The sequence below is a fragment of the Podarcis gaigeae genome, assembly GCF_964106915.1.
Source record: "Podarcis gaigeae genome assembly, chromosome: 11".
NCBI lineage: Eukaryota > Metazoa > Chordata > Lepidosauria > Squamata > Lacertidae > Podarcis > Podarcis gaigeae.
In genome coordinates this window covers 34,442,076-34,514,164 of record NC_139687.1, presented here as the reverse complement: position 1 = coordinate 34,514,164, position 72,089 = coordinate 34,442,076, and the positions used below count along the sequence as shown (strand labels likewise).

Here is a 72,089-nt window from a genome sequence, read left to right as displayed (position 1 = left end):
AGAGATGCTCCAAGTGTCCCTATTTTCCAGGGACAGTCCCGGAATTACAAAAGCCACCCCAGCTTCTTATCTGATCCTGGAATGTCCCTATTTCACCCACAAGTGCTGCCAAACTTGGGGAGGAGGATGAGACGGTGTTTATGCTGAGACGTGATGGTGGCAGTGGCAGCTTTGAAGAAGCATCCCATGGTCTCTCCATGGCCATTGTTGTAAGCTTCCTCCTTTGGACAACTTGGAGAGCAAGTGAGGAGGAGGAGAGGCTGAGGCTGCCAACGCCCAGCGTCATGTGACGCGCCAGCTGTGAGGTGCAGGCAGAGGGCAGGGCCAATCTGTGCGGGAAGTAAGGGGAATGCAAGAAATCTTGCTTTAAAAAATAAATGTTTTGTGCGTTCACATTTAATCATGCCCCTTTCGTGTGTGTGTGTGTTTGTAAATCTACCAAAGAATAAAATAAAATCAGGATTAAGGCGTTTTCTCAGGACAGTGGACAGCATGTGTGCTGTGTGCTGTTGATAAGTTCATACTTCTTCTGATAGGAAATGCTCTGTGAGTGGGTGGAGGGACCAAAATTGCAGGGTAGAGGACGGTCAGTTGGGGGCAGTGAAAAATGTCCCTATTTTCATCTGAGGAATGTTGGAGGGTGTGCAAATGTGTCCTTGGGCATCACATTGGCAACCCCTGACCTCTGCTGACTGGCATTATCTCTCCAGGGTTTCAAACAGGCGTCTCTTCCAGCTGTACCGGGATGTGCCAGAGATTGCATCTGAGACCTGGGGTATGTCAGCATGGCACTAGCTACCGTCTACACAACAGCCTCTAAAACTGGTCCGTATGACCAGGCTGACCTTCAGAAATGTGCTATACCTAGTTAAACCTTCTTGCAACTTTACACTCTCCTTCAACAGCGAACTTTGTCCACTTGGTATTTCTGCAGATGCAGAGCATTTTCCTATCATTGCTGCTGCCGGGCCTGCAGTGACACCCACTGCCATGCCGATTTCATTCCCAGTCACTCATGTATTCTCCAGAATAAACATTCTAATGTCTGCCTCCCAAGGGGTTCTCCTCTGGCAGCATATCCAGATACAAATTTAGCAGCTCACTTGTTGATTCCACAGCAGAGTACAAAGAGAGAGAGTCATGCACTTGCAAGATCTTGCCAAAGGGTTCTTGTTCCCTTATCAAAACACATTGGCAAGGTGATATTTTGAAGATGATGCTTGTGGCTGTCTTTTGTCATGCAGCCAGTGCACACCTGAAGCCCCGCCCGCTGCCCAGGTGCACTGCAGAATGCTAAACTTGTAAACTTAAGTCACACAAGTTAAACTACCCTGGTTGAATCCTATGAGATTACTCTGGACAGCAGAAAGCCTACCAGGTTTTTGTTTTTTTAAGTCTTTAGTTAAAGCTATGGTTTTCCCAGTAGTGATGTATGGAAGTGAGAGCTGGACCATAAAGAAGGCTGATCGCTGAAGAAATGATGCTTTTGAATTATGGTGCTGGAAGAGACTCTTGAGAGTCCCATGGAATGCAAGAAGATCAAACCTATCCATTCTTAAGGAAATCGGCCCTGAGTGCTCACTGGAAGGACAGATCCTGAAGCTGAGGCTCCAATACTTTGGCCACCTCATGAGAAGAGAAGACTCCCTGGAAAAGACCCTGATGTTGGGAAAGATTGAGGGCACAAGGAGAAGGGGACGACAGAGGACGAGAAAGTTGGATCGTGTTCTCGAAGCTACCAGCATGAGTTTGACCAAACTACGGGAGGCAGTGGAAGACAGGAGTGCCTGGCGTGCTCTGGTCCATGGGGTCACGAAGAGTCAGACACGACTAAATGACTAAACAACAACAAGTAAATCCCACTGTGTACTGCAGGGCTTAGCCATCCCTTGCCTAAATATATGGAGAGCACCTGGTTGCAAACAGCTGAGGAACTCATTCACAATCCATTAATTCAGCCTTCTATATTTAAATGCTTCCAACCTCCACATTGATTAAAACATACCCAGGGTTCCAATTTAAGCATGCATCCCTTATCTCTGTTGGGGATTTAGGATTAAGAGAGAGCTGCCTGGCCTATGGGGAGGCACAGAAACTGGAACATTTCATGCTCCTGACTCGGTTGTTTTGTAATAAGTTCTCCTCCTGCCCACTTGTCTTACATGACACCTAGCAATTTGCAGTAACCTCTCATAAGACTTCAATCAATCCCCTCAGTAGGCTGGAAATAATAAAAAAATGAATACATAATTATGAAAGTTCAAGGTGGAAAAGGTAATCTCATTTCAGACTCTTTTGGAACTGGCATGGCGATGGGACAGAAGCTGCCTCAGGCTAATCTTATTCCTAATGAGGGCTTATCACATCTGTAGTAGTTCTGGATTAGCCTCAGAAATTGGGAGGCTCAAACAACTTCTGTTATATTAAAAACTCAAGAAAGCAATTTCACAGGGTTAATTTCTTAATCTGCAGACTAAGAAGGAAATACTAGCTGCTTCAGGAAATATCTGTGGAACCATTATTGTGCATTGCAAACATCGCTGTCCATAGTGCTATTGATTAGAGGGTGAGCCTTTGTACAATGCTAAATGGCTGCCCAAAACCCATCCAGAAAGTAGCAATGCAATTCTTTGCAGGAATCCTTATGCCAATCTCACAATTTACAAGCAAAAGATAGCATAACTACGGAGATGTCTATAATGTCAGAAAGCCTGGGGTGAAGTCAATCCATGTGTTGCTGTTTTTCACTGAGGGTTGGAGTAATATTCCCCCTGGTTCTAATGGCATCATTGCATCCTGGTGGAAGACCCACATTCTTGGAAGAGGGTCACCAAAAAAACCTCTTGGGGGGCCACAGGCTAGCCACTCCTGCCCTAGGATACTACGCCACCAATTTCAATATCAGCTGCTAACCCAGATCTCCTCCTGGTGTAGCACACAATGCAGATTTTTCTGAAGTTGTCCTGGTTCCTCTTCCCAAATGCTGTTCTATGCTAAGCCTTAAAAACGATCTCTTGTATGCACTACCCCTCCTCCCCACCAGCAGCTTTCATGGCAATACAGTGATACCTCGGGTTACATACGCTTCAGAACTTTGCTTCAGGATGAGAACAGAAATCGTGCTCTGGCGGCACGGTGGCAGCAGGAGGCCCTATTAGCTTAAGTTAAGAACAGGTTGAGAACAGTTTCAGTTTCAGGTTAAGAGCGGACCTCCAGAACAAATTATGTACTTAACCCGAGGTACCACTGTATACCATCACTGGCTTAGACTTCAACCATTAAAAAGCATCCTAAATTCACTGGCTGTGTCTTCTTGAATATATTGTTTCTTGAACCCTACTGCATTTGGATTTAATTTTAAAGTATCCTGGCAGTACTTCAATGTGAATGAATAATGTTCCTATTTGAGGGAAGTATAAATATTTGGCTCCATTGCTTGTGTGGCCTAGATCCACAAACACACATCCACATTCTCAATCAGGGCTCCAGTGCCCAGCAGAATGAGCAGGTGTTAGGATATTTCCGTTCCACCTTAAAAGGGAGCAGGCTTTGTGAGTCACAGAGTCTGCGTATTTCCTGTTCACAGGATGTTTATGTTTTCTGTTGCTTTCATTTCTCTCTGTGCCTGAGCAGACCGAAGCAGGCAGTCATGTTTTTTTCTTTGTTCTGACCAACGCTGAATAAACTTGTAAATATGCTCTCCTGCTGTGCATCTTTCGCTGTGTGAATTCTGCTGATAGAGCGTGCATCAGCCCAGGAATGTGGCAATCTATTTCTGGAGCTCGTGTCGCTAATTGCTGATACTGCGTGTCTACGGGAGATCGATGGACGTCCGGAGACGACGTGGAGTCATGATGGACTTTATCTCCCTGGCAGTATCCCAACAGCAGGAAGGTTCTCAAACAATGCAAGGCAGGGCTGACCTCATGCACAGTTTGAAATAAGATTTTATTTTTGGGGGCCTCCATGGAAACCTAATGTGGAGGAAAGAGCTGTTGCAGTGTTAGTGCTGTGTCCCCTTCCTTCCATTCTAAAGGCACCACAGTCCCCACTGACCTTCATTCCAAAGAAACTGAACCCTGGGCAAGTACCGGAATCCCTGGAATCTCTTGCTGCTCAGAGACTGAGCTGCTTGCAACACCACCACTCAGCAGTACCCTCCTCTTGGCAGAAGCAGATCGCCAGGCGGGGTGGAACTGCTATGCTAGTTTCCCAGCAGGGAGGGAGGTGGCGAGGAAGTCTGCCCAGTCCATGTTCACCAACAGGATAGCACTACCTTACCCCTTCTGCTCTTCCTCCCAGTAAGCCGCAGTGACCCATCTGCTGGGAAGCTAGCAAAATTACTCCACGCAGCAAGCCACTTCTGACTCTCAGCCGAAAGCAGCAACACACTTTTCAGGTCAAAAATGTAGCCGTTCACTCAAACGCTTGAATAAAGTGGCGCCCCTCCTTTTGCTGATGCTGTTATGTCATTACAGTAATATGTTATCTATTTTTATTTTGCATTAGGTTTCGTTGATATGAATATTGTTCTATTGCATTTTTACGTTGTTTCTTGCTCTGAGATTTTGTGAACGGTTCAGTCCAATTTGTGGAATGCTTTCTTCAGGGAAACGTACTTGACACCATTATTATAAGCTTTTAGCTGTCAGACTAAGCCATTCCAGTTTGCTCAGGCTTTTGGCTCTCAGTCTTGAATCCTACCCTGGTATGATGCTGTCCTCCCTTATGCTGACATCATTGCACTGTGGAGTTCCTGGCTCCTGCCACCAGCAGCCAGTAATGCGACACACATCACACATTCCGTCAGGCTAAATATGACCCGGAAGAGAGGGAATGAGCTCTGAAGTGGCGGCAGCTGTCTCTCTCTTGTAGCCTGTCATCCTATTCATAGGACCCCATTCAACGGCTTCCGTCAATTGCACCTCAGCTTCAGGGTCACCTTTCCATTCTGCACACTTCCTCCTCCTTTAAGCCCGGCCCTGTCTCCCTCCGTCACAAGCTTTTGCACATAGCAAGGCTTTAACTGAACAGTGTTGCTTTCCTCGTCTGAGACACCCAGACGAGGCGAAGAAGCACAGTCGAGAGAGTCATCAGCTGCTTCTGGAACAAGTGTAAATGTGTCAATGAAATTCAAAGACAACTCAATTAAGGTTAGCCATGCCCAGCTGCTGCTGCTGCCGCCCCATTCTGCTGTGTGGTCGCTGGAGCACTGCAGTAAAATATCTCCACCCAAACAGCAGCTGCTGTTTAAAAAAGAAGCGATTCACTTAGGAAAGAGAGAGAGAGAGAGAGAGAGAGAGAGAGAGAGAGAGAGACCAAACCAAGGCGACTGTGACTCAGCAGTTTGCCAGGACATTGATCCTGCAAACAAACTGTGGAAAACAAAGGCTTTAAAAACCATCACAATTTAAAAACCACCAACCCTTAAAGTGCTACTGTTATATAAATTGCAGCATCAGCAGTATCACATTCTCCTCCTTTCTCTTTTTCTGCATATAAATGTCGATACATAAATGCCTCACCATCTGCAAGCCAAGATCTTGACCTCTGGTTACTGTTTTGATAGGTAGAGATCTTTTTTTAGCTAGAAGGCTTTACGCCTGATCCAGGCTAAGCTTGCCCCCTTTCTAGCTGGTTCACATCAAAACTGGGATCTGCATATATTAAATTTTTATAGTTAATAGATGTAGCATAGCATAGCAAATGAAGAATTGCTCCTCCTTTTGTAACCAGGGAGAAAGAATGAGGTCATAAGTGAAACATGGGCTGTATAGAGGAAAAGGAAACTAATGATGTAGTTTGTAATTCAGCAATAGCTAACCCATGGCATGCATGGTCCACCATGATAGTGTTTGTGGCCCATGGATAGGCCCCCCCAAAATACTGTCATTTGGCAGCTGCCCACCTCCCAAATTACACCCCCCCCCCATTTTTTAAAACTTATATGGTGTTCACTGAGCTTCCCCAACTCCCGTACCGTAATTTTCAGGTGATTTCAACTTCACTATTCATGGATTTCAGCACCCCTCCCCAAGGCTCCTTCAGTGTTCTCTGAGTGTTCCCCATTTGCCCACAAAAATATCTGGTAGTGCTACTCTTTTTAGTGCCACTCAGTCGCTAGTTGTGATGCTTTCAGCGGTCAAAGAGTTCCTCTCTAAAAAGCAGCCAGAGGGATCTGTTATCTCCAGTTCCACAGCACTAAGACTGGAGGTGCAGAATTTTATCCCGCCCACCCTAATGCTGGGGTAAGGATGGGTGGGCAAGCTGCTTTTTCCTCTGCATGGATCCTATTGTGCACAGAAAAAGGCCGTATTGCACAGAGAAAAATGGTGTATTTGTTACATTTACACCCCTCCTAGGAACTCAAGATTCTAATACATGGTTATGATTCTCCCCCATTTTGATGGCTCTGCTGGTATATCTTTACAAGCAGAATGGTTCCACTGGTGGAGTACAGCTGGCATAACAGGGCCTTTCTCAGATGCCAGAGCCCCTCCTGATGGATCAGTTACAATTACAACTGGACAAAGACAGCTTCTCCTTTGTCTAAACAATGCATGCATACAATAAACATACTTTGTTTCATAATGTTGTACCTCTCTAGCATAAGATCCACAAACTAAATTCAGCTTCCCTTCCAAAATTCACAGAGATTGCCATGAGCATCTATTTTGCACTGTTCTTTAGTGAGCAGCACAAAGGAGTGACTCAGCCAGAACCACTCCGAATCCCAATGCAGAGCTCAGGATGACTTGACAAAACTGCCTTACCAGACAATGCCTAATGAGGGGAAAACTGCAGTCTTATTGAACAGAAGTTGTGCTGCTCTCAAAACAAGTCAGTATTAAGACCACCTGATGCTCATTTACATACAGCAGTACTGGGAGGTACTAAAACAGAAGTCTGCATTCCAGACTACTGAAACTAGATTCTTCATTGCTTTATCCACTTAAACAAGAGCCTCATTAAACTAAGCATAGGATTGCACTGTTAGTATGTGAAAGTGAACTGACCACACATTCTTTCCTGTTTATCTTCACTTCTGTCTTCCTTCCATTTCTCTGTTATCTCCCCTGTGTCAGATTTTAGAGCAGGAGTAGGCAACCTAACGCCCGGGGGCCAGATGCAGCCCAATCGCCTTCTCAATCCGGCCCACGGATGGTCCAGAAATCAGCGTGTTTTTACATGAGTAGAATGTGTGCTTTTATTTAAAATGCATCTCTGGGTTATTTGTGGAGCATAGGAATTCATTCATTATTATTTTTTTCAAAATATAATCCAGCCCACCACATGGTCTGAGGGACGGTGGACTGGTCCACAGCTGAAAAAGCTTGCTGACCCCTGTTTTAGAGTTTAAACTCCCTAAGGAAGGAACGTGTCTCCTTGTTGTTCTCACGCCAGGCACATTTATAGTGCTAAATATTCTTACACACACACACATTGTAATGAGGAGATGTACAGAACAAAATGCTTTTGCACTGTGCAGCTTTTTTTGTGTGTGTTTAATAATTCTTACATGTATTAATAATAATAAAAGAACCACATACACAAAATAAGCCACAGAGTACAGAGCAATCTTAAAATTATAGCAGTTTTTCAAAAGCAGTAAAAGAAAAGGCAGATTACAGCAAATGGGAGACTAAGGGTGCCCATTTTACCTGGGAGTAAGAGACATCACCTTGCCAACAAAGGTCCGTATAGTTAAAGCTATGGTTTTCCCAGTGGTGATGTATGGAAGTGAGAGCTGGACCATAAAGAAGGCTGATCGCCAAAGAATTGATGCTTTTGAATTATGGTGTTGGAGGAGACTCTTGAGAGTCCCATGGACTGCAAGAAGATCAAACCTATTCATTCTTAAGGAAATCAGCCCTGAGTGCTCACTGGAAGGACAGATCCTGAAGCTGAGGCTCCAATACTTTGGCCACCTCATGAGAAGAGAAGACTCCCTGGAAAAGACCCTGATGTTGGGAAAGATTGAGGGCACAAGGAGAAGGGGATGACAGAGGACGAGATGGTTGGACAGTGTTCTCGAAGCTACCAGCATGAGTTTGACCAAACTGCAGGAGGCAGTGGAAGACAGGAGTGCCTGGCGTGCTCTGGTCCATGGGGTCACAAAGAGTCGGACACGACTAAACGACTAAACAACAACAACAACAAAGACTCACTGAATTCAGTTGGACTTACTTTTGAGTAGACATGGTTAGAATTGCACTTTAGGACCAAATATATAAAAGCATGCCTGTAAATATTAAGCAGACACATTCATTGTATTGTCTTGATGCCTGCTAAGCAAAACTTTTTTGTTTAGGGAAGCCTACCCAGACATGTAGTTTTACTATGTACAGTGGTATCTCGGGTTAAGTACTTAATTCGTTCCGGAGGTCCGTACTTAACCCGAAACTGTTCTTAACCTGAAGCACCACTTTAGCTAATGGGGCCTCCTGCTGCCGCCGCGCCGCCAGAGCACAATTTCTGTTCTCACCCTGAAGCAAAGTTCTTAACCTGAAGCCCTATTTCTGGGTTAGCAGATTCTGTAACCTGAAGCGTATGTAACCTGAAGCGTATGTAACCCGAGGTACCACTGTATACTTGTTTTTAAAACCGTTGATTTTATCTATAGTGTGATAATTTAATTACGTCTACTTGATTTTAAAGTCTGATAATTTTATTGGTATTTTCTTATGAATATTTTATACCATTTGATGTAAACTGCTTAGAGGGTGTTTTTTTATTAAGTCATAAATAAATCTTGTCAAAATTGTAATTTGGGGGTAATATAGGTAGGAATGATCAAATATATCCCCTCTGTTAGACTCTCATTATGATTTCTGCTCATGGATGAGGTGATTATAGTTTTGTTGCTCATCCTTGTTATGATCAATGATTTTAATTTATTTTTCTTTGCTATACAGTACTGTACAGATATGTTTGTTTTTGTGACAATAATAATGAAAGTGAAAATTCAAATGCAAAATAATAACCTAAAATGATGTCTGGAAGAGAAAGGTTCGAGCAAACCTAAAAAGGAAGGATATGTTTTAATCACTGTGCCATCCCTGGAAAGTCTTTGGGTGGAGCCAGAGGGGTCTCATCTAATCTTATATAAAAACAGAACTGAGAGTGGAGCATCTGAGGCTGACCTTAACTGAAGGGGAAAACTCATATCCAAAAAAAGCAAACCAGCTCAATCCCTGCCAAAAATTTCTAAAAACGTGTGCTATGATGTTGGCAAAACAATCTGAAAAATCTGCACTACTTTTGACCACAACTATGGCAAACAGACTGTGAGGGGGTGGGGAAGATTCCCGATACAAAAGAATACCCCTCTATAGAATCTCAGAGAACTGAGTGTTTTTCCATTATCCAGAAAGAATTCTCCCTTCTGTTTCTGAGATTTAAACTTCTGGCAATTGAGTGTGTCTCTGTCTTTCTGTGTGTACTGGGAGGTGCTCTCGGGTGCGTGGATTTTGCTTTCAGCTACATTATTTGAATAACCACTTCAGGCTATTAGAACATACTTCTGTATTAATCAGGATGAGGGAGCCACACGGCTAACCAATTAATCATTTATATTTGAAGATCCAGAGTCAGATTATAATTAGGTCAGATAGCTTTGGTGGTGTCTCATGCTTATTCAAATCCATAAAACTCCTCTCTCAAACTCTCTCTCTCTCTCTCTCTCTCTCTCTCTCTCTCTCTCTCATCACTAACATTGAAGCACATGGTTTCAATTATCACCTCTAATGCCGGTGAGTCATAATTCACATGGCTATCCTCATCCATTCTTGCTTTGAGACTCAAATCTAGGTATATTTTATCTAATCCATCCAGACTCTATGAGGCTATGAACAGCTATTATTTGCACTTGGTGGTGCTGGGTGGAATTTGATTTCTTGTGCAGTTAGAAGAAACTGATTCTATGATTCTGCAGTGAAAACAGATGAAAGATGTAGGCAGTCCTGGAAATGAAAGGTGTATCCATGCCTGCCCAATGATGTTGTGGATGGGCATGCACCAATACTGCCATCACCACTGTCTTCCTCATTCACCTGGGACCTGAGCAGAGCAGAAACAGCGTGGGCAACCTGACCAAGAGGAGTGTTTTCAAATGGGCATCAAGTAACCACACCTACCCTTGTGGGCTGTAAGATCTAGACTCAATCTAGATTCAAAGCAGCATGTTGAGGATGAGCATGAGTGATTCTGGATTGAGAAAAGTTTTTTTGTGCTGCAGCCTAAGAGTAGTTCTAAAGAGAAAAACAACTTATGGAATATGCAGAAATGGCAAAACTTACCGGAAGAATAAGAAATCAAGATAACAAGCTTTTTGTAAAAGAATAGAAATGGTTTATTGAATATTTACAGATAAATTGTAAACAGATTAAAAACACTGGCATGATTATTGTAATAACCTGAAGCTATATAAGAGTATATACACAAAGAAGATAAATAAATGAGCAAATTAAGTTAATTTGGATATGCAGAAGATATTAAAAATAAATTTAAGGAACCACAGAAAGAAGGGGAAGGAAGTCAAGTTTTTAAATGTCAAAATGTATGTAAAATCAGTGAAATGTATATATCTGAAAAGTATAAAACTTTTTTTAAAAAAAGAGTAGTTTAAAAATATGGTGTTTGTTTGTTTGTTTGTTTGTTTGATTTAAATTCCACATATCCTATTTAATTACCCTACAGCCTTGGCGTTCTCTTTGTGATTTCTCTTACAGAGACAAATATTATTACTAGCCATTTATGTGATTTTCCCACCACCACCACTAGGCTTGTCGTAAATCTTTGTCACGAATCAAAATGAAATTACAGTCCCGTTAGGAATTTAGCAGAAAACAAACCCTCTGCACAGGTTTAGGCCTGTCTCTGGCTCTCCGCCTGCCAGCCCGCCAGCCTGCATTCCACAGCTCTTTTTGTGACTTTGCAAGGATGCTTGGAAACTGCTAATTAGAGTTTGTACGCACACCATCAATTTCTGCCTGCCACGTCAATGAAAGGAGATAAAGGATTAGGAAATGTGATGCTGGCAACCTTTTTTTTTTACCCACAAAGCTATCAGGTAGTTTATGGGTGACCCAAATTTACTTACAGCTCATTAAAGTTTATGGTAGTGAATGGATACTGAATGTGGTTGCTCTCTGTTAAACCATGACAGTCATGTGTTGGAAAATGTATTGTCTCCCTTTCTTGAGCAGCAGGCAGTACCAAGAACTTCTGAACTCATTGGCAAAGAGGGGTTGCCACCACTAGGAAGAGGAGGAGGAAAGAGGCAGAGGGAAGATTAAGCCAATGGGGTACTCACACAGTGTGGTTTGCCCCAAACCCCCCACGCACCCACCCATAGGATGTGTGCACACCATACCTTTAAATAAAATAGTAAATTGCTTGGCAGAATCTGAGCAAAAGGTTGCCTAGTTCACACATAGGCTCTCATACACTCACAAACAGGGCATAAAGGCAAGTATCATCTCTCATCAAATGCCTCCAGCAGCTGGTAATATCAGATCAGTCTTTGATTCTCTCTCTCTGCATCAAAGCTTATACTGAGACAGGTTTTGAATGCTGGTACTTTAATAATGGGGACGCGGGTGGCGCTGTGGGTTAAAACACAGAGCCTAGGACTTGCCAATCAGAAGGTTGGCAGTTCGAATCCCCACAACAGGGTGAGCTCCCGTTGCTCGGTCCCTGCTCCTGCCAACCTAGCAGTTCGAAAGCACATCAAAGTGCGAGTAGATAAATGGGTACTGCTCTGGCGGGAAGGTAAACAGCATTTCCGTGTGCTGCTCTGGTTCGCCAGAAGCAGCTTAGTCATGCTGGCCACATGACCCAGAAGCTGTCTATGGACAAACGCCAGCTCCCTCAGCGAGGGAGCGAGATGAGCACGCAACCCCAGAGTCGGTCATGACTGGACCTAATGGTGAGGGTCCTTACTTTAATAACAAAATTTCCAAAGCATGTCCTTATTGTACCAAAAGATAAACACTTTCTATAAACCTGGACTCTGAGGATGGGTCTCTTTGGATGAGGCCAGTGCTGCTTGCCTGAGAGCTCCATTTTCAGCAGTGATGTGCATCAATGCATAGGCAAACCCTTCGTCACACACATGCCATAAGATTCAGCCTACACTTTGCCTCTTATGCGAGTCATGTGGGAGAAAGAATCTGGTAGGCAGGTGTCAGGAAATCAACCACAGAGGGGGACAGATACCAGTCACTACCAGTTGCTTAAGGCACCAGCTACCACTCCTTATACAGCACTCGGGATCAAGACTCAGGATTATGACTCAGGATTATTTCCTGAGCAGTCATCTGTATAGGCACGTCTGAAGGCTGTGTCTTAAATTATACCAAAGTCATTTAAGAAGAGCTGAGGATGTGGTGGTTTTGCTGCAAAGAAGTCCTTTCTGTTCACCAGCTGATTTGGTTTTGTAGTGATAATTATTAGGAACTGCAAGTGGAACATGCAATAAAATGTTTTGCAACATGGAATACTCCTCCTGCTCGGTGTGCCAGCCACGTCCTTTTCCAGGATATGCCATTACATTCCCTCTCCCTGGCTTTTTCTCCATTAGGTTTTTCCTAAATATTGCTTGTACTTCTGCAAATCTTTGGGTCCTCCAACCCTACAGAGACGTCTCCCTCGAGTATAGATGGTTCTGCTTTGATTACATAAACATCCACACTTGGAGAGTTCGCTATCATCATGTAGGATTAGAGCTGGTGTCGCATCTTGGCTAAGAGATTGGAGTATGGATCAAGAAGCCTTCATTCTGAATCTCACCTCTGCCCTGACCTTGCTGTTAGCCTTAGGCAACCAATTCCCTCTCAGCCCCTCCGTCTGCAAGACAAGAATTATAATCCCCACTGTGTTATTGTAAGGTTTAATGAAAAAAGGCATGTGAAGTCCTTGGAACTTTCAAAGCAGCATATGAATGCTCAGCACAATTAAGTATTCCAAAAATGGGACATGGATAGGATGTGATGCTGGAGCACTGAGAGCAAGAAACACAAAGTAGGTTTCTGTCGTCTTATAACATTTAAAGCTGAGCTTGTAATGAATGAACCGAAAAATACCATCAAATGCATCTCCTCATTGTAACGTCCGCATATGTTTAAGCTGAGATGCTTAAAAAACATTAAATGTGCAAATAAAAAGGACTATAGAAGGGCTGCTTCTAAAACACCTCTCTTTGAGTACCTCCCATTTCTCATCAATTTAAATTTCCTGTATGGTATACAGATTGTGTTTTTATTGCCAGGCTTAGCATTGATTTTTAAGCGCTGTCTCGTATGGAAACAGAATGCGCGGCATGGGACCCAATTTGCCTAATCATTTGTAGAGCCTGGGGAGGGGAGATGGGTGGAGGCGCAGGTGGCAAAAGTGCTCATAGAAGGAGCACCTATTACTAAGGCAACCGAGAACCGTTAAATGGCTCTAATGGGATCTACGCTTGCTTAAGCCCTAAATTACTGGCGCGTGGTTTTAAAGAGCACAAGCATTCACACTTTTCCCTCCTTGCCTCCTGATGATGGTGTTCTTAGTTTGCATGCATGTATTTATAAGTCTTCTTTGAGGGGTGAGCCTGGTTGTCTCCAAATCCCTGTCCTAATCTTTACCATTGTTCTGGGTGGCATCAAACCTTCTTTGCCTCCGTGAGCTGGTTCCTGAAGGCTGTGTCCTAGTCATATATAACTTGGCATCTTCCTTTTCTGCTACTGCATGCATTAAGAAATAACACATGTCGCACGGGGAGCTTTCTGGTTCAAGGACGCCCCACTTTGCTCTATCAAAAGGGGATTTGAATGGACTCATTAATGGAATATTTGAATGGAATCATTAATAGCATGGCATTATGGCAAGGACACAGTAAAGACGGAAAGTGTTTGTGTGAGTGTGCATAACAACCACCCTTTTTTTCCAAACTCAGGAGGAAGAAAGCACCTTTTTCCAAGGCTTTTAAGGAAACATATGATGCTGCCTTATACTGAGTCAGAACATTACTCCATCTAGCTCAGTCTGCACTGACTGGCAGCAGCTCTCTGAAGGTAAATTTTCTGTTAGCAGAACACATCACTCAAACATTTGTACACGCTTCATAATGTAAGATAAAGCCATGGTTTTTAGGTATGGCTTCTCCTTACTGGGATGTTGGGTGCTTCTTAGGCAAGACTTACCTCATGCTCAAGTGGGACGCAGGTGGCACTGTGGGTTAGACCACAGAGCCTAGGACTTGCCAATCAGAAGGTTGGCGGTTCGAATCCCCGCGACGGGGTGAGCTCCCTTTGTTCCGTCCCTGCTCCTGCCAACCTAGCAGTTCGAAAGCACGTCAAAGTGCAAGTAGATAAATAGGTACTGCTCCGGCGGGAAGGTAAACAGCATTTCCATGCACTGCTCTGGTTCGCCAGAAGCGGCTTAGTCATACTGGCCACATGAGCCAGAAGCTGTACGCTGGCTCCCTTGACCAGTAAAGCAAAATGAGCACACAACCCCAGAGTCGGACACGACTGGACCTAATGGTCAGGGGTCCCTTTACCTTACCTCATGCTTAACAGTGATGGGGCAGAAATTCAATTCAGTTTGCATTTAAAGGTTAAACTACAAGATCCAGGTGTGAATTCTGCTCGGCTATGAAGCTCATGAAATGATCTTGGATATCTCTCTCTCTCCCTCTCTCTCTCTCTCTCTCTCTCTCTCTCTCTCTCTCTCTGCTTCATCTCACTCGCATAATTTATGTTAGAATAAAATGGGAATGGGTTGCCATGTGTACCACTCAGAGCTCCTTAGAGAAAGGGCCTGGTGGAAATGTAACTATTATTTACTGCCTGGTCCAATGGTCCCTCAATGCTGTCACAGAATTCATTCCTCCCTTCATAAGGCATGCCCAATAAAAAAAAGAAAAATCAGCACCACTGTGTAAATTAATAAAAATATTTAATATAGAGTAATAATATATTTTTGTTTTAAAATATCCTAAGCAGTTACAAGAAAACAAGCAATAGATTTTACACAATAGAAATTTTTTAAAATCTACAATGGCAGGAATAGTTAATGGTCGAAAGCCATGGTCCAAAGGTACAGAATGTAATAACTGTTAAATCAAAGCAGGTCAAAAGTCTTTAGATGGAAGACTTCTCAATGCTGCCTTGAGTATAAAACAGCAGGGAGGGGAGATGGATATAAATGAAATTATTCAATAGTATAATGATTAGAATCAAGCAAAAGCAGCATGGATATAAATTACTCCATTAAAAGCCTTCAAGAATAAAATAAAATAAAAAGAGCTCAGCCTGGCCCTTGAAATTACATCATGGTTTGTGCCTCTCGTGTGGACGCGGGTGGCGCTGTGGGTTAAACCTCAGCGCCTAGGACTTGCCGATCGCTTGGTCAGCGGTTCGAATCCCCGCGGCGGGGTGCGCTCCCGTCGTTCGGTCCCAGCATCTGCCAACCTAGCAGTTCGAAAGCACCTCCGGGTGCAAGTAGATAAATAGGGACCGCTTACCAGCGGGAAGGTAAACAGCGTTCCGTGTGCTGCGCTGGCTCGCCAGATGCAGCTTTGTCACGCTGGCCACGTGACCCAGAAGTGTCTGCGGACAGCGCTGGCTCCCGGCCCATAGAGTGAGATGCGCGCACAACCCTAGAGTCTGGCAAGACTGGCCCGTACGGGCAGGGGTACCTTTACCTTTACCTTTTTGTGCCTCTTGTACTGGACTGGGTAGGCAGGGTGTTCTATAAATGTGGAGTCATGCAAGCACAAAAGGATTTGGAATCAGATCCAAACTCTTTAGAAGTAGCATTGGGATCAGTTCTTTTAAGTGAATAGTACATTTGTTACCTTGAACGTTGGCTTCAATCTTTGCCATGCACTTCAGTAAAACTGGTTCTGGATGACTAGGAACTTCTGCCAGAAGCTTCAGCCAGTTTACTCCACAGATTTATTTTTTTTGGAATTGATAAGCTCAGCACATTGTGATTTGAACACTGCAATGTTTAAGCTTATCCCTGCAGCAGAACTAGTGGATTTTAAACATTCTAAAGCAAGCAGTAAGCTTAAAACTTTAAAAAAAAACCACAACCACAACTTGCAATAGCCTAAAAAATGATGATTTTGTACAAATAAACAATGGATTCTCATCCATTTTGTTTAGATTTGTACATGATTATTATGATTATCAATTGATGTATAGACTACCTTCTAAACCGCCATCTCAAGGTGATTTACATAGAAGACAAGTTAATTTAGTTATGACCTGCTTGTAGCTTGAAATGCCGGCATTCTGGTGGCTTCAGTAGATCACTGCTGCCCTTCAGTGGCAAACACCAGAAAAACGCTACATTCATTTGTTAGTGGTGAACTATATGATTTGAGTCGCCAAAGAATTGATGCTTTTGAATTATGGTGCTGGAGGAGACTCTTCAGAGTCCCATGGACTGCAAGAAGATCAAACCTATCCATTCTGAAGGAAATCAGCCCTGAGTGCTCATTGGAAGGACAGATCATGAAGCTGAGGCTCCAATACTTTGGCCACCTCATGAGAAGAGAAGACTCCCTGGAAAAGACCCTGATGTTGGGAAAAATGGAGGGCACAAGGAGAAGAGGACGACAGAGGACGAGATGGTTGGATAGTGTCTTTGAAGCTACCAGCATGAGTTTGACCAAACTGCGGGAGGCAGTGGAAGACAGGAGTGCCTGGCGTGCTCTGGTCCATGGGGCCATGAAGAGTCGGTCACGACTAAACAACAACAACATATGATTTGAGTGGTGCAGCATACACACTGCCCAGGCTTGCATCCCGGGGGGGGGGGGTCACTTTGGTGCTGCTAACACAGCGGTTTGACTTCACCCCCAGAGACTCACTCCATTGTCTTTCAAGACAGATGAATGCCAACAATATGATTTGAAGCCACATAAGGAGAGTCCTGCTGGCTCAGACCAAAGGCCCATCTAGCCTAGCTCTCAATTTTACAGTGGCCGACCAGATGCCCCTGGAAGCTTGCAAGCAGAACGGGGGGGGGGGGCTACAGAAGTTCTCTCCCACTGTTGTTTATCAGGGACTGGCTTTCAGAGGCACACTATACTGTACTTTCCAAAAAAATTAAAACGAGTTAAGTTCATCATTCATAAATGTTGGTTACGTGTCCATGAGAAAGCAATGTGGAACTTGGAAGCCCAATGGTTTCCCCAAGACTGTGTACACATCACCAGTGTGCTCCCACCTCTGCTTTCTGAAGCCACAATCCCTCTACATTATGCTAAACATCACACCTCACACTTTGCCAGTTATCCCTTTCCTTGCAGTATTGGCCGAACTTTTCTGTTGTCAAAATGGGGCTTGCCCTAAGGTTGCCTGACGGTCATCACCTTTGCTGTATGCATGAGTAAAGAAAGGACCCTTCTCACAGAGGTAGATTTAGATGTTTTTGTAGGTTTTGTAGGTCTTTCCATCTTCAAGAAAACTACGAGTTCATGTCGAAAGCTTTTTTAACTCGCCTGATCTGTACAAAAGGATATTTTAGTGATGGATCCATCTGTATCCTGCAGCTTTTTGGGAAATACTTCTATTTGATGCAATCTTCCTCAAAGCAGCTTCCATCCAATTAGAAAATGGAAGCCATGGTTAACCTGAGGTATGTACACATCAGATGGCTGTTGCACATGGACAGATCGAAGCTTCAGTGAATTGGGGCAGAGGCAGTGTTGGGGTGGCGCCACGCTGCAGGGGGCACCAAAGCAATGCTGTAGAATGGAGCGAGAGGCAGGGGGTGCGAAATTTTAGTGTTGCATAGGGCACTGCTGAAATCTAAGAGCCCAAAGTCCACCACTGATTGGGGTTTGGAGTGGGAAAAGAAATCAGGTAAAATGCGTCAGGTGAAGTACAGCAATGAAAGAAAGTGAACTGAAATGTGTGGGGGGGGGTGAGACCTCTGCATTTTCAAGCTGCTCATGTGCACACAGCCAAAATGTCCATATCTCTATTTCATTTTGTAACATAAATTCTCTCTCAAAGTAAATTTGAAGAGCACATCATAAAGCATTAATAGGCATTGCATTTTGGCAGTATTGATCAGCACAGCTATAAAAAGCAACTGTAAACGTTTTAATATCTCCAAGGTGATCAATAAAATCAGAACTGTTCTTTCTTATAGATCGGGCAAGTTAAAAAGCTTTCATCATGGGCTTGCGATTTGCTCAGAGATTGAACCGACTTCCAAAATATCTAAATCTAGACCAGCAAGAAGATTCCTGTCTTCACTCATATATACAGCAAAAATATTGGTGGTCAAGTGGCCTTAGATCATCCCCAATTAGGCTTGTGGCGGGGAGGAAATGTGATTTTTCAAGCCTTATTGTTAGTGGAGTGGGGGAGTGTGCAGGTGTCATTGCAGTGTGTGTATATGTGCATGGTTGTGGTGTATGCATGGCTGAAGTTTGTGTGTGGTGCCTACCACAGTTTGCAAATGTGCTCATGGGCCTAAAAGGGTTGGCACACTTTGCTGGGAGTAAGTCCCATTGAATTCAGTTGGGCTCACTTCTGAGTACACAAGTATAGGACATAGTAAAGGTAAAGGGACCCCTGACCATTAGGTCCAGTTGTGGCCGACTCTGGGGTTGCAGCACTCAACTCGCTTTATTGGCCGAGGGAGCCAGCGTACAGCTTCGGGTCATGTGGCTAGCATGACTAAGCTGCTTCTGGCGAACCAGAGCAGCATACGGAAACACCGTTTACCTTCCCGCCAGAGCGGTACCTATTTATCTATTTGCACTTTGACGTGCTTTCAAACTGCTAGGTTGGCAGGAGCAGGGACCGAGCAACGGGAGCTCACCCTGTTGCGGGGATTCGAACCGCTGACCTTCTGACTGGCAAGTCCTAGGCAAGTCCTGGCAAGCCACTCGTGTCCCTAGTATAGGACATAGCTGTCAACTTTTCCCTTTTCTTGCGAGGAATCCTATTCGGAATAAGGGAATTTCCCTTAAAAAAAGGGAAAACTTTGACAGCTATGGTATAGGATTGCGCTGATCATTTCACCACCTTCTTTGTTTATTTCACAGACTCTTGCATCCTTTATCCCCAGACCAAGCCAACCTCTAGATTACAGTTTGCACATATGTTTGTGTACAATAAGTGTCGTCAGCCTGGAAAAACCATGAAGGCAAGAGTCGTTTCAGCATCTAAAGCTGCCCTGAAGGCACCCAGCTGCTATTCACCCTTCAGATCTCTTGCCTGCATATGCATGTCCATATGTAACTATGCTGCATTGGGGGTTGTCAAAACAGAACCCCCAAATTAGGGAAAGGGAGAAGAATGAGACTGTTATTCTGAAACAAGACCATTCTAGGTTGCTCCTCTGAAAACACCAAGTGCCAATGGCTACCTTTCATCCTGAATTCAGTTGCTTCCAAAGACGTAGAAAGGGGATTTCTGATGTGAAGCGGCATGAATCAAGACCCAGGCGTTTGTCAAGGAAACTGACTACACTAAATCAGTTTCCATGAAACCTGCTGAGAGCATTTGGGAGCAACAAAGCATATGTGGCATGAGATGATTGCCACCAGGCAGACTCAGCCTGAATAACAGCCAAAGGCACTCACTTGCTAGCGTATGCTAACTGCTTACTAAAAGCAGTAAATCGGTCCACTCAAGAAAACTGCAGGTTCCTTGCTGATGGCAGTATCAGTAAACAAAGTGTTGATTGGCAGTTAATAAAATTATATAAATGATGCTTGCCAGAAAACGTATTCCATGGGTAAGAACTGAAATGGGTCATTAGTCTGGACAACCATTAGAATGATTGGGCATCTCTATTCCTTGATCCCTTAACAACAGATTGGCTTGTGTATATATCCCTGTTCAGGTACAACGACTGAAATGAATGCCCCTGCTCTAGCCATCGCCTCGCCCCCAGCCGAAACCTCATTTACTGGGGTCTCACCAGTTCTCACCAGAAGCTGCTGACTCTACACAACCCTGGTGGTGAGGTGGGACACCTGCATGGGGTTCCACTGCCTGAGGCACCTGCTTCAGTCTGCCTCATGGGCGGGCTGGCCCCGCCTAAGGAAGCTACTGTTACCATCCTTTATTTCCAGCTCACATCATCTATTGCCGGTTAAAAGGAAAAGAGCTACATGTCCCAGCATGCCTTTGGAAAGTTTTTGTTCTTCCCTCCCCCTTCAGAAAAATAATCAGACTGTGATCAATAAATAATTAAGCTTTGTTTTAAAGCATATTGTAGAATGTATTTTGCTATTTGTATCATAATGTGCACTGCAATGTGTTTGATAGGGTGGTCTTCTTTCTGGCCAGGTGAAAGTTAGTTTAACTATCCCTGGGGGACCTTAACTGACAACTGAGAGGAGAGAGTGGAGACAGGACTCCATAGGCAAAAGGAGAATAGAAGATATGCATACCTCGGGCTCCATCTCTGTAAACATAAGCATAAGAGAACCTGCTGGATGAGGCCAATGACACACAGTGGGGGTTTTGCCCTACAGAATTCCAGTCCAGAGCGAGCTGCTCCCAGGCTGGCCCAATGCGGAGTAGTGAAAGTGGCGCAGCTGCAGGTCCCGCTCAGTGGTCACAGCTAACCAACATTGTCTGAGTAGGTGCTCCTCTTTCCCAAAGTCATCAAAGAGCCATCAGGGTGACCCCAGGGAAGGGGAAAACAGGCTGGGTGCCCCTGGCAGGAACAGGGCACACCCCACAGGAGTGCCGAGGAGGGAACAGCCCTTGAGGGGGCAAAATTTAAAGGGCACCTTTTGAATTTTACTGTTGCTATCAAAGGGTTAAAGGGTAGCAGAAACACTCTAATCACTGAGCAGCTGGAGGTCATTAGGCTTCCAGGAACATGAGTTTGTATAAATAGTCTCCTGTGTGTTTGTTCTTCCCCTTTCTCCCCTTTTTGGGAGTGTTTGCTGAGATGTGTGGTTCTTCGCCAGGGTTGTTTTTTGTTTTTGTAAATAAACCTTATTTTTGAGTTACAAACCGCATGCTCCAAGACTCCTCTTTGAAAAGATACTGCCTCTCCTGCCCTTCTTCAACTGCTGTGCGAAATACTCTGCTGTAGTGGGACTTGTGACGATGGAAGCGCACTGGGCATTTACATTAAACTAATTAAAGTTTAATGGGACATTTACTATCCCTATAATTTGGCTGCCCTGGAAAGTTGGAGTGTAGCAACCCAAACCTGACCTCACCACAAATCTCTTTCCCAGCCTCATCCAGATAAACAGCAGTACGACCAGCCCTGAAAGGGCGGCTCCACTCCACTATGCATGCTGATATTGAAATGCTTGTGTACAGTAAAAAACACTTAACTTTTTTTTAAAAAAAAAAGGTATATTGTTCAGCCTAAGAAATCAAAATCAACATTGCCACCTGCTGTTTTTGAGTTTCATGGCATTCGCACAGAGGTGAAAAGTCTCATCTGATGTTGCTGCCTCCTCTGGTGCAAAGACAGATGCACTTAAGGGAAACAAACTCTGCAAAACAAAACGATGTGCCAAGAAAGCCTTAGGCACAATGACTGCACTAAAATAAAACCTTGCTTGGCAACAACTGCTGCAATGTGACTGATGCCAGCAATGGATGGGGGTAGAAGAGGAATCCTGCAGCAGCTTCCCAGAAACCTTGTGGCAATACTGAGAAAAAATCCCAGAAAGCTGGCATTCATACGCTGGCAGGAAAGAACCATTTGTTAATGCCAGCAGCTGCCTTAGAAACTGCTTGCTTGAGGGATTAGAGCGTCATGTCTTCAGTTTTGCAGTGGGTTTTGGATATAAAGCAGTTCTGACCGCAAGGGCATGTCTTATGGTTATGGGGGAAGAACAAGCATATTTTATTTCTATACGCTGGATTTAAATGGCTTTAAAAGCAAATCCTTCTCCCCAGAGGAACCCTGGGAAGTGTAGTTCAGCACTTGGATTCCTAGGATCATGACATGACAGCGCAAGTGGCGACCTGCAACAAAATGCTGCAGCATATTTGCCGCTAACCAGGGCCAGCCCTATCATTAGGCAAGGTGGTGGCTGATTTTCAGTGGCATGAAAGGACAGCAAAGTGTTTAGAATTTAAACCAGTTCTGCAGGATTGAAGTCATTCCCACCAGTAACATTCATAATCACACTTAGAAACCAGCAGTGGAAGGGCAATGAAATAAAGGTGGTGGTGGGGTGTCCTAAAATGAGTCTGAAAAATCACAGAATAATGGGTTAGAAGTAGCAGAATAACTACAGGTTGGTGAATGTGTCATATGTAAAGATAAAGGTAAGGACATCCTGATAGTTAAGCCCAGTCAAATTCGGCTATGGGGTGTGGTGCTCATCTCCACTCTCAGACCGAAGGAGTTGCATTTGTCTGCAGACAGCTTTTCCAGGTCATGTGGCCAGCATGACTAAACCATATCTGGTGCAACAAGACACCGAGACCGAAGCCAGAGCACACGGAACACCGTTTACCTTCCCGCCACAGTGGTACCTATTTATCTACTCACGCTGGTATGTTTTATCTACTCACGCTGGTATGTTTTTCCCCGCCACAGTGGTACCTATTTATCTACTCACGCTGGTATGTTTTTGAACTGCTACATTGGCAGGAGCTGGGACAAAGCAATGAGAGCTCACCCCATCACATGGATTCGGACTGCCAATCTTACAATTGGCAAGCCCAAGAGGCTCGGTGGTTTACCACAGCGCCACCTGCATCCTTGAGTGTTACTGTTTCACAAGAAGCATTGGGACCAGGAGAGTGAAGCACAATGTAAGATGGACTGAAATGTAAATTCGAAGTTTAACAGCTGAAAGCTGTTATTCTACATTCCCTGAGAAAGCATCTCAGGGGCCATGGGATGCAGCAGATTTACCCCTCCTGTGTCAGAGCCTCTCTTTACAGGGAGCACCATTTCCTAAAAGTATTGTATGGAGTTGTCCACCAGAAAACCCAAACCTAGAGCAGTTTATGGCCTCTTGTTCCTCTGTATCCACCTTCCATTACCTCTCTCGCTCTCAAGCCTTACTTAATTTTAATTAACAAGCATCCAGTGCTGAGTGATGCAAAGGATTGTGTCCTTAATCAATACAGGCAATTATAAACGGTGGTTGGCTGTCCTCAGGATTGATTGCAGCTTGTCTGAGGTCAATAAAAACATATATCGAAAGCTCAAATAGTCACATCAGTCCCTCCCTATTTTGCATTATTGTTATTTGTACCTGAAGAAAAGGGCACAGTTCATTACAAAGAGAATTTCCTTCATCAGTAAATTGTGACTATCATCCTTCGCACCGAAATGTCTTATTTTGAAAGCATTAGATATGGAAGAACTATTTTTGCAATATGAAAATTAAAAAGTGTGCCTGCAGCAGAGCGTCATCCACTGGGCATAGCTGCTGCAGGACCTCCACACTTTCCAGCTGGCCTTTGCATGAGAAAATGCTGCACATGCCCCATTAAGGTGAATGCTAATCTCTCTTATTACCAGGAGAGGGAGTCAGACTCACACTTTTGGGTAGCATCAGAGAGACAAAAATCTTCAGAGTCAAAGAGGCAAAGTGTCTAAGCCTCAGCAAAATGCAGGACTAACAGTATGGAATCTAATACCATAGCAATCCAAAGAGGCACAAAACAAGGATGCCCACTGTCTCCCTTCTTCTTCATCCTGGCTCTGGAACCCCTAGCAATCTGAATCCGAGCAGCCACAGACATCAAGGGAATGGAAATAAAAGGCAGAACCTATAAATTAGGGCTCTTTGCAGACCATCTGATGGTCACAACACCAGACCCCAGTGTTGAGAAGGAAACCACTGGCAACCAGGTGAGAGCAGAGACAGAATGGAGAACCTCTTGCTAAATTGTACTTCAGCAGTTTCAGATGCAAGTCTCCCTTTAAAGTGGAGGGTGGCCACATTAAAGTCCATTATGAAATGCACTAGGAGGTCAAAATGTGTCTTCACTGGATTTTGGATATTGCCATTTCTACTTTCAGATTTGTGCCTGTTTATTTTTGTGTGTTGAGACTGGCCTGGGTTTCCTACACAAAATACAGAAGAGCATTGCTGGCAGACAGTGGGGTACATACCACATTGGAAGGTGAGCAGGTGAGTGCACACTTGATGTTGTGTGTTAAATTGATCTGCTTACTACTACTCTAATAAACATTCGCCTTTCTTCAGATATCCTATTCAGTTATCCAAAGCAGTGAACACACATGGTGCTAGTGCATCTCAAATAAGACAAGTCTCCAAGTCATAGTGATAGGTGATATGCAGTTGTGATGCAGCAGTGTGTACATTTCCCACAGGCAACTGGCTGACCACTATGAGAACAGGGTGGTGGTCTAGAAAAGCCATTGGCATGATCCAGTAGACTCTTCTTACAATTGTGAAGTCTGGGCAGTTCTCAGGATTACATTACAAAAAGAGTATTCAGCGTGGATGTTTTCCTTTTTATATACAGTGGTACCTCGGGTTAAGAACTTAATTCATTCTGGAGGTCCGTTCTTAACCTGAAACTGTTCTTAACCTGAAGCACCTATTTAGCTAATGGGGCCTCCTGCTGCTGCCAAGTGATTTCTGTTCTCATCCTGAAGCAAAGTTCTTAACCTGAAGCACTATTTCTGGGTTAGCGGAGTCTGTAACCTGAAGCGTCTGTAACCTGAAGTGTCTGTAACCCGAGGTACCACTGTACTGCAGCACTGTTCTTAAACTGCCACCACCGCACCCCTTCTTTTTAAAAGCAAACTGACTTATGCTCAGGGGAACCGTTTATCACAGCCCCTGAGTGAGTAGAAGTGATCAAAGGTGTAGGTGCTTCTATCTGAGATATACAGTGGTACCTCGGGTTACATATGCTTCAGGTTACATACGCTTCAGGTTACAGACTCCACTAACCCAGAAATAGTACCTCGGCTTAAGAACTTTGCTTCAGGAGGAGAACAGAAATTGTGCTCCGGCAGCATGGCAGCAGCAGGAGGCCCCATTAGCTAAAGTGGTGCTTCAGGTTAAGAACAGTTTCGGGTTAAGAACAGACCTCTGGAATGAATTAAATACTTAACCCAAGGTACCACTGTAAATGCTGAGCAGTGGCGCTTCTCCCCTGTCCTCTCTAGGCCTTTTTGAACATCTCAACAACAACTGCTGTCGACTACCATTTGTCAAATGCGCTGAAAATAAAAGTATCAACTATTTTTAATCTCACCGGCGGAGGAGTGAATACTGTCCTGAAATAGAAAGAAGTGTGTCTATCTGGCAAAAAGTGACAGTCTAATGCTGTCAAGTGTGGAACTGAGAACACAATAAAAACAACATGTAGGTATTTTTACATTCCACTTCCTCTGGGCTTAGAATCCTATTTAATAAGAGAAAATCAAATTCTTATTTCTCTCCCCCCCCCTCACCCCGAAGTCAGCCGGTTTAGTATGCAATCCTGTACACAATATGGGAGTAAACTCCATTGTACTCAATAGGATTCACTTCTGACTAAATAGGCACCCCACCCTACCCCAAGTGGCTAGAACCCTGATAAGTGTGAAAGTGTCTGAGGTCCAGGATCTTAGCAGAAGTGACTATCTGGTGATACCATGTACATCTTTTTGAACTTTCCATAGGTTAAGTCATAGAGTAAATTGATAGTTGACCTGAGTTAGAAAACAGGAAGCCAAAACTATGAATAGTTAGACAGTTTTGTCAGTGAACAGATGTGAGAAGTGGAGATCCTCAATCCATTGAGACCAGTGCTTGAGTTAGGGGTTAGCAGTGAGCAGTGAGGTGGCTCAGTTTGCTGATGATACCAAATTATTTGGGAGGTAAAAATGAAAAATCGTTTTATTGTAATCGTCTTGTGAAATACTTGTTAATAAATTGCCTACTTCATAGTGGAGCGCAGATCAAATTTTATTTTTTTATCAAATAGCTTACAAGGATTAATATGGTGCAAGTGCATAGCTTCTTCTTCTTCTTTGGTGCTGAAAGATAGCTTCTTTTTATATGCACGGTGTGTGTGGAATCACATAGGCAAAGTACAATTGACTTTGATTTGGTACATGCACATCTAAATCTGCACTGAGAGTTGAGTACTCACAGATAGACTTGACAATGATAGCCAAACCTATGCTAATCACAGTGTCTTCATGGAATTGTTATCCCAATGAATGCTAACCATTTTAAACTACATACGCACACCCCAAGACCCTATTGTCACACTTGCTGATTATTCTGGGGAATGTTGTTACCCGTTAGATTACTGACGCAAGGTACCTGCAAACGCTAGATTGAATTAACTATTAAACGCTGAAATCATCCAATGGTGCTTAAATCACCACTGTCTGTGTCATTGTGCTGGGTGACAGCACAGCCTTCTTACTGGAAAAGATACCCAGAAACTGCAGAGGAGGGAGCAAAATATGCACATCGTCACTTCCAAGGAAGTAGTGGAGGGTGAGAAGGCTCACATCCAGACACCCTTTATATAGTGCACATAACATCCCTATTTTCCAAACTGGTTTTATTTTTAACTGTGTTTCTTTAGTTCCATAAAATAGCAGCTTTATTATTTTCAGCTCCTCAATTTCCACAGCCCACCCCTTGCACTATCATTTATTCTAAATGTGTATCCACACAGCAGAGTTTATTAGGTTGGATGTAAATGGTCAGCGCACTTCTAACCATGTCTACTCAGATGCATTCCTACTGAATTCAATGGGAATTATTTCCCGGTGTGGGGAAAGTGGTCCAGGAGATGCTTCCTCTCTCACAATATTAGACCTTGCGTCAAAGAGTGAGCTGGCAGCTGGAGTTAACTCTTTATTAGCAAAAACACAATCTTCATAGATTTGGCTGAGTGTCAGGCCTAATAAGCACAGCAGCTGATCCCTGGCAGGTCTTACTCCATTGCCAAGACTGAAAGTCCCCACCTTCCCACCGCCATCTAAGTCCGATCCTCTCCAGAGCTTTTTCCAAGCAATCAGAGACTGTGAAGCTTGTTGCTGGTCCCATTTCAGCCCTCTTCTGGTTCTGGGAAATGGAGGGGAAGGGAAGGGAAGGGAACTTGTTGCAACAGGAAGGAGGCACCTGTGACTATTCACCAGCCTGACTCATCACTGCCTCTTCACCTCCCTCCTCCAACTCACCTGCTTCAGTTTCTTCCTCTAATACTGGACTTCTCTCTGCCCAGACCCTCCCAGCTCACTAAGCCCAGTTTCCTCTTCAGCTTCTGACACATCCTTTCCCCAGTCTTCTCCTCCCCCCCCCCCGACTGCTCATCATTGTCCCACCACCACTGTCTGGGCTCTGAGTCTTCTTCCTTTGGTGTTTCCCTAGCTGGTTCCTCTCACCGTTCCTTTGCTTCCAACCTTGGGGTCATTCAACAAAACTGAATGTTGGAAGATTAAGGATGGACAAAAGAAATAACTTCTTGACACAGCAAATACTTAAACTATGTAATTTGCTTCCACAGAAGTCATGATTAGGATTGCACAGCAAGTCATTCTTGCCACTGAGATCAGTGCAAACTGTGACTAACATAGTCTGAATCCAACGCATGGTACTTTTTTATTTGTTATTTATTGAGCACACGTTAACACTAAAATACCCTGGGCATTATGATAAAGCCATCATTGTTCCACCATTTTCCCAGAGGCAGTCCAAAACATTTGAGAGGTGGCCATCTTTGAATCCTTGCAATGTTTCACAGGAAGCAAGAGAGCATGGAAGTGTTTATGAGACTTGTACTACAATATCACCAGTGACTTTGGGCGAAACCCCGGGGTCCTACATTGCTCCATTGGTGGACCATTGCTCCATTGCTCCTGATAATATGGCCATCCACCCCAAGACACCTGTTAGATACCAGTGCATTTGGGCCATCCCCTATTTTCCAAAATATTAACCATTAAATAACTGTAGCTGGTGGTAGGAGCATCACGGTAGAGCATCAGGTTAATCTTGCTGACAATATCTATCCAAACAAAGGCAGCAGTCCTTCAAATTTCCAATTTACCGTACCAAATTCTGATGACTTTATTGCCAAGGCTTCAGCTTTGCTATTCACACGGTCATGTATGCATACGTTTGTGCTGGTGAAAAAGAACTTGCAACCGCCTAACCCAAAATGCCTGAGTATAAAAAAAATCCCCAAATGTCTGAAGATACTAAAAGAAGGACTACACCGAAGAAGGACTTTGTAACAATGATTTTTATTAACAATCAAATAAAGGATTTGAAGACAATGGGACATTACTGAAAAACATCTACATATGTGAGCTGTACATTGTTACAGAAGTACAGAAGTATTCTGTTTCATGTGCTTCTAAACATTAGAACTCTTCCACTGAACACTCAGTCTCACAGTTCTGGACCCTGATCTATTCTGCAACAGCTACCATCCATTCCACACAACATAAGATGTGTGAGAAATGGTGCCTAAAAATGGAAGGTATTCCATATTTAATAGAAATTTGTACAACATTGTTGTTATTTTTAGTGCTGTGGTACCCACCTTGATTCAGTAACTCCTACATCTTTATTGTGAGCTACTTGGAGTTTAGGATGCCTTGACCTATTCTTTTCAATCTCTTGCCAAGACTTGGTCAGCACAATGGTCAGAGATGTGCACAATGGTCATACTGTTTGTAACTGCACCAAATTCATGCGCTGGGTCTCCAAAACAATCCCAAGTGGATACATCCATTAACAATGCTTTCTTACAAGTAAAACTGTTGGTAAAAGCCTATACATTTTGGTCAATTTGAAGAAGACCCTTGTTCTCCTTGAACCTGTATGCTTTTTCACTGTTGAGAAAGGAAGACCCAACAACTGGAGTTTATACAGAGGAAGATTTGAGCAATATTCCTTTCTTTTCCCTTGTGGCTCCTTCAAAACCTAATTTGGCTACATATTAAGCATTTCTTCTAATTATTTCAGATTTTGAAGCCTGCTGCAGATCAACCGTACCCGGTTTTCAACGTAGGACTGTTTTCATACCACGTGAATTTAGTATCGAAGAAGCAAACATGAAATAGCATGGGTGGCTAATCAGTACAGATTCACTCGCTGAAGTTGTTTACCATGAAGTCACCATAGTGACATGTTTTCAATGCAGTTACTATTACATACACTTGCCCTTTGAAATGGCAACACCACAGGCTGATCCATTGCACACTTGGTCAAGAAAAATCATTCCTGGTTTCTAATTGCAACCTAGAATCCTAGCATGCAGTATACAATTAGCTTCCATTGCTTTTTATTTTATTTTATTCAAGAATTTGGCTGCCCACCAAAAAAGGTACTGGCACGGGGTAAAGGCATTACCAAACAGAGACAAAAGGACTGGCCCACAGGGTGCTTTGGAATGATGCCTTTGTTTACTTACTGTTCATTTACACATTTTCCTTGGTGCGCTTTAATGAAAAAGGTATTAACAGACACTGTCCCATTTATTGTTTATGTGTTGCAACCTCCCACATGTCCTGTCTCTCGGGCCATTGGCTGCAAAGAAGGTAGACAGGTTAACGGACGCTCCCTAGATCTCGTTGTCATGAGGACATTCCACATACAAAAATACTAATTTCAAAATATCATTTGAGCTTCTTTGCACAGAGATACAGATGCATGGAAAGAACGAAGATGGACACAGGGAAGAAAATCAAATAGCAAGATGGAGAAGAAATGGCAGGACAGAAAAATGTCAGGCATCCTAAAAGGTAATGCACTGGCAACAGTTAAATATAACTGTTTCCTTTTTTCCCGTGTGTGTGTGTGATGGATACTATTCTCCACCCCACCCCACCTGCCTCAGTGTCACAGGTATGATCCTTCAGGCAAGGCAAAACTGGATCTTTCTCTGTTCTCCAATGGTCGAGGGAGGGGCATTTCTTTACAAGCACTTCAAGAGAAAAGTGTTACAAGATGTTCCTCTGGGGCAGTCACACAGCTTTCCGATCCTGGATCCTTTCCGCACGGCACACTGCTCTCCAGCATCACACTGTTGTTGAGAGTAACCAACAGTTAGACAAAGGAAGTCACCATGCAGAAGAACATAAATGGCTACAGTGCCATTTCTACTAATTTTTCAATACCCGAGCTTTACTTTTTGAGGATTGGCTATCCCAATATCCTAACAGGAGAACGAATGAGTGGGAGAATTGGTTTGCTCGACTTCAGGTTGGGGGGCTTCCAGAATGGGGCTTAATTTGCAAATGGGTCACTGACATCCTGCAGATAGGTCACTGGCAACAGGTCTTTGTTTTTTTGTTTTTTACTCATACAGATAAATTCAGATTAAATGAAGGTGAAGCCAGGCTTGCACTTTGAGGCCGATGATGATGTGTAGGTGCTGCAAAAATAACAAAACAACAACAAAACCAACACCTGCTTGCATGAGGAGCAGTGATCCCACAGTAAGCACCCATCTGGAAACACGGATACCAATATTGGAGCATCTAGAAAACCACATTAAAATCTCTAGCCCTCATCAAAAAGTTCACAAGCATACTTCCCCTAGGGATATTCGTTGTTTAATAATGGAAGCATGCAATATTTGAATTAGCAATCCTATACGTGTCAACTCATAAGTAAGTCCCATTGTTTTCAGTGGTGCTTCATTCCGGGTAAGTAATAAAAGATCATAAGCAAATAACTGTTTTGACCAAAGCACACATATTGCTACCAAACATTTCAAGTACAGATCGAAAACTGAAACCCTACTTTTATGAGAATCCACTCAATATTCGAACTGGAAATTCAAATATTGATAACATTAAGGAATTTTGTCTCCTAGTGCAATAGAAAGTAATCTTCTAATACCTTTATATAGCATGGGGTAAGTGGAATCTAGTCCTCAGCTGAAATCAATGACCAGTTTCTTATCGGCTATTCAGAAGGAATTTTTTTTTTTATGTGCTCCAAGTTCCACATCAATTTTAGATTATAGGATATAACAAAATATGCGAAGAAACTAAGAGTGCAACCTTCCACTTACACTCCATTTTGAAAAGAGGAAGCCTTTTGGATCTTCACCAGGATTTACTTCCAAAACTTGCTTCTAGTTCAATCATGTCTACTCAGAAGTAAATTTAATGAGATTTACTCCCAGGTCTGTGTAATCGGGGACTGCAGCCTTGCAATCCCTAATGAATTAATAGGCAGGGAGAGCTCAGAACTCTTGGAATCACAGCAATTGCGTGAAAGAGCAACAACCTGCAAAAGTTCTGAGAGGTGTGGACTCCCATGTCCTGATTTCAAATTAAGTTGGGGACGCCAGGATGAGAACCAGTCAACCAGGCTGAAGTCCGGAGGAACTGCTCAGTTTCCAGAATCCAGATTGACAGTCCCAGCCCTGTTTGACTACACACCCACCCCGCTACTTCCTCTAGTCCCTCTCCGGACAACTTTCTCCTTCGAAAGCTGCCCTTTCCCTTCTCAGCGCGATGGGATCGGAAGCCAACTCACCATGGGGACTTGGCCATACTTCTTCTCATAATGCGGGAGCCGCTTGCTTTTCAGCTTCTCCAGAACTTCCTGCAGCGCCTCGATCTGCGGACACACAAAGCGACCCGTCAGTGGATCGCGCAAGCCCCTGCTTCTCGCGGACCTGCCTCTCGCGGACACGCGCTGCGCTGCCCGGGGGCGTCATGAGATGGGACACCCTCCTTGAGCGCCTCCCTCCTCCCTCCTCGAGCTTCAGCTCCACCTCAGTCCCTAGATCACCTCCCTGCTCTTAACTGTGGCGAAGTTTCCCCGAGACTCCTACCTCTGCCGAGCAAAGGGAGCGATCCAGCTAAGCGAGAGATTTTACGCGCGATCCGAGCACGCTTTCTAGGTGACCCCCCGCCCTGCCCTTCCCTGCTGTAGGACCTACCAGCTCCTTCTCGTGAGACGTGTCCTCCATCGTGGAGTAGATGTCCAAGCCTCGCGGCTGGAGCTCCGTCTCCTCCTGCCCTTTGACGCCCACCAGCAGCAGCACCGCGGCTCCCAGCAAAGCGAGCAGCCGGTAGCTCTCCATGGTGCTGAAATGAAAACGCTGCACCTCGCGGAGCCCTCTTTATACAGCTGGCTGGGGGCACCTGTTGACAGAACTGCTTGCTCTGCGATACGTCAGTCCTGGCGCGGGTGCTGATGTGTGTGTGTATGGGGTGGGGGGAGGCGGGGACTGCAAGGTGGATGACGGATGAGTTGGGCGATTAGCTCAATTTCCTCCAGGGTGGACGAGAGCAAGAAGAAGACGCAAAACAAAAAGAAAAAAGGGGGGGGGAGGAAGGGTGCACTTAGGGTAAAGCGCAGTGACGGCCCTCCTTCCGGAGACAGAAACAATTCTTATTTCTAATGCAACGTGTTCCTCATGGACATGAGTATGATCCAACTTAGTATCACTGTACATGGTCAGAAGGTACCTGGGAGCATCTAAAATGTTGACATATAATATCTGTGTTTTTTTATTATGTTGTCCTTACACAAAAGAAGTCTCCAAGCAACTTGCGACAACATAAAACACAAAACTAATTCAACCAGTTAGGAACCAGATAACAAGAAGGAAACAAAACACAGTGAACAAAATTTCTCATCCAGGAGTCCTATGAAAAGGATAGCCCCAGACCAAAAGTTGAGCCCCACAAAAGAGGCTTGATCATACTGAAGTATATGGGCAAAAGAAATGCCTTAGCCTGGCATCAAAAAGCTGATAATGAGGGCACCAGACATGTTGCCCCAGAGAAAACATATAAGAAAGCAGTTGACTGAACATAGGAAGCAGTTCCTTTGTGCCAGTTCGGATCATTGGTCCTTCCTCTGCATTTTATGTAACTATTCAAGAATCTGGGAAAGCTAGTTAATGTTGGGTGTAATCTGAATGTTACCTTTGTAGATTGTCACTCTCATGGATGGCTCCCATGTTATGGCACTAAGGCTCAAAGTTCCACATCATATGGCTCATGGTTCTGCTCCTGCCTCCTTTCCTAGTGTCAGGTCTGCTGACACTGGCAGGCGAAATATCCATATGATTCCAATAATGAATGTGGTGCAGAACTCAAAATGATGCCAGTAGAGCACAGGAGCTAACTAGAAGAGGCAGCAACCACAGCACAAAGACCACATTTCAACCAGACCTGAATTTACACAACAGGATGAAGGGAAGATGAATAACTTTGCAGTCTACATTATGCAGCTGTCATTATGCCAAGGAAAATGGTCATGGTGCCTCTAGGCTTTCAGTCTAACATTTCTCTTGTTACAAATGAAAACTGTAAGTGGTACTGAGCAGTCTGCATCCTGCATGTTTATAATATGTCGTTTAAAATGGATTTTGGTGTAGGTCAGGGATAGGGAGGCTGTGGTCAGATTTTTTTGGACTCCAACTCTCACCAACCCCAGCCTACATAGTCCATGGTCAAAATTATTATTATTATTATTATTATTATTATTATTATTATTATTATTATTATTAAACAAATTTATAAACAGCTTCATGGCATAAAGCCATCAAAGTCATGTCCAGGATAAAAACAAAGTAAAACACAGAAGCACAATCTCCAAGAACAAGAAAATCAGTCTAACAAATAGAACTATCCATACAAAACTTAAAAAAACAACAAGAACATTTCATGAAACGTAAAATTGATTTTTCCATAAATGACTGAGTTACACTTCAGGGAAAGCTTTTGTAAACAAAGCTGTCTTTTGTAAGCATCTAAATAGAAGAGAAGAGTTTGGATTTGATATCCCGCCTTTCACTCCCCTTAAGGAGTCTCAAAGCAGCTAACAATCTCCTTTCCCTTCCTTCCCCGCAACAAACACTCTGTGAGGTGAGTGAGGCTGAGAGACTTCAGAGAAATGTGACTAGCCCAAGGTCACCCAGCAGCTGCATGTGGAGGAGCAGGGAAGCAAACCCAGTTCGCCAGGTTACGAGTCCACCACTCTTAACCACTATCACCAAGCTAGGCCCGTGACTTCTGCTGAGAGTTGTACTCCACTTTTGGAAGGACACATGTTTCCAAACGTTTTGGATTGTTGGTTATACAATTTATAAAACAGGATAGAGTTGAGGTGGTGTAGCTTTAAGGCTTGGTTGTGAATGTAACATTTAGAAACTGCAATGACTGCTCAACTATGGACTTCAAAATAAATTGCTATTATAGATTAGGTCTCACTTATCTCATTAACTGTGTAATGCTTAGTAATTTTAAAAGAAGCACTTAAATCACATCTCACTTACATGACTCACACAAAATAACCAGTTCTATCAAGAACTGCCCATGTTCTTAGGCGGTGCTATTTTTCTAGAAAAAGAGGTGCCAGAACTCAGCCTGAATGTCTCCCTTGTTCTCTGATAATGGCAATGGCTCCCATCTGAGGTGCCGGAACTGAGTTCCAGTGAGTTCCAGCTGAAAAACAGCCCTGAGTTTTAGACTCTCATGTGCAGATGCAACTTGGGATGTATTCAGCTAAGTCCTACTTGAGTAGGGCATTGAAATAAATTATTTAAGTTAGCCACAACTAACCAGACTATTAATTTTAATGGGTCCACTCTATGACCCTATGATACTATCCCTTGTACTCTCCCCCAGAGGAATTGCTTCTGTTCCTCAACCATAGCAGGCCTAGCTCCTTAATAATTTTAATGCACTCTCAATGAATAAAACCAAATGTTACCTAATATACATAATTTTATTTGTATGCCACCTTTCCATAGCTAAAGTCATGCTCAAGGCAACTTGCAAAAGGAAAATAATTACATAACTAACAAAAGTAGTCATAAACAATTAAAATATCAAAAAGTACACAACCAAATTGAACAATTTCCACATAAACCATAGTATAAAGATATAAAAAATACTATCAATAACAACCCCCTCCTCCCTGCAAAAAACCCCTAAACAAAACCCCAGCATGAGAGTCAAGACTACATATGTTTATGACAACAACACAGTGAAAATTAATAATTTCCTACATCTTATAATAAGCAACCAGGAGGTAACATTTGCAAGGTATGAAGTCTGTAGAAATGCATCCTTTTTCATTATCTACATCTCAAGATTATTGATGAATTATTCCCAGCTCAAGAAGGGATTTAATTACCACTCTCTGTGGGAACCTTGGCAAGCTAAGGATGTAATTCTGCAACAAAGGCCTGGGGTCAGAAAGTAGTCTTCCCACTCCCTGCAACTAAAGGACAAGTACCGGTAATCTGGCAAATAGTTCTATGAGGCATTGTCTGCAACCCAGAAGAAAGTGCTTATAATAGGAAAGATGACCCAATTCTATGTGCTGCTTTTGACCTATGAAGTCTTGTGTGGTTCAGGATCCCAGTAGAAAGGACCGCCTCTCACCATAAGAACCAACGTATTTTTAATATAGCTTAGTCTCTAGGCTGATGATTTTCCTTTTTACTGTTAGCCACCTTTAGCGATATTCTGTTGGAAAGGTGAGATATAAATATTCTGAATAAAATAAAATAAATCTGCATATTGCTGATACTGACGCCAAATTTCCTGATGAGAGCAGCCGGTCGCTTCAGAAAGATATCAAATAGCATGGGAGACAAGATGGAACCCTGTTCAACACTACAGGACAACTCCCATGGAGTTGCCTTTCTATAACGACTTCCATACTGGGAAGTAGGATCAGAAGCACTGAAGTGTTGTGCCCCCAAGTCCCACCTTGCTAAGCCTTTCCAGAAGTTACTATGGCCAATTGTACTGAAAGTTGCCGAGAAGTCAAGAACAAGCAGGGCCACACTCCCACATCTTTCTCGTAACAAATGTCATCAACCAAGGGTAACCAAGGCTGTTTCAGTGCCATGACCATCCATTCCTGAAGCCAGAATGAAATGGATCCAGATAATAGGTCTCCTTCAACCATGCAAGAAGCTACACCGCCAGACCCTCTCAAACACCTTGCATCTAAAAAGGATAGTGACCATTAAGAAATAGTTGTTTACTTCTTGGTGTTGCAGGAACCCCTCCCCCATCATTCAGTTTGTACAAACACCACACACACACACACACACACACACACACACACACGACATACGCGACGTTTCTGTTATAAATTCATAGTAAATCAACCATACATCGAATTTACACAGGTCCACTTTTATTTTACTCCATGAAGGAAGGACTATCAAAGGGGGATGGTTTGATACAGGACAGCCATAATCCCTTAACCATACCAGCACATACACAGGAGCCCTACCCAGTTGGCATGACAACCTTGATGGTCCCAGACAGAAGACCATCCAGATCACAAAGGACTTGCATATGGGAGTGGATTCAACATGGACTGGAACAAAGGACAATCTGATCTTCCCTCTGGGGGCATGAAACTGCCACCTCCCTTTTGTCCTCTGGAAATGACTCATGGGGAGGAGGAGAGGAGGAACCAGCCAGGTGACAAGATACTCAGGTTACCTCCACAACTCCTCCCTCAACCTCTCTTTTTTGTGATGTAGTTGTGATGTAGTCTTAGGGGTGTAGTTTGGGCGATTAGGTAAAGGTAAAGGTACCCCTGCCTGTACGGGCCAGTCTTGCCAGACTCTGGGGTTGTGCGCCCATCTCACTTAAGAGGCCAGGGGCCAGCGCTGTCCGGAGACACTTCCGGGTCACGTGGCCAGCGTGACATCGCTGCTCTGGCCAGAGCCAGAGCCAGAGCCAGAGCCGCACACGAAAACGCCGTTTACCTTCCCGCTAGTAAACGGTCCCTATTTATCTACTTGCACCCAGGGGTGCTTTCGAACTGCTAGGTTGGCAGGCGCTGGGACCGAGCAGCGGGAGCGCACCCCGCCGCAGGGATTCGAACCGCCGACCTTTCGATCGGCAAGCCCTAATCGTTTGGCCGATTAGTAACTAATAAAAGTTGGGGTCTTCTTTTGTTCTGGACTTCCATTTTGCTTCATCTTGTTGTGGGTGGGAGTCCTGTCGCGACAGTATTCAATAAAGGCCAGGCCTACAGGCTGCTGTTTTGCTCCAAGTTATCCTGGTTGGTGTCTTTGTTTTTGTCCAAGGGAGCCCTCAGATTTTTCCGTTAACATTGGTCAAGGCAAGGAGAGGAGGCATCACTGCCTCCTTCAAGGAAGTTGGTACCTCCGTGTCCTCCTATTTGTTGCCATCCATCTATCTCAGGAGACAATGGAAGACTGAACCATTTGGGGTGAAGTCAGTACAATTGACCGGTTGGAGAGCTACAGCACCTGATGTGGCTCTAGAGACCAATCTGCAACTAGGGCAGATCAAGGCATCTGGTTATGCTGCAGCAGATGCTCCATAGCGTTTCTTTTCTTGGCTCTCCTCCCAGTAGTCATACCTCCTCTTGTCACTGCTGTAATCTGTTGTAACCTGACTGTAATCTGTTGAGAACTACACTTGCCCCACAGTACACAGCAGGGAGATTTCATTGTAGCTGTTAGTGACGGTGGTCACCTTTGTTCAAGTATGTAGAGGGTCACAATGCCTTGCTCTGAACACCGCAAGAGGAAGCTGTAGAGGTGTATCATGAGCGTGGAATTGAGTTTTCAGCACTTTTGTTGGGATTCCATCTTTTCCTGGGGTTTCACAACATGCCTGCTGAGGTCCAGCGCCAAGGGCCTTCTGGCGGTTCCCTCACTGCGATAAGTGAGGCTACAGGGAATCAGGCAGAGAGCCTTCTCAGTTGTGGCGCCTGCCCTGTGAAATGCCCTCCCAACAGATTTCAAGGCAATAAACAACTATTTTACTTTTAAAAGACTTCCCTGTTTAGGGAAGTTTTTAATGTCTGACGCTGTATTGTTTTTAGTATTTGGTTGGAAGCCGCCCAGTGGCTGGGCATAAATAAATTATTATTATTATTATTATTATTATTATTATTATTATTATTATTATGCCTGAAAGTTGATGGTGTTCTTCAGCTTGTCAAGGGAAGGACATCTAGCTCTTCCAAGACAGGCAGAGTCTGGCTGCTGTTGATTGCTGTGTCAGAGACCATGTTTCCCCAGGAGTACAGAGTGCTCTGCCCATCACTTCATCTGCTTGCTGTGGTCTGTGATGCTCTCTCCCAGCAAGGTTTACAGCAGTGCAGTTTTCCCGATTGTTGGCTCAAAGGCTTTCTTCATGCCTTCACATATTTTGCGAGTGTTGCCAATGTCAGCAGGAGTTGAATGCTCTGACCCAGCTTTAGCCAGAAGTCATTGGCACATCATCCGGCAATCCACTGGGCATCATTCCTTGCCTTTCTCAGTGCAGCAAGCATATTTCCACAGGGCACACTTTCGCCTTCCAAAGAAACATTAATTATTTGAGTATGTAACTTGGGGAGAATTACAATTAGATAACAATGTAGTAAATCTAGTTTCATTTAAATTCTGCCTGAACACATTTGGACTAACAGCTGCGTCTTGGAACAGATTACCTTGCTATGGACTATGCTATGGAGTAAGATACAAGGTTAAAAAATGCCAAGAATCAAACAGCTCCCATTGGTTTTAGTGTATTATCTCAAATTCCTCCTGTAAAGGCAATTAATGTTTGTTGGAATCAAGTCTTTTCTGCTATTAAATGCTGTGGGTGAGACCCAACATAGTGGAAGCAGGTGTTCATTTATACAGGGTGGGGCTTCTTCTTTCTCTCCTCCCACCAGAATAATTTGGGAGGGGCACATGGGGGCTGGTGGAGGGGGGAGGAAACTGCAATTCCCATTGTGCAAGCATATTTCCACTGGGCAAGTGGCAAGACATCACTGAATGTCACCCTGTACGTTACAGGTGGGGCACCAAAGGAGGAGAGTAACAATGGGGACAAAATAACATCTGCGAGAGAAATATAATGACTGCACAGCAAAATAAGATATACGGCTTTGTTCTTTCTTACCTACTCATTATTACTCACTGTTAATTATAGCTCATTTTAGTTAACTGAAATATATAAAGGTGTGTGTGATGCCTGGCTATTTAAATTAAACTAATGAAGATGTATGAGCTGTCTAGCTTCTGAATCACTTATATGCCTTAGATTCAAATTTGAATGTTATGGGGAAGATACTTGTGGATCCAATTTCAATTATTTAATAAATTGTTCCCATTTTTTTTTACAATTTTTTTTACAAAAATGCCACAATTACCTGTCTAATTATTAGAGCAATATCATATGAAGCCTGATTTCAATATGCATAACAATAAAACACAACTACAGTATTGAACAAATCTTTATTTGATATACTGATTCTTTTAGTCCATTTTATTTTTCGATTTGTTAATTAAAATCATATTCATAATCCAGAGGTGCCACTGCCAGACCATCCAAATCACATTCGGAAAACTCCAAACTCTGTCTTCTGGGTGGGCGCATTGAGTGCAGCACTCAGGCTGAGACCCAAAACCAGTCTTGTATCAGCCGGGTCAATAATTCCATCATCCCACAGACTGAGAAATAAAAAGCAAAAATAAAGGGTTATATTTTTACTGCAAGTGACACAGAAATCTATTTCAGTTTAATAAGCAATAAATGGAACCTTTAGCATAGTACCTAACTACATTTTGCTAGTAGTAGTATTTAAGTAACACCACTATGTGGGCAGTAGACTATAGTAGAATCTGCACTGTGCCATGTGGCTCCCATATACGTAGCTTTGCTACATTTAAAGGCCACAACATCCCAATGGATTCTATTCAGTTATGATTCCATCCCGAGACAACTATGTAATGAAGGAGAATGCAACTTTTCCATATTCAAACTACAATGGAATAACAACAACAACCACCCTACCAACATAAAGGCTAAAGGTGTGCAGTGACCACAACATTCACCTGTATCTGAGGTATGTGGAAATAGCACATTTCAGATCTGTTTTGAATCCACTTTGTGGTCTCCCAATTTGATTTGTTATTCAGGCCAAAATCTGAACTTTTAAATCTGAAGCTGTTTCACCACCACTGACTGCAAGAGGGAAATCCAAAAGGGGTATAACTTTTATTTTCCACATGTGGATGAAATCTGCATGCAAAGAAGCCCCTCTTTTAGAGGATAAAGCCTTTTGAATTTAAGGCAGACCTATTCAGGAGCTTCCATACAGGGAACCTTTTAAAGGAAAAGTCTCTACATTTTTAATTTCATGCAAGAATTGGATGCGAATCACAGGCATGGTAACCCCTTCTGACAACTATGCTCTAAATCCAGGGTTTGTTTGTTTGTTTGTTTACACACACACACACTTGTAACAAGAATCTCAAAGCGGTTTACACAAAACAATAGGGCAGTATATAAATTCTATTATTATTATTATTATTATTATTATTATTATTATTATTATTACTACTAGTATTTCAACAGAATTTGAACAAAACTATTTAGTTTTGTATTAAGCTATCCCACACATATAGAGCACAATCCAAATAAACACTTCAGCTCCTCCAGCATGTACACATGTACACACACACACAAACACACACACTTTTTTACAATATCTGTTCTCTAAAGAGGAAATGTAAATTATGACTAATTACTGGGCTTAAATGTCAACTAAATATGGTTTTTGTATTCAACTCAAAGATATAGAAAGTGGTGAGACATTTCTTTGTAATGCCCTGCCAACAATCATTTCATTAATCTTCTTTGTTGAAGAATGGAAACTAATGGAAACTAATCCAAGTCATAACAAATTGCCTTAAAGCAATGGATTCAAAACTAAAAAAGGTAACAAAAGCACTCTATCTCAATGCTGAGTACATCCATTCATTTAAATTTTAGATTTATGTCGAGTGTGTGGAAGCCAGTAGGTACTAGCCAGTTGCAAAGTCAATAAACAAACTGATCATACAGATCGCTCAAGTAATTTTATTTGATTATTATTTTAGAGGGCAGGAAGTAAGAGAGAGCAGGCCATCTGGAAAACAAGTGCTTTAGAACATTCATCTGCGGATAAGCAGTCGGAACTGAATGGTTAGAATAGGGTATTTTCCTCTGGCTAAAGAATCAAGCCTTCAACTGTTTATTGTCTGAAGATTATATTTTTAAATCTAATTATGCAGAAAACGTGCAGCCCGCTTCCAGAGTGTTAATATTCCTAAAGAACAGGACAAACCAAACTTCATTTGTACATGAAAACATACTTATGGCAGCCTAACCCCATCAGGTCTTGGAGATGGTCTTGGTTTGCTTTTGCCGCTTACACTTACAATCATAACAGCTGTTCTTTGACCTTTTTCAAGCCCCTTAAAAGATTATTCAAACTTAGCATTCCTAGATGTGCAATTTCCAAGCAGCATGCTCTCTCTGTTGTAATGTGCTACTGCATATTAGCTCCTTTTCATTTATCTTTTAGCTTCTGGCTTTTTAAAAAAAAAATAATAATACAAATGTCCTTTAGCCACATCTTTCTCTAATTAACTTCTGTTAGAAACACAAGGAGAAGATAGATAGTACTTTTCTTTAATGTGTGAGTGGCCTGAACTTTTAAAATATGAAGTTTGTTTGGAGTGTTAATATCAGGGAAGGATTTGGGAGCAGAAGTCCAGGGCAGAATGAGGGGAGCCCCCAAATGCAGGAGGACTGGCTTATGACACTTTGAAGTAGGTAAAGGAACAACACACTAGCATTTAAAATGAGGGCTCTTAAGACTAGCAAAACAGAGTCTAAAAATTACTTAGTGGCACTACTGTATGGTTGGGACTAATTGATACCCACTTTGGATTGGGTTGAACAATACTCTAAGAACTAGGTTTGCAGTTTGGGAGTGTGCATGGATCCAGCTTTGCTTTGCTCTAAATGTCTAAGGTGTGTCTGGGGCCAGGATTGCTTTTGCAGATCTGGTTGCCCTTACACACTGATTGGTAACCTGTCTTGGTGAATTATGTGCCATCTAAATTGGTCCCTGGTCCATCTCCAAGCCCAATTAAGAATGCTGGCTATGACCTTTAAAGCCTTCAATCGTTTGGGATCAGGATACTTAAAATGCAATCCTCCCACGATCCTATCCTTCTGCTCAGGTTTTCAGTAGAGGATCTGCTACAAATTTCATCACCACCTGAACAGTTGGTGGGTATGACACACATCTCATTCATGATTCCAAGACTGTGAATTGCCTTGGGAAGCTTGGCTGGCTCTTTCTTGATGATGGTTCTAGACTCCTTATAAAAACCATACTGTTCAAGGTTGCTTTTGGCATAGTCACTTCTGCCTGGTAGTTTTAAGGACTTTAAAAAACCTGCTTTGCCCTGTACTTTTCATTTGAATTTTCAATTATACTTTATCCTTCTGGCTTTAACCTCACTACAGCCTCTTGGGGCTATAGAAGCCAAAGATGAATTCCTCTTTCAGGATTAAAAAAAACCACATTTTGATATTCTAGACAAGGTATCAAAATTAAATGAAAACACTGACCATATTCTAAGAAAATCTTAGTTACAGGTAGGTAGCCGTGTTGGTCTGCTGTTGTCGAAACAAAATGAAAAAAATCCTTCCAGTAGCACCTTAGAGACCAACTAAGTTTGTTATTGGTATGAGCTTTCGTGTGCATGTACACTTCTTCAGAAAACCTTATTGGCCCAAGTCTGGCCTTTAAGAAAAAGCACTATAACAAGAAAAATATCTATCCTTTAAATCTGTAGAACACAATTTTGATTTGGCAAATAGAATTTTTATTGGCAACTTGAAAGATTTTTCACCGTAAGATAAAAGATTACTTTCTCCAAATCACTGTGGCTTCCTATCTTTGTTTAGTGAAAACTGCCTTCTGTAACAGGACAAAGCATTAATTATTGAGGAACCCATCAAACCCCATGGCGAGACCATGAATCATATCTCTGCTTGTAAAAAATTCATCACAGGGCCTCTGCAAGAAAAAGAGGCTTGGGAAGAAAGCTGCTCATGTCATTTGTTACAAGGTAAACTGATTAAACTCCTTTTAGAGACCTGAAAGCAGATTAATCTAGCTCATTAAAAAGATGTCTGGCTAATGACTCTTGGTAATTAAGACCTCTGCATGTGAAAGGTTCTAGTCAGGCATGTTTGATGAGAAAATACAGCTCTGGAGCAGACTACTGACATCCTGTACATAGAATGAGATATAATTGATATGCAGAGCTAATAAAGAAATGTGCCTCCATTTTTTAAAAATGCACTGTTCTGCCTCCTTAGTCCCAATTTTATAGTACAAAGATCACAGTGCAAATATAAACATCACAGTGTGCATACAGAGTGATTTGCAAAATAATATATACACACAGGCATGCAGCACACTGTCACTGTTAATACCACCAATCACCCGCTGAAGAAGTGATGGGGAGACTGGAATCTGCCTCCCCAAAATCCCCAACAAATAAGCAGAAATGTCATTTGTTGGGTGCTACGCACAGAATTCAAATCCACTGACTGGGATCTATGAAAGCAGCTGCAGGGAGCTAGATCCAGAGACTCAGGCACAGGAATCATGACTAAAGCTCCATTAAGCATGCACTGCTCCTAACCCAGAAGATGGTCAAACAAAAACCAAATTGGCCTTGCTCTCTGAGGGTCTCGATCCAAAAATGTCACTGGATCCACTACTGGAGATTTACACAGATCCTGGCAATTTGTCCAAGATTCAGATACTTGGCCTTATACTAATATCAATAAAAATTCTTTTTATTTGACTTTGTAATCTAGCATTCTCTTAATGTCTTTTATAGAAATCATTCTGATTTGTGTCACAAATTCAATGAGAAAACTTTTTGTTGATGTCAAAAAGAACTGGATTTGTATATTGATATTGCAGCTCTGAGGGAAATAATCTTGTTCTTATGAAACAAACAGTACTTCCTAAGCATATAGCAAGCCAGAGCAGCAGCAAAATGCCACACAGGCGCTAATAGTAGCCAGGGTGGATCAAAGGAGTCAGTGGTGGATCGGAAAATAAAAAGAGAGTTTAGAGGAGGAGCTTCCCCCTTTTTTGCCTCATTGTAGTTCTGACACCCCTGTAGCACAGTATTTCGAGACAATGATGGCTTTTCCTCTTGAATTTAAGCATACAGACTTTTACCCACTAGAAACACCAGGATTAATTTAGTCAAGGGGAAATATTTCCACTTCCACTTGGTGGATGTATATTTCAATGCTTAAGGTATAAAGTACTGTACATATAATTTGTGTGCACAAAACAAGTTTTTGGAGCTCTTGCTACCAATTATTGCATGTGGGTGGTGCTGTGGTCTAAGCCACTGAGCCTCTTGAGCTTGCTGATCAGAAGGTCAGCAGTTCAAATCCATGCAACGGGCGAGTTCCCATTGCTCTGTCCCAGCTTCTGCCAACTTAGCAGTTCGAAAGCATACCAGTGCAAATAGATAAATAGGTACCGCTGCGGCAGGAAGGTAAACAGCGTTTCCGTGTGCTATGGTTTCCGTCACGGTGTTCCGTTGCGCCAATAGCGGTTTAGTCATGCTGGCCACATGACCTGGAAAGTTGTCTGTGGACAAACACTGGCTCCCTTGGCCTGAAAAGTGAGATGAGTCGCCTTTGACTGGACTTAACTGTCCAGGGGTCCTTTACCTTTTACCACCTAAAACACTGCTTATGACAAGCAGGGGATCATTAGCGATACCTTCAACAAAGTTCAAGAAGCTGAATTGGAAAAGGGAATCTAGAATGCCCAATTATATCAGTGGATACGAACGATCAGGAAATTCTATGCAATCACAGTTGTGCCCTTATGTAAGTCCTATTCCTTTCAATGAAGTTGCATATGAAATGTTCTTAGTAGACCCTATTTTTCCAAGTACTTTAGCAATGCAGCAATTTAATGATGGATCTGAAGAGCACTAGAGATACTTTATTACTGAAAAGGTCAACTGCATAGGTGGAGGCGGACCAAACATGTCTGAAATGTTCTCTCATGAAGATCTCAAATTTAGAAGCAAAGAATGATGGAATGCCTCTAATTTTTAGCCTTTTCATCACAATTACTGAACATTTCTTATTAGAGACAAGTTTAAAAGTTAAAATAACCTTTGTACAACCAATAACTAATTGACTGCTTACAAGATCATCCGCTGAAAGGCAGATGTTTCTTGTATCACAACTAGGCACATACTGCATGCTTAAAAATCCAATTATTTTCCAGGCCTTTAACGCATATAAAAATTATAAAGGGCCTCCAGTTATTAGATCCAAGAAGAGAACACAGAGAGGGGGGAAATACCTCCAAATTAAGGATTTGGTTTAAGCACATACAGTCTGATGATAATTTCTTTAATGTAATTAGTTCAATGAGAAGTTTTCTTGACTGCAGTATAATCCAGTAATAAAAGATGAAAATACATGTATTTATTTGTCCCTTTTGGCCTGGGGAGGCATATGAAATTTTGTGACAGCTAGACAAAGCCAGGTCCTCAAGTGGTTTAACCACACGTATTTTTGCAACTGAGATGAATCACCCAGATTCGTATTTATTGCTAAGGCCAATCTATATCAAAGACCATGAATTTCCAGTTGACAACAAGGAGTACAAGATAGGCTACTACTATATAGATAAGTCTGTGAGAACTGAGTAATTCACAAACGCTGGATGCCTTTGGACGTTAATGCTAAAACCATGGTTTAGCATTCTGAGAACAAATTGTAGTGAACCTCAGGAGTGCAAGCTCTTTTCTTCCTCTGGAATGGCCAATAGATAGGAAATTACTGCTTTAGTATAACTGCGCTTTAGCCTATCATCGGAACCCTGCAAAACTACAGTCAATGTTGACTGTGGTTTGAATAAGATGGATTATGGCAACCAGGTATATTTAACATTAGTCACAGTTTGTCTGGGTTCAGACAACATGGCAAGCTGTGAGCTTAACCTCTGTACAGTTGTTTGGGATCAGGAGAGGGGAAGATGGGAGCAAGCAAGCCCTGCAAGGCTCATTGCGGTTTGTTCTCATAATGCTAAACAATGGCTTAGCGACAACATGCAACACAGCCTGCTATGTCAACTCTCAAGAAAAAAGAGTGCCCCAGGTTGTTGCAATTGTTTGGTGTTGGCAGTAGGACAATGAATAATAGACAGTGAAGTTTTGTGTTTAAACTCACACCTTTTAATAAATCTGACTGATCAGATTTACAAGGTGGTAATTCAAATGCAAGTAAAATATATCCTCTGTGGTAAACAGTTTCATTTGCTTTTTGGAAGATAAAAGCTCTAGCATTCTTCAAATGTGTTTCTTGAATTATCACAAGAAAGATGTGGCTTGCTACTATTACTAAATAAAAACTTTAAAATAACATAATAAACATACACTCTGCTTTAGTAATTTTCAGAGAGATGCTGGCTTCCCTCATGCCTAGTAAAATACAAAATGATCCATGTAAATTTATCTCTAGCAGATCATGAAAAGCCAGTTTCGGCTAGTAAATAAGAGTACTGAGCTTGATCCTTGGTTATCAGACTTCACATCCCCCTCAGGCAGTGGCGGAGCAGGCAGGGGCAGGGTGGGGCTGGCGCACATCCTGGGGGCGTGGCGCCCAGCGCGGGCAGGAGGGGCAGCCACAATGGCACCCCACCGAGACGTGCTGCCGGGGACAGTGCAATCCCCACACACACACTTCCTCCGCCAGTGCCTTCAAGTACGTGGAATAGCCTTAACTAGAGTTATTATATTTGAACCTCAGTATTTCATCTGTTAGGGATGCGGGTGGCACTGTGGCTTAAACCACAGAGCCCAGGACTTGCCGATCAGAAGGTCAGCGGTTCGAATCCCCGCGACGGGGTGAGCTCCCATTGCTTGGTCCCTGCTCCTGCCAACCTAGCAGTTTGAAAGCACATCAAAGTGCAAGTAGATAAATACCTTCCAGCGGGAAGGTAAACGGCATTTCCATGCGCTGCTCTGGTTCGCCAGAAGCGGCTTAGTCATGCTGGCCACATGAGCCAGAAGCTGTACGACGGCTCCCTCGGCCAATAAAGCGAGATGAGCGCCGCAACCCCAGAGTCGGCCACAACTGGACCTAATGGTCAGGGTTCCCTTTACCTTTACTTCATCTGTTAAATCAGAGTGTTGATTATTTACCGATTTTGTGGGTGCACAGGACTGAACACATTGCACATTAACAATGTTTAATAAATAGTTTATAATAAAGGGCCTAATCCAATCAATTCTCTGTTCCGCTAATGGAAGAGTAATGCATTACCTTGTGACAATCCAACGTCTTTGCAGCTTAAGCTTTATCATAGCCACCACCACCATGGGTTGTGGTGGCGGTGGGAGGGTGGAAGCAAAACACCATAGCATGTTAAACTATAATCTACTGTATATGTTACCGTGCACTAGAGTAGTAAGGACTGCCTTCCTCTTCAAACCTCCGGATGATTGGCTCTTTGAGAGTTTTTTCCTCCTCTTCAGTTAGCTAGTGGATTGATATGGAAAGAAAGTGGGATTTTAGTCTGCAAGAACTACACTTTTATAAGACCATAGCTTAGCATGACAAGAACCAGAACCAGAAAGCTTCACTCTCACATCTCTTTCCCTGCCCCATTCCCAGATTTACACCTGTCTTCTTACCCACGTCAATAACAGAAAACACTTACCTGCTTCCCTTCCCTTGCTTTTTGGTCCTTGGCTATTGTAGCCAAAACCATTGCAGCTTGCTCTCCTCCCATAACTGAGATCCGAGCATTTGGCCACATAAAAAGGAATCTGGGACTGAAAAAGATAAAACAAACTAACACAGGGCACAAATCTCCTGCTTTTTTCCCAAATTCCCTACTCCAGAATTATTCTAATTTTATTTTATGTTTGAGGAGCACAGGGAGAGGGAGAGTTTCAAAGACCTGCTCCATCATGTGCCAAAACTTCCTTACTGTCATTGTGATTTGCATAATATGAAAGCTGCAAAGATCCACCATTTTCCTTAGCCATGCCATTTATTTAATTCATTTAGCAGAGTTGTTATACCGCTTAATTATCTATAAACTCTAAGCTACTGATACCTGCAGTGAGCATCAAAATTCTCATCAACTTTTTCTAGCTATAAAGAAGGGGTATTTTAGTTTCTGTGCCAGGATACTGCAACATAACACATACAAAGTGACATGAACACCGTGTAATGACCAAGGGATCTAATACAATGAGTAGGACATACAAATGTATACATTCACTAATTCACCTGTGTAAGGTGAATAAACACAGGTAGTATAGTCTGCCTTAGCTACAACTGCATTTAACAGTTAACTAATTCTAGGCACATGCTTACCTATATGCTCTTCCACACATCCCATAATTTCCAGCACCATAGGAGCCTCCAATTAGTACTGTTATTTTAGGCACATTGGCACATGCTACAGCAGTTACCATCTTGGCTCCATCTTTTGCTATTCCACCAGCTTCATAATCCTTACCAACCATGAAACCTAGTGAATTATAAAAGCAGCCAGATCAATGTCAACCAATTTTGGAAAGTAATCTTACTGGTCCATTGCAGAGGGGGTGGGAAGAGAATCCAAAAGCAACAGTAAGGTAACACCTTTCCTGGGCCCACCCCAACTAAAACACGACATAAATAGCTTCCTGGCTGCTTTACGAAGTTGGTTTTCATAAAGGTATTAATCTATTCTTACTTTAAGATAACAGTCATTGCTGATTGTACACCTTCAGGACAGGGTTTCTTGTTCTTAATTTCAGTCATTATATACTGCTTAGATTTTAAGACACTTTAATAACACTTTACTTAATGTCAGCTCTATAGCCCTCCTAAAAAAAACAAATAAAGGTTATAAATAATGGATAGGATAGGAATATATTTATTACTACTACGTATTTACTTGCCCGAGGGCTATACAATGAATTTGCAGCTCCAAATAATTTATTTCCCCTGAAATTCAGCTACATAAATCATAATGAGTCACGGACCTGTGATGTTTTGCAGAAATACAATGGGAATATTTCTCTGACAACAAAGCTGAATAAAATGGGTGCCCTGTAAAGACAGTAAAAAGATGGTTTATCTAAAAGGTAAAGGAACCTACTGGCAATTAATTGTTGAACAGCTTATTTTCAATCCCATCTATTGTTAAAACCAATAGGTGCTTCCCTGACAATGTTTTATCAAGTTGCTATATATATGTGTATGTATATATATAACAAAATCACAATCTTTTACATGATATATAATGCTTATCTAATTAAAAAAAACAAAAACATTCAAACACATAATTGCACTTTCCCAATTCCCTCCATTGGAAATGACCCTATACCGGAGCATCAGCTTGTCTGTTATTTTTTCTAACTGTAGTAATACTCTCAAATTGCTTCAGAATAAAACAACTTTTCCCAATTAGAGTTACTTATCTTCATAAACAGCAGATTCATGAAGAAGTTACTCATTCCCCAATAACTGCTAAAATAGATTTGAAGCAAGTTTCAACACATAAGGATGTGATAAATGGTAGGTGGTAATAACTGTGGAAACACGTTTGCTATCGTACGGAATGCTAGAAATAGTACGTTAGATCACTGCCATTAAGAGTGATAAAATAGCAGGTTGGACTAAAAAATTCTTGCAGCGTGGCAGGTCTTGAGAAAAAGCTTTCGTAACTTTGTTAATAATAATACTTGGCATCTGTACAAATGTTCAAAGTGTTTCACGTGCACTATCTAGTTGTAAGCCTTACAACAACACTGAAATGTAAGTCAGTATTATTACATACACACACTATTAGACAATAAAACTATGACAGAATGTCTTGTAAGTGTTTCTTCCTGTTGGGCATATTTACATCTAAAATCAGCAAGAGTAATTATATTTCCTTAAAACAGGGATGGGGAGCCTGTGGCCATGAAGATGTCCCGGACCACAATTCCCCAGCCAACATAAAACAGGATAATTGGAGTTCCAGTCCAACAACATCTGGAAGGCTACAGGTTCCCCATCCCTGCCTTAAAATGTAAGAAAATGTAAACATGAAATTATTTTATTTTTTAGACTTGGTTATGCTTGTAGTCATAAGTAACCACCAAAAAGGTAATTAATTACCCACTATGAATGTAATCTATGGTGTTTGCTTTGTTCTTAGCAATAATGAAAATCTGGAAGGCAGAGCTTCAATAACGTATGTTATACTTGCCTTCTTTGCAGATTCTGAAAAAAGGACACCATTGTTTCCAATTATTCCTACCGGATAACCAAATATCCGAGCAAATCCTAGAGGGGGAAATGAGAATAAGAGAAAATTGCACATGTATCTCACGATGAAAGGCTACTAGCATAAAACATTTCAACACCTTCTGAATGAAATCAATATTCTAAGAATAAGAGTTTTAGGCCTACAGCCACAATTCTTCCATATAAATTATATGAATTGTTAATTTTCCGCAAGCTCTTACAAAGTATTTTTAAAATGCAAACATAACCATATTCCAACATATTAAATAGTAGCAGCTTCATACCTGGCGTTCCTCAGGAATTGTAAATAAAAAACAAAAAAATCAGTTCAGTTTTGAAATAAGTGGGGGAAATAGGTGCAGTTTTGAAAGTTCAGTTCACCATCTTGATTTAAAATGGCATCTGCTCCCTGATCTCAGGAACCATTATGCAAATTTGGTTCTGATATCATAAGAAGCGTCCAAGTCCATAGCAAACAAATAAACTACTTTCTGAAATGTGTAGCAGGAAATTTGATTTCTAATCACTTAAAAATAATACCTGTGATTAAGGTATCCCCGTATAAGGCTTTAAATTCATCAAATTTACTTCCATCCACAAGTCTAGCAATGACCTTAAGTAGAAAAACAAACAAGACACACAAGTTCATTCTTCGTTACAACAGATAATATTTTTAAGATCACATTCTCTTTTGTATTAGATTGATATTAAATTCCAAGTAACTGGGCTTCATTGCTACCAGCTGAAGGAACACACTAGGCTGAATGTGTCTGAAATTGAAAGCCCAATTATTATAGAAAGTAGTTGTTATCATCACCGTCATCAGTCACCTTCTTCACAATTGTCTCAAGGTGATGTACAATAAAAATAGCAAACAAAAAACAATTAAGCAGCAGATACATTTAAAACAATACAAAATAGACAATCATGGCAGCAATATTTTGTATTTATACCTCTCTAACATCAAAATTTCTTTTAAGCTGCTCTCCAACTATCCCATAAAGTTCATCAGCAGGAAACAAAGGTTCTTCTGATGGTTCTATTGTCACCTGCAATAATTTAAAGTACAACACACACACACAAATTAATCAAAACATTCATCAATATTTTCCTACAGGCTTCCAGAGTCTCTCTCTATAACCAACTCAGGCTCAAGTGTTTGCATCTGAGTAACAATTCATTCAGCATGACAGTTAAACTTATCCAGGATTCTTAGAACTTTTCTCTCTTCCTAAATTCCAACAGTAATTTACACATTTCCAAAACAGCTTTATTGCTCAATTCTGACCTAAAATTTGTTTATTTGTTTTGTAATTATATATTTTATCATTGTAACTCACCTTGGGACCCTATTATTTATTAAATTAGTATACCACCCTACACCCACAGGTCTAAGGGTGGTTACAACATAAAATCACAGTATAAAAACATAAAATACATAATAAAAAATGAAAACAAACCCCCCCAATAATCCCCCTTCCCCAATACATTTTAAAAAGACATTGGATATAGGAAAAGGTGGGTAAGAAATCAAATTAAATAAAATATAGAAAGAAATTTGAACCCTGGTTAAGGGACTGGGAATGGGGTTTCATATATAGTACCCGGCACCCTATTTTTGCACAAGTTTTGCTGTGAAGAAGAAGAAGATGAAGAAGAAGAGGAGGAGGAGTTTGGATTAGATATCCCGCTTTATCACTACCCCAAGGAGTCTCAAAGCCGCTAACATTCTCCTTTCCCTTCCTCCCCCACAACAAACACTCTGTGGGGTGAGTGGGGCTGAGAGACTTCAAAGAAGTGTGGACTGGCCCAAGGTCACCCAGCAGCTGCATGTGGAGGAGCGGGGAAGCGAACCCGGTTCCCCAGATTACAAGTCAACCGCTCTTAACCACTACACCACACTTGCTCTCCTTAGTCTTAGCCGCTAGGGGGCAAAAGAGGCACACTGGACTGTGCTGAGACTTAGCAGCTGGCCTTTGCAGAAATTAGCCTTAAAGCCCAATGGGTCACCCCTGGAGAAGGAGGACAGACGGGGGAGGGCACAGCAGGGCTCTCCTCCCAACTCTCTCTCCCTGAGACCAAAGGCGGCTTTTTCTTGCAGGTGTTTTCAGCTTCAGCCCTGCTCAAGTAGGTGATACTACTATGCTCCTAAACTCACACTGAGCACCACAATCCGAGTTCAGGAACACCTGTGTTTTCATGACAATCACACATAACCCTGGAATAGGAAGGTTAGATGAATTTGTGTGCGACAGGAGGATAGGAATGGATGGTGTATGCTATCCTAAGTCCCACTACAAGTTAAATTGTAGGTCTGAAAAGGTCATAGTCTAATATCTAGTCAGGGCCAGCGCAGGCATAACTCTTCACTTTCTGAACTAAGTTTAATACATCATCAGACATGGACAGACCTGCTTACTCCACCTCCCACCCCCTCCCCCCATATGAAATCCCCATTAACCTTGGTGCATTGAATGATATATCTGTACCTACATAAAAGCCATGGTTGAAGTTCACTCGGAGTAGACCTATTAAAATTAATGGACTTCACTTTTTCATGTGCATTAATTTCAATAGCTCTACTAAGTATCACTTCATTGAATACCAACCCTTATGTCAAAATCTGGCCTAGCGTAAACCTGGCTAGTGACCGTACTGATAACACACTGCTCCAGGGATAGTGTTAAGAAGGGAGGATGGGTGGAATCCAAATGGGAGAAGGGAGGGGACACATGAGCTTGCGGTCCGCTCTCAATCTAACCATGATTAAGAAACCAGCTGTCTTATGTTTGCAGTAGACCACAGTGCAAACGGAAATTTTTAAATGCACAGCACTGCTACCAAAGCCACATTCTAAGTATTCTATTTCATACATCGCTTCCAAGGAAACTGAACAAAACATACTCACATCTACTTTCTTCTGGTAATTCAAACTTCTCACCACTTTCCTTGCTAAATGGAGTGCATGGTTATCATCCAAAGCATAGTGGTCAGTTACACCAGATTTTCTGCACAGATTTAAAATATATTGTTATTAAGCAATATATTTTTATTTACTATTCAATGGTGAAATATTTTTGGGAGCGGGGCAGGGAATGACATGCCATAGAACCCAAACACAAAGGGAACTTGAGAAATAAAGGGCAAGCATTTAGCGGTAATATCCATTGATAGCAGAAGAGCCCACCATTATTTAAAGCAAGGTGAATGCAACAACAGTTCAAAGCAACATAATTTATGGCACGTTCCATTAAAATGTACTGAAGGTGGAGGAGAGTGTTTTGTTTTACCTGCAGTGAAGATCAGCACCACCAAGATCCTCTGCTGATACCTCCTCCCCTGTTGCTGCTTTAACCTAAAGTACAAAAACGAAGTCTCAGAACAGAAGTTCATAGAACCAGGGATGATATTTATGTATTTAAAGCAATTTTAGCCCATAGCTGAAAAGGCTTCCAGAATAGCTTCCAAAGATAAGCAGCAATGCAATTATGTTTTTTTTTTAAAAAAGTTAACTACAATAATCTTTCAAATTTTCAGGCTTTGGACCCTGCCTGTTACTTCCCCCAACTCTCATCCAAGAATCTCTTAAACCAAATCCATATAAACCAAGGTCTGAACCTAGTAATAAACACTGGCCTACACAGTTGGTTTGTGTTAACCTTGGTTCAGACGTACTGCTACATAATGCTAATGCTGGAAAGAAAAGAGAGGGAACTCAAGCTGGAAAGGGAAGACGGGATGGAGCACTTTGGACTATGCCCAGTGGACATAGCTGATTGAGTAGAGTATTAAATGCCATAAAAATATAACCAAGTAACATAAAATCATTATTATGATTATTTAAGAAGCACTATTAATATGTATGTCACTTTATAAAGACTTCCAGGATCTTATCCAAAGTTAAACAGTAAAATTGGAAGAACATGTGTTCAGTTCTGGAACAGATTTAAGGGTGATCATATCAGGAGACAAAGGTTGGTATAGTTAAAGCTATGGTTTTCCCAGTAGTGATGTATGGAAGTGAGAGCCGGACCATAAAGAAGGCTGATCAAACCTCTCCATTCTTAAGGAAATCAGCCCTGAGTGCTCACTGGAAGGACAGATCCTGAAGCTGAGGCTCCAATACTTTGGCCACATCATGAGAAGAGAAGACTCCCTGGAAAAGACCCTGATGTTGGGAAAAATTGAGGGCACAAGGAGAAGGGGACGACAGAGGACGAGATGGTTGGGCAGTGTTCTCGAAGCTACCAGCATGAATTTGACCAAACTGCGGGAGGCAGTGGAAGACAGGAGTGCCTGGCGTGCTCTGGTCCATGGGGACACGAAGAGTCGGACATGACTAAACAACAAGAACATCAGGAGAGAAGACTGAAAGAGTGTGCCAAAGAAGACACAGAAAATGGGGGAGAGGCAGTGTTACATGGGAGAGAGCTCCAAGCATAAGGGAAAGCAAGGAGAAACTGCAGAGTTGTTTAAGGGAGCTGGAGACTTTTTTAATGACTGTGGGAGTTGTAGCTGAAGGAGTGGGTCATGGGGCATGAATAAATTTAAATGTAAGAGTGAGGGATTTTGTGCTGGATCCAGCATAAGAGTAAGGAATTTGTGCTGCAGCTAGGAGTGGCCAATCCTTGAAGACAAATATAGAATCATTTCCCCAAAACGTAATTTTAATATTATCTGATGCTAAGCAGAGCCTGCCTGCCTCAAATCTCCATTTCCATTCAACTTAGCAGCCTCAAAGCCACCTATTTTTTTAAAAAAACATTTGTTTCAAAAAAAAGATTTTACACTTAAAACTAATCAATAAGCTCTGAGTCTGTTCCATTTTTCTAAAGTGATATAATTAGTGCTGAAAATTCAAGCAGGAAATTAAGTAACAAATTAATTAGGGCTAAATGGCAGAGTTTCGTCATCCAACAATTCCTATTGATTTTCTGTGTCTGCTTCTGCTGATTACTTTTGTACCAGAACACTATTCCTGACCCAGGAAAACACTTCCCACGCTGAAGCCATTATCCCTGCAAGCTAAGCAATGAAATGTGCATGTTTCAGCTTTGACACCGCATCATCTTGGTATGTAAAAGAAATCTAGGTAGTGGCTGCCACTTTTTATTGAAATATATTTCAACAACTACAAATTTTCAAATTTCTAAAAGTTCCGTATCATGTTTCCCCTTTAATGTGTTAGAGCTTTGTTTTTAATTAAGGACTGACAAAATATTGGAAAATGGATGTTTATAATTAAAAAGCAGGAAGGATATAGTTAAGGAACTAATAGTTTACTTCACATTGAAAAGGTTACAGGAAGGAAATTATGGTGCTGGAGGAGACTCTTGAGAGTCCCATGGACTACAAGAAGATCAAACCTATCCATTCTGAAGGAGATCAGTCCTGAGTGCTCACTGGAAGGACAGATCGTGAAGCTGAGGCTCCAATACTTTGGCCACATCATGAGAAGAGAAGACTCCCTGGAAAAGAACCTGATGTTGGGAAAGATGGAGGGCAAATGGAGAAGGGGACGACAGAGGACGAGATGGTGGGGCAGTGTTCTCGAAGCTACCAGCATGAGTTTGAGCAAACTGCGGGAGGCAGTGGAAGACAGGAGTGCCTGGCGTGCTCTGGTCCATGGGGTCACAAAGAGTCGGACACGACTAAACGACTAAACAACAACAACAACAGGAAGGAAAGTGGCTGGATGATAGAAGACATATTATCTCAGACATTTTCCTCAACTATCTGGGATACAGCTAGGGCAGATATTGTTTTTGGTGTGACCCCGTTTCTTCATAGAAGCCTGTGACACAGTTATATGTTATAACAAAAGCAGGAAATCCTACAAAATCCGTTCAGAACCATGCACTCACCAATGGAGGACCTCCTAAAAAAATAGTCCCTTGCTTGCCAACTATTATACTTTCATCAGCCATTGCAGGGACATAGGCTCCTCCTGCTGTACATGAACCCATAACCACGGCTATCTGAGAAAACAAACAGAAAACACAGCGTTCAACAGAAAAAATATATACTCACCAATGGGCAACTTCATTTCCTTGTAGTCTTGCAACCTAACGTGCAGCAACTGGCTCATATTTATTTACATCTAGACTAAGTTTGTAAGCTGATCAGAAGAGGAATAGTTCTCTTTAGTTCTGCCAATTGGATCTTTAAATTATGCAAGCTGCTGTGTAAGGTTACCAGGTGCAAAGGAGGAGCACGTCACTTTAAAGTCTGGAATGCATCAACAGCGTGCATCAATGAGCCTTTCTTGGTTGGTACAGCTCCCCATAGTTCTTTGGACTGAAAAGGACCACTGCAGCATGAGCGTGGCAGGGACCACTGCTGCACTCTCAATGCTGTCTTGCTGCCTCTGAACATATAAAAGTGATCAGCACAATCTCCTGTATTGCAGAAAAAAGTATTATTCATCTGTTTCTTTCTAAAACCAGGCTGGAAAACCTTTTTTATATGGAAGGTCATATAAAACCCATTTGGGGGCCACAGCAGATATTGGGTGGAGCCAGAGCTGTTAGCGAGCAGAGCTACCCATATTTCTCTGCTATCTTCTTTTTCTCTCTCTCTTTTACCCTGCACCTGTTGGACAGATGGAGCTTCAAGTGCTTGTAGGCACAAAGACCAGCCTCTGCCCTCCACCTCCAACTGCTCAGCAAGCAGAGAAAGCAACTTTGGCAAGTGGTGTCCAACACTCCCCTCCAAGGGGTCTTTCCAGGCAGCGTTTTATAGAACAGTAATATTAACTCTTTCTTTAAAGATTCATTCCAGCAAGGTAAGAGAGGAATATTGTCCCAACTGGGACACTCAGACCTCTAAACATGAAGCGCAAAGAATGACATTTTCACCAAATTAGTATTACCATAAAAGCATAGAAAGAGCTTGAGAAAGCAAGCAAGAGAAATGAAAGGATATAACCTTCCACCCTTGCTGTCTCAGTGGGCATTTATTGAAAGGAAATGCACTATGCAAAATCGAGGGTAAATTAGGCATCATCATTGACTGAAAAGGCCCCCTTTATGTTGATTATGAACACTGAAGGCACAGGACAAAGTGTTACAGGCAACTATTCAAATCATTAAGGCATTTATGAGGGATTTTTTTTTTTCTTAGTTTGAGAAAAAGGCAGGATTATATTTCTTTCAAAACAGAAATATAATTCCACAAGAACAACTTAGGGTACATATAGGTAACAGAGCTGGAGGGTGGGGGCAGCAATTACATCGATTTTGTGATATTATCTGAAACCCAATCATTAAATTACATGCCTCTAGGACTATGACATAGTTTGATGAAATTATTTTCTTGTGGCTGTAAAGGCCTCGTTTCTTATATATAACACAATAATCAACAACCAAATGAGGGCCTTGATTGGTTTGAAAAATGGTTTCGGAAACAGATGTGATGGGCCTTGGTCTCAGCAAAATCTGCTTCTGCATTTAGAAAATACTTTAAAAGTGGTATGCAGGTGTAGTGGATACCCATATATCACCTACAGTCCAACCATGATGCTGGTGATGATGTGAGAGTAAGGGGACTTATTATCACAGCAGGGTTGCCTGGTAATACAGGTATTTGGGGGACTCAGAAGTATCCAACGTAATTTAGGCAGCCATGGATTTTACGCCCCAATTGTGTTTACTATCCATCTTTCGAGGCCTTGAATGTTGCTATAAAGACCAAAGATTTACTAACTATTCTTTTAGTGGCCACTTGGTTATCTATAGGTCAAACCTGGAAGGCTTTACAGAGACTATCCTAGACTTAAGGTATAAACATGTATTGTGACTGGCTATCACTGAGAAAATAACTCATAACCTAGTGATAAAAGGAACAGAAAAACTGGACAAATGTTGTGCAATATGGTGCTCATTTATTCAATATACAAATTAAACTGGTCTTCAATGCAAACTCTCCCAAGCATCTTTGTAGATATGACTATGCTGAACAGTACGGTTAAACTATATTCTTTCCTGGGAATGACTGTCTGTGATGGATAAAATAACTTTTGTGCTGTCTCCAGGATATTATATGCTAGACATGTGAGTAATTTCTATGAATTAATAAAAATCATTTATTTTAAAGTATAACCTGATAGCTGTTATCCTGGTGGGTAGGGTTGCCATATTTAAAAAAGAGAGAATCCAGTTTATCTGTCTGTCTGTCTATTTATTTATTTATTTAGAAAGGTTTGTCTGTTATCCTGGTGGGTCAGACCAATATATTTATCAATCGTCCAAGAAAAACACAAAGCCCCTAAATGTGTAAGGGGCATCTATTTACTCACAGATTTACGTAATATTAATTTAACACAGGGGAAAACATCCTCTAGTTTATTAGATTCCCACTTTGAAAGAATTAAGACAGACAGCCACTTGGCAGTGGGAGAGCAATGAAAGAGGGAATCCAAAATACATAGAGCTAATCGGGGGGGTCATTGCACTCTGAAGAAGACTCGTCATCTTGCGGTCAGGCAAACCTTTCTCTTTCCAGGCTCAAATACAAGGAAAACCCAGTTGGCCAGCTTGCAGAAACAGTCAACCGTGCATAGTACTAACTGGCTGGGACCTGTGGTATCATGAATCCATCATCACCCTTCTGCTCAGCAAACATTTGCAGCTTTAAAAAAAATAAAATGATTTCTCTCTCTCTAAAAAAGTTCCAAATGAAGTCTTGTGAACTTTTTTTTTAAAAGGAGACAGTTTTCCTAAATATTTGGAAGGAAGGACAAAGTGAACCACTAAATCAGTGTTCAAAGAGGCAAGTACGTATTTTGATTGCAGTGCAAAAGGTAAAACAATGATGTGCAGAAGCGGGGAGGAGAATGCCAATTCCCGTTTTGACGTACATCAGTACACACTCAAAGCTTTTCCAGTTAAATGGTGATGGAGTGGGGTAAAGCCATATAGGTCAAGTGCTAGCAAATTGCTTCCTGCTGTTGTGCCTCTGCTTCCAAGCATAAGATCAGATATGGTCAGAATAGTTTCTTTTAACAAGTTGTACAAAATAATTCTACCCACTGCTATGTGTTTTCAACAGCACATGAATAAAAGAAGAAGAAAAAATGTCCCTTTGAAATACAACAAAGAAAAAGCAAAGAGGTCTGGGTTTAACAAAACAAACCTGAGACAGTTTTCTTGTCAACTCCAAACACACACAAGAGACAAACACTAATGTGATAAACAGAGAAAAGAAATTCATGAGTGTCCTAAATAGCAAGGATGACTTTTAATTGACATTTTCCATTGTAACTGAAAATTATTTAGTACTCAATTCCATATGATGCATGTCCCTGTCTATATAGTTCCCTTTACAATCCAGCTTAATTATATTCCTGCTTTTATTCTCAAATAAAGTTACCTGTGGAATTCTTTGTGAAGACATGCGTGCTTGGTTATAGAAAATTCTACCAAAATGATCACGATCGGGAAACACTTCTGCCTGGCGTGGTAAGTTTGCACCTCCAGAGTCAACTAAGTTAAAATAAAGATTGAACATTGATAAACAACATATTTATCTAAACATTACTGGAAACCATTATTCCCTGTGAGGAGGACAATGAGAAATCATAGATGTTTGAGGCAAGGAAAGGCATGTGCTTTCTTCCCCTGTTCAAAGTCCTTAATCAGCCACTGTCACTGCAAGCCAGAACCCTTATATGACAATTGCTTGGATGAAGGGTTGTCCTTGCCTCCAGTCCACAGCCCTTTATCTAAGCAAGTGCCACCGAAGGGAAGAACAGGGTGGGCTCCAGCACCTGAAAACGGAAAAACAGGCAGCTTTACTCTAGACAACAGCTGCTTAAAGCCTAGCCTTTTTGGATGCTTAGATGAAGCATTAGAGACGTACAGCCTGATTTGCAATTTGATATTTGTGCTCGATACTTTGCTCCACTGTACTGCTCTGAATTGTTTAAACAGTATGTAATGTGTACAAAAAGTTTACCGTTTCCAAGAAGGACGCACACACAGAGGCTTAATTTAAGCACCACATCTAAGCTTAGTTTGCACCCATTATAGATCATGGTATAAAAAACTGTGTGTGGTGTTCATGAAAGTTGTTAACTGCATCAGGCTCTCTTGTGAGAAAAGGTGGGATAAAAGAAAAATAAAGAGACATACAACAGACAAACTACAGTTTAAAGCTACTAGTGTACATTTGTTTTCTGTCTTCAGCATGCAGCTTCAGAAATTCATTCCCATCATCCATGGTGTTTGATGAACATAACTATGGTTGCCAAATCAGACATAATGCCAAACATTTGTTAGAGCAAACCTTGATTTCCAAACCCACTTCAAACCAGAGTTTCCTATTCAGATTTGCCAGCTGATGTTTTGTCAATTCTTACACCAAGCCAAACCATAACTGAGCTTCCTTAACCACATTTTGGTGAGTAAAAGAACTATGGCTCCACAGCCCAACCCCTAGAAGGGTAAAAAAAAAAAATTGTCATTGACCATTGACAGCCTACTCTTAAAAATATAGCCTGCCTCCAACCTTAGCATATCAATTAATAATAGTGTTTGCAATAGAACTTACCTAAATATAGACAAGGGAGATTATTCTGCATTGCGATTTCTTGAGCACGCAGGTGCTTCTTTACAGTGATTGGATAGTATGTTCCACCTTTGACAGTTGCATCATTTGCAATAATCAAACACTCCACTCTGAAACACAAATGATTTTCAGCGACTAAATCTTTCCCAGTTGAGCAAGAGAATTGCTGGCATTAATCCTAACAAGACTGAAATCCTCCAAACTTTCATCCAAATAAACACACTTAGGTATGCAATGCCAATCATATCTGATAAAAGGTTTCCATCAGTCCTGTATCATGACATAGAGTGTTACACAAACATCTATTACACTTAAACTGAAGGTGACATTGCTGCATCTGATGTGCTGCTAATGAATCTTCAGAAACAGCTCTTAATACACAGTAACACAGTAATTCTGGAAAATAAAAAGAACTATGAATTGTGATCTCTTGAGATTGTTTTCTGACATTTTGTTTTTTGCAAGCTGTCAGAAAGCCAGAGTTGCAACCCACAAAAAGCACAGATAGTAACAGTTCTCACCCTGACACCCGTCCAATGCCTGTAATGATGCCACCTGCTGGTACCTCTTCATCGCCATACAGCTGGTAACCTGCAAACTGGGAGAACTCCAGGAACGGAGACCTGGGAAAAGATTTTTTAGAAATCTCAGGCACATAAGTCATATGAAGCATTTTAGGTAGGTAACTTTTCAAGCTCATAGATTGGCTCCAAAAACATATTTTAATTACACGTATTACTTATTTGGAATTTTTATTCCACCTTTCCATTCTCACACAACATATAAAGTAAGTTTTATATCTTGCCAAATTTTGAGTTATCTCACAGAAAAGTGGTATCTGCTTATGACACCATGAATTGGATCAGATAATTTTCATGGAAGCTGTTAGAGGAGCAAACAATTTGCCAGGTTAGGGGGAAAAAACTGAAGCTGAGACATAAATTCTATAGCAATGGTAGGCAATGTGGTACCATGCAGATTTTACTGGACTACATATCCCATCAGCCCAAACCAACATAACAAATGGTCAAGGATGATGGGAGTTGTAGTCCAACAGTATCTGGAGGCGCCAAACTGCCTACCCCTGCATATAAAAACTCATGCCAGAAATAAGTTCATTCTTTAAATTTTCACAGGGCTCCCTGAAAAACTGGCCATATTTTGTCGTTATAATTTTTAGAAAATTAAAATAAGCATATTGTTAACAGGCCTGGTGTTAATAGGTAGGGAGTTCCAAAGTTTGGCTGCTGCCACACTAAGATAAATTTCTTACAACAGTAGAATGAGTATTATGTAGCACCTGTAACAGTGCCAGTTCTGCAGACTGAAGCTGTCAAGTGGGTATATATGGGGCAAGGCCACAAGTAAAGCTCCATCCTGGACCCAGGTGGCTATGGGCCATGTAAATTAATATAAGAACTCTGAACTGAGTCCAGTAGTGGATGAGAAAACAGCACAAGGTTTTTGAGCACTGGAGTCATATCCTGGCAATTGTCTGCCAGCATCAACATTCTAAGCTGCAACATTTTGCACTAGCTGGAACAGGCATAGGCAAACTCCGGCCCTCCAGATGTTTGGGACTACAATTCCCATCATCCCTAGCTAACAGGACCAGTGATCAGGGATGATAGGATTTGTAGTCCCAAACATCTGGAGGGCCGGAGTTTGCCTATGCCTGAGCTGGATCCTCCAGACTGGGCTGAAGGGTAACTCCCTATAGAGCAGATTGCAGTAACTGAATCTTGCAGTTACCAATGCGTGAATCACTGTGGTTAGATTATCCCTGCTCAAGGACAGACGTAGTGAACATACCAACAATAGCTGGTAAAAGGCACTCCTAGCCACTGAGGCTACTTGAGCCACCAGAGACAAAGATGAGTCCAGGAGCAACCCTGAACTCCAAGTACCTGTTCTTTCAGAGGAAGTGCAACCCCATCCAGAACAAACAAACAGCTATTCTCCCAGACACAGGAGCCACCAACACAGTGCCTCCATTTCCCCAGAGCTCAGGCTCTGTTTACTTGCTTTTAAATGTTGATAAATTCATATAATATTATTGTGCTATCTGCAGCAGGCACTGTAACCCTCCAACGGTGTGACTTTACCCCCAAAGGCACACTCTTCCATTCTCTCCCAAGACTGACAGATGCTAACAAGAACAACAATCATGATAGTACTGACTTCACAGCTGGTTACCAAGCACAGACATAATTTATAGACCCTGCTTAATGATGGCTACCAAAACAACATAAGTACACAATATTTGTCTTTCCAAATGACTAAATTCTAATATAATCTGAAATGGTTTACCATGACGTTAAAATCTTGGAAACAAAGCAATCTGCTAATTTAAATATCCTGTACATTAAAATATTAATAATGAAGAAGGAAGTACCCACCCAGGATCTATGAGTCTGTCAATTCTTTCTCTAGGTAACAATTTTCCTCTTGATGTGTGAAGCTTCCGTGCCTTCTCTCCACCACCTGTCATGCAAGATCTTTTATTATTCCTTGTGCATGGAGCTGAACAAATAGCTCACTCCCTTTAGCAATAATCAATACTATTTTATAATCAAAGACATTAATAAAAGATGCATTATTTTCATAAACTTCTGTTACTTGTATTTGTAATATATTACACCGATGCTAAACAACTGTTAAATGATACTATTTCTGTCTTTTTCTATTAAGTCCTAAAGCAATGACATTTTATCATGGTAAAGGTAAAGGGACCCCTGACCATTAGGTCCAGTCGTGGCCGACTCTGGGGTTGCGGCGCTCATCTCGCTTTATTGGCCGAGGGAGCCGGCGTACAGCTTCCGGGTAATGGCCAGCATGACTAATCTGCTTCTGGCAAACCAGAGCAGTGCACGGAAACGCTGTTTACCTTCCCGCCAGAGCAGTACCTATTTATCTACTTGCACTTTGACGTGCTTTCCAACTCCTAGGTTGGCAGGAGCAGGGACCGAGCAACGGGAGCTCACCCCGTCACGGGGATTCGAACCGCCGACCTTCTGATACTGAACTCCAAATACAACCAGTTTCCAATTATACAATACTCTAATAGGAGAAAAACAGGACATACCAAACCTGATTTTTTCAGATTGCTGTTGGAGTTCTGTTACTAATGCCTTCATCCGTTCATAGTTTTCCTGGTGGAGAATGTTTCAATAGGTTAACTTATGAAAATGTTTAACCAGAGACAATAAATCCCACCCCCTTTTCTTCACTATTGAACAGTTATGTTTATAAACCACTTTTCTAAAACATGTTGTTAAAGCTAGTTAAAGGCTTATTAAATACATTTCAATTGATCCATTGTTTTAACCGCATTTTCTTTATACTTGTTTCTCTTTTGTGTATTTATCCCAGAGTTTCAGAAGTTCACACACACCAAATACCACTGTCAATTACTGTGCATTAAAGCCATCTTCAAAGGCTCTCCTCTGAGTAGCAACCAAAAAGAAAGTCTTCTCAGAGGGGGATTCACCTAGTGCCAAACCATTTTTTCAGTTGTCAGAAAACTACATTTTTATTCTCCCAGGCTTTCTAATTTATTTTTTAAGGAACATATGCTGTTATTTGTTTTATTTTATCCATAAATATTATCTACTTATTCTTTCACTGCCCTGACAGCTTTGCTGGAAGAGCTGCTTGGTGGGGAGACCAAAATCAAGAGTCAGAGCATTTCCACCTGCTTTTTTCCACCACCACGACCATGGTGCCTTAAAACGCTTGCCTGGAAGAGTCGCTAGCTGGAGAAGATTGAATAAAATATACATGGGGCTTGAAGGAGGAAAAATAATCTTTACTTCCCCATATCAGAGCTGGGGAAGTGAGAACATGCCAAATGAGCGCTAGGAGAAAGACTGTCTCAAGTGAGAGGTGAAGCTACCAACAAAGGTGTGCAGGTTAAATATGGAGAAGATCCTGTTACCTTGTGGAACTGAGATCCAGTATATACTGTTATATGCTGTTGTTATTCCCATGTTAGGCTTTATTCTCGCTCCCAACTAGGTTTACGCTCTTGAGTTAGGCAATTTTATTTGTAGACTTGCATTGATTTTTATTATGTACTTGCTTATTGACACTAGGGTTTTTTTGTAATGTTCATATTATGTTTCATTTTATTTAGTTTTTACTATTCTGCATTTTCCATGCAGCCAATTCAAGTTAACATGCCCTTTTGTAGTAATAATAATGGCATTTCGTGGGCTACAAACAAAAGCTTGTAATGCCAGTTTAGTCACAAGAAGAGCAGTGGAGGGAGGGGTGTTCAAGTGTATAAAATAAACCCTACAACCTGAACAATGACCATGGGTCAGTCTCTGCCTCAGTTATTCATACCTGCCAAGCCTTAAAAAGGAACTACTTATGGTTAAATTATATTTTACATTCCATCACTCTATTGATGTTAGAATATTATTACAGAATGATAAATAAAAATGGGATGAATAAGAAACTTTTTATACTATTTATTTCCTCTGAAGCTACACAGCAGCAACAGTCTCCTTTTTCATAAGTTACTTCCAGTTTTATCCACTATACAGTGGTACCTCGGGTTAAGTACTTAATTCGTTCCGGAGGTCCGTTCTTAACCTGAAACTGTTCTTAACCTGAAGCACCACTTTAGCTAATGGGGCCTCCTGCTGCCTCCGCGCCGCCAGAGCACGATTTCTGTTCTCACCCTGAAGCAAAGTTCTTAACCCAAGGTACTATTTCTGGGTTAGCAGAGTCTATAACCTGAAGCGTATGTAACCCGAGGTACCACTGTAGTTTGGATTCAAAGATCTACTTTGGCCACAGTCAAGGACTTGTACATGCCCAGAGGGATTTCTGGTTCTTTCTCCCATTTGTAAAACAAAATGTCAGTTTTCTGCTCAGTTTTTTGAAGTCTCCCAAGTCAAATATGGCTTGCTATAGGGAATCAAAGGTTGCCATTTGAGAATTGCCAATCCAAAGCTCCCTTAAGGAAGCCTCAGTCTTGCAAATTCCTTCCTCTCCTTGCATGTGCCAATTCCCTACTGTTATATCTGAATTTGCAAGCCACGGTATACTGTTATAACCAAAGCAGGAAACGATATACATGCTTGCTCTCCAAATGAGAACTGGAAGCCATGATCTGAAGGGCAAATGCAAACCAGTTTGTTGATGTGTAGCAGAAAACTATGATGTGCCCAAAGCCAAAAGTCAGCAAAGGAGTCAGGCTGCCTAAGCCCAAGCTTGATTCATGCAAGGGATAAGCCATGGTTTGGCATTATATACAAACTGGATCTTTGTATTTAATGAATCATGTACAATGGGATCTGAAAAGAACTATGAACTTCATGTAGCCACAGCAAAATGTAATTGAATCCATTATTATTTTCTCTTTAGTTTGACAATGAAAACTAAAGAAGCAGAATACTAAATGTATAATTATTAACACACAGGAAAAACAAATGGTGCATTACAGGAATCTGCTGCCAGTTCTGTCCCTGTGACCTCATCAATGAATTTAGATTCCTGAACTAACACATAGGCTTTCTGTCTTACCAAACTATTTTTCCATTTATCCTGCCTTGAAAACTATCTTCCACCCAGCCTTGTTAAATCTTCAGAAATGAACAAACAATAAAGATCAAGAAGGGCAACTCATGATTGCCGCTGCACCGTTTCTGAGTTTGCACAGTATCTTGCCATATTACATTTGCTCAGAGTATGAGCACCTCATGGAAGGAACCTCACATGCTGGTGAAACAAAGTGTACATATTATGACCTTCATAAATAATAGCTACACCTGTTCAACAACTAACAACATGGGCCATCTTGCTCCTTGAATGTTATACTAGATATACTTGTGAATAGTTGTTTATTAAGCATAACTGGATACATCAGTCAAAACAAAAAAAATTTCTTCCAGTAGCACCTTAAAGACCAACTAAGTCAGTTCTTGGTATGAGCTTTCGCGTGCATGCACACTTCTTCAGCTCATACCAAGAACTGACTTAGTTGGTCTTTAAGGTGCTACTGGAAGAAATTTTTTTTGTTTTGACTATGGCAGACCAACACGGCTACCTATCTGTAACTGGATACATCAGGCTTGCCTTGGCCATTCACTTGAAACTTCCTTTTAAATAATTTTAAAAGAAAATCCAAAACTAATCAAGACTCACAATGAGATCCTGCAGAGTACTAACAAGGAACTAATTACAAAGGAGCAAATGGCAGTGGCGTAGCGTGGGGGGTGCAGGGGGGGCCGGGCGCACCGGGCGCAACATCTGGAGGGGCGCGCTAATCTAGTGGAAGAGACTTGAGTGCTAAAATCCACAGGTTAGGGGGCGCAAATTACTTGCCTTGCCCCAGGTGCTGACAACCCACGCTACACCACTGGCAAATGGAAGTCCCAAATGGACTTCCAGCAAGCCACACTGCCACAGCCACAAAACCTTCCATGGTCCTCTCTTCTCTCTGTCAACTATGTGCCAGATCCACTAGCTGCTAAACCCTACTACCGTATTTTTCCTTCTATAACACGCAGATTTTTTCTTCTAAAAAGGAAGGGGAAATGTCTGTGCGTGTTATAGAGCGAATGTGTGGTCCCTGGAGCCGAAAAATCATGCAAAAATCAAATCGCGGCGCTGCACGCTGCACGAAGAAACGAAACCTGAAAAGAGGAAGCGGCTGCTTTCCTGCATTCTGCCTCAGGGTCTTACTGCCCACCCTCCTCTGTTTCGTTGCTGTGTTTGCTGAAACGGAACAAAGAGCAGGGAAAGCCCCTCCCCTCCAGGCAAGCTCCGGTGCTGCTGGGGGAGAGGGAGAGAGAGGGGGGAAGGGAGAGAGAGAGGGGGGAGGGGGAGGGAGAGAGGGGGGAGGGGGAGGGAGCGAGAGAGGGGGAGGGAGGGAGGGAGGGAGGGAGAGAGAGAGAGAGAGAGAGAGAGAGAGAGAGAGAGAGAGATGGCTGGCTTGGGTGGGGGGAAACTTTTGCCTTTCTTTCCTCCCTCCCGTTAAATCCCTCTCCTGCATTCTTAGCCAGCTGCTTCTCTGCACACCCCTCTAATGTCCCTTCTTTGTTTTTCCTTCGCTCCCCACTTAAAATGTGGTTACAAAGCATGGATCCTCAGGATTTTGGCATTGGGTCACCCCAAATTCACCATCAGATCACATAGCATGTCCATGGCTACAGCCTGCACCAAAAAAATCACGCACCCACTGTTGCCTGGGGCTGCAATGGTGCAAAAATGTGGTTAAAAAGCATGGATCCACAGGGATTCTCAGGATCCTTGCATTGGGTCACCCCAAATTCACCATCAGATCACATAGCATGTCCATGGCTACAGCCTGCACCAAAATAATCACGCACCCACTGTTGCCTGGGGCTGCAATGGTGCAAAAATGTGGTTACAAAGCATGGATCCACAGGGATTCTCAGGATCTTTGCATTGGGTCACCCCAAATTCACCATCAGATCACATAGCATGTCCATGGCTACAGCCTGCCCCCCCAAAATCACGCACCCACTGTTGCCTGGGGCTGCAATGGTGCAAAAACGTGGTTACAAACCATGGATCCACATGGATCCTCTGGATCTTTGCATTGGGTCAGCCCAAATTCACCATCAGAGCACATAGCATGTCCATGGCTACAGCCTGCCCCCCCAAAATCACGCACCCACTGTTGCCTGGGGCTGCAATGGTGCAAAAACGTGGTTACAAACCATGGATGCACAGGGATTCTCAGGATTTTTGCATTGGGTCAGCCCAAATTCACCATCAGATCACATGTCTGTGGCCACAGCATGAAGCACAAAAATGATACATCCACTGTTTCATTCAGAATGTTTTTTCCCTTGTTTTCCTCCTCTAAAAACGATGTGCGTGTTATGGTCAGGTGCGTGTTATAGAGCGAAAAATACGGTATGTCAGACTACAGTTATTATTATTTATTTCATTTATGAATTACTTCACATGTGGCATCCTAAGCGATTTATAATACAATAGAAATATAAAGAGAGCAACAGCATATACAGTGGTACCTCGGGTTAAGTACTTAATTCATTCCAGAGGCCCGTTCTTAACCTGAAACTGTTCTTAACCTGAAGCACCACTTTAGCTAATGGGGCCTCCTGCTGCTGCTGCGCAACCAGAGCACGATTTCTGTTCTCATCCTTAAGTAAAGTTCTTAACCCGAGGTATTATTTCTGGGTTAGCGGAGTCTGTAACCTGAAGCGTATGTAACCCGAGGTACCACTGTACAAAACGGTTGAAACATTTGCATTTATAAAAGCAATTGGGGGGGGGGGGAATGTACAGTAATTTAAAACAGCAATGCCACATATATAAAATCCACTCAAATCCAACACAGATACCAGCTGGGATAAAAACCTGGCCTCCTGAAGGAAAAATGTCTTCAACATGCTCCAAAAGGCCAATAATTACCCTTGAAGGCAGTCCAGAAACTGCGGTCAGTGCAAAATGTAGCCACAAGACTCTTACTTGGTTCAACACATCCAAGCCATATAATACCAATTTGGAAGAATTTTCATTGGCTGCCTATGGTGCTTGTTGGCATCCATCTGCCTTGAGAGACAACGGAGTGTGCTCTTGGGGGTGAAGTCAAAATGCTGCATTAGCAGCACCAAAGTGACCTCCCTGGGGCACAAGTCTGGGCAGTGCGTATGGAAGCCCTGGGCTGCCCAGATGACAAAATGCTCTCTCGGCCTCACTGATGTGGTCCAAAGGAAAGTAGAGCAATATCTTGGGCACCAGCTTGGCTGTAGGAGTTGCCAGAAGGAAGCATACAAGGCACCATCCAACTGTCACAGGGACTGTACTCCAGATTTGTGCAAGGCTTTAGCCTTTTTTTCTCCCAAACATATCCCACAAGTAAACAGAGGTTTAGAATCAGAGTTTTCCTTCTCTCGCATTGACAAGACTCATCTGTCCCTTACTTCCCTCTACAGCACATGCAAAAACCGGCTTCTTAACCCTTGGAGCCACTATTGGTCTTGTCTGCTCAATCCACCAGAGCCCATCTTCGCATGCAGGCGAAACTCTCACTGAAGGTTTGAGACCCAACAGCTACCTCCACCTGGTTTAGCTGGTCAGCCAAAGCTGTGAGTATATGGGCTATTAGGCAAGGGGTAGTACCTCTGGGGTAGTGTGTCCACCTTTGGTCGCCACCCTGCACTCAGCTCTCACCTGTGGCTCCTAGAAGCTGTCAGCATGTAAGGTGCTTATGTTAGTGTAAAAAGCGGTAACAGATTGGGACCCAAGTTCCTGAAGGGAGTGCTTCTCCCTTACATCAAACTATTTGATTTGATTGCTGGTGGGGTCAAGGAGATCAGAGCATGTGACACCCATTTTGTACTAGGAATGAAATTCTAGTTTCTCTGAAGCATCCTCTCAGGTTCGCAACATGACTGCTCTAGAACATATTTCCTTCTAAAAATGGGAGGTGGAGAGATTATGCTGCTGAGTGCTGCTCTTTGGAGAAATAGATCAGCCACCTTATTGACAGCTCGTACAGTGGTACCTCAGGTTACATACGCTTCAGGTTACATACGCTTCAGGTTACAGACTCTGCTAACCCAGAAATAGTGCTTCAGGTTAAGAACTTTGCTTCAGGGTGAGAACAGAAATTGTGCTCCGGCGGCGCGGCAGCAGCAGGAGACCCCATTAGCTAAAGTGGTGCTTCAGGTTAAGAACAGTTTCAGGTTAAGTACGGACCTCCGGAACGAATTAAGTACTCAACCCGAGGTACCTCTGTAGTTGTAAGGATGAGCTTCTGCTCGACTACACCGCTGCCTATCTCCCTGCCAAACTAGGCTAATGTGGCAAGAAGGCGTGGCAGCTGTTGCGCTCCCAGTGAGAGAAAATGCCAAGTGTGAAGCTATGGGACGAGACTTCTACACTGATTCGGACTACTTTTAGGACCTACACTCCGAATTGCTAGGCATGGTTCCCCATATTGGGAAGAAGGCTTCTAGCCACCAGAAAGGAACACAAGCCCCGTCTTTCCCTCCCTTTTTAAACTAAGACCGCGCCAGGTACGAGCAAGCGAAGGTGCGCAGAGAAGAAACCCACGCGAGCTCACCTTGAAAGCTCTTTTCGCGCGCGCGTGTAGACTACCTCAACCTCCTTTAAAATAAAAGGAAAAAACCAAAAGGAAACGGGTCTCCTCCCCTCCTCCGCCTACCTGATAAACCGGGGAGGCGACGTCGGGCTGTGAGCCCACCGTGGCCACCTTGTCCCCATGGTAAGCGCGGCGGAGGGCAGTCGCGGCCGCGCGCGGGCAGCGAAAGAGCGTGCAGACGCGGCATTTCAGGCCCGGTAACATCGCGGCGGCCGGGGGAGGAAGGGCGGGCGGCGGAGGAACAACTTCCCGGGCCTGGGACCAACCTCACGGCCACTCCCCCCGCGTCGCCCAATAGAGAGACGGAGCGAGGCCTAGGCGGCACGAGGCCTTCCCCTCGCCAGGCGCCGCCTGCTTCTTCCTGGTACCTCAGACCAATGGAAGAGGCAGGCGAAGGGAACAGGAGGGGATTGTGGAAACCGACAAGCCGGCCCTCTCTCGCCCTCGGTTCCAAATCCCTTCCCGTCTTCTGAGGAGTGTCTTTTTCCCGTCCCTTTAAAAGAAGGCTGCCTTCTTTTCGTTGGCAACGTTGTTCTGACTTTTTAGCAGGTGTGCGAGTGGCAGAAGTTCACACCAGCTTTGTGGTGCTGCGTGGAGGAGTTTGGCCCCTTCAGTGTTTCCCAAACTTGGGTCTCCAGCTGTTTCTGGACTACAATTGCTTTCATCCCTGACCACTGCTAGCTAAGGATGGTGGGAGTTGTGGCCCCAAAACAACTGGAGACCCAAGTTTGGGGAACCCTGGTCTAGATAGTGGTGACCCCCAGCCAGCACTCGCAGATAATGGGAGTTGTAGTCCAACACCTTCTGCAGGACCATTCTTAACCGATTCCATTGCACTGGTGCTCACAAGCAAGGGTAGTAAAGGTAAAAGGTTTCCCCTTGCTGTGTGGCTCCAGCAAGTTGTATTCAGAGGTAGACTACCTCTGGTTGTGGAGGTTTTGTACAGCTGCAAACAGCTGGAGATAACGTAGCAGAAAGAGGTGGGGAGGTTTGCATAAAGAAATTAAGCCCATCAGCAGCTGTATCTTCCATAAATTTCACCAGTACTGTTTCAAAGTCTGCTGGAGCTAATTACTGTCATCCACATTCCGCGGCAGTGAAATAGTGAACAAAACAGATTACTAGTATAGAGATTCAGTAGTGGGACAAACTACACCTATTGGAATGCTTATTCATCATAGACCTGTTAAAAGTTCTGTTATGGAAGAAAACATCCTACCCTATAGGAAAATTAATGACCAGCCATACAGACTTTCAAATAAAAAGGAAGAAATGCAAACAGCAGTAGCCCATGAAACTAGATTGGTGCTTTCTGTTAAGCATGGAGAGAGAAACAGGTTTTGCATAG

At 42.5% G+C, this 72,089-nt stretch overlaps 2 protein-coding genes across 3 annotated transcripts; both read right to left on the bottom strand.

The window, feature by feature from the left end:
- Positions 1-28,172: 28,172 nt before the first annotated feature.
- CARTPT (CART prepropeptide) lies at positions 28,173-32,392 on the bottom strand. The gene is made up of 3 exons (XM_083701849.1): positions 31,854-32,392; positions 31,445-31,528; positions 28,173-29,978 (listed from the first exon to the last, which is right to left on the bottom strand). Exons 1-3 carry the CDS (start codon positions 31,995-31,997, stop codon positions 29,871-29,873), a joined length of 336 nt encoding a protein of 111 aa, XP_083557975.1. The 5' UTR covers positions 31,998-32,392; the 3' UTR covers positions 28,173-29,870.
- A 6,750-nt stretch (positions 32,393-39,142) lies between these two features.
- MCCC2 (methylcrotonyl-CoA carboxylase subunit 2) lies at positions 39,143-71,115 on the bottom strand. 2 transcript variants are annotated; one of them, XR_014556286.1, is made up of 17 exons: positions 70,805-71,115; positions 63,713-63,779; positions 63,027-63,111; positions 61,149-61,250; positions 60,610-60,737; positions 59,431-59,543; positions 55,926-56,039; positions 53,352-53,416; positions 52,970-53,069; positions 51,015-51,110; positions 50,602-50,674; positions 50,024-50,100; positions 48,810-48,876; positions 48,154-48,310; positions 47,489-47,603; positions 44,067-47,307; positions 39,143-44,021 (listed from the first exon to the last, which is right to left on the bottom strand). XR_014556286.1 is itself a non-coding variant. In XM_083703227.1 (17 exons), exons 1-17 carry the CDS (start codon positions 70,943-70,945, stop codon positions 39,260-39,262), a joined length of 1,704 nt encoding a protein of 567 aa, XP_083559353.1. In that variant the 5' UTR covers positions 70,946-71,115; the 3' UTR covers positions 39,143-39,259. The 2 variants fall into 2 exon arrangements, 1 of the variants encoding a protein (XP_083559353.1); XM_083703227.1 differs by having other exon boundaries at positions 39,143-39,377; positions 47,222-47,307.
- Between the last annotated feature and the right edge of the window lie 974 nt (positions 71,116-72,089).

Coding starts and splice junctions, on each gene's coding strand:
- CARTPT (XM_083701849.1), bottom strand. CDS start 31,997: ATGGAGAGCTACCGGCTGCTCGCTTTGCTGGGAGCCGCGGTGCTGCTG. Junction 31,529..31,853: donor CGTCTCACGAGAAGGAGCTG/GTAGGTCCTACA, acceptor GTGTGTCCGCAG/ATCGAGGCGCTGCAGGAAGT. Junction 29,979..31,444: donor AGTATGGCCAAGTCCCCATG/GTGAGTTGGCTT, acceptor TCTCAACAACAG/TGTGATGCTGGAGAGCAGTG.
- MCCC2 (XM_083703227.1), bottom strand. CDS start 70,945: ATGTTACCGGGCCTGAAATGCCGCGTCTGCACGCTCTTTCGCTGCCCG. Junction 51,111..52,969: donor ATTACCAGAAGAAAGTAGAT/GTGAGTATGTTT, acceptor AAATTATTGCAG/GTGACAATAGAACCATCAGA. Junction 50,675..51,014: donor GAAATTTTGATGTTAGAGAG/GTATAAATACAA, acceptor TTTCTACTTAAG/GTCATTGCTAGACTTGTGGA.